General features: G+C 45.8%; 2 protein-coding genes across 2 annotated transcripts; both read right to left on the bottom strand.

Annotated features, from left to right (window-relative positions):
* Positions 1 to 10,583: 10,583 nt before the first annotated feature.
* Positions 10,584 to 11,578, bottom strand: LOC120673359 (protein RGF1 INDUCIBLE TRANSCRIPTION FACTOR 1-like). The gene is made up of 3 exons (XM_039954164.1): positions 11,390 to 11,578; positions 10,889 to 11,122; positions 10,584 to 10,796 (listed from the first exon to the last, which is right to left on the bottom strand). Exons 1-3 carry the CDS (start codon positions 11,576 to 11,578, stop codon positions 10,584 to 10,586), a joined length of 636 nt encoding a protein of 211 aa, XP_039810098.1.
* Positions 11,579 to 34,534: 22,956 nt separating this feature from the next.
* On the bottom strand, positions 34,535 to 60,986 carry LOC120674722. The gene is made up of 5 exons (XM_039955861.1): positions 60,877 to 60,986; positions 60,638 to 60,689; positions 59,293 to 59,362; positions 35,464 to 35,720; positions 34,535 to 34,779 (listed from the first exon to the last, which is right to left on the bottom strand). Exons 1-5 carry the CDS (start codon positions 60,984 to 60,986, stop codon positions 34,645 to 34,647), a joined length of 624 nt encoding a protein of 207 aa, XP_039811795.1. The 3' UTR covers positions 34,535 to 34,644.
* Positions 60,987 to 72,089: the final 11,103 nt, after the last annotated feature.

Genomic DNA, 72,089 nt, shown 5'->3' with positions numbered 1-72,089 from the left:
GGACCCTAAACTCATGTTTTAGTGTGTTTCGTAATGTTTGGGTGCATTTGGGACCGTTTTGTTACTGCCCTAAACTCGGTGCAAAAAGGGCCGAACTGGTGCAATTAATGCAAACGTTCAGGCCATGAACTCGCGTAAGAACTTTTCTCTACGAATGTACCCGATACACACCATGGGACACAAAACTCATGTTTTGCTACATTTTGAAATATTTGAGTGCATTTGGGATCATTTCGTTACTGCACTTAACTCGGTGCAAAATGCGTCGAATTGGTGCAAATAATGCAAAAGTTTGTGCCACGAAGTCGCGTTGGAACTTATCTCTACGAATGCACTCAATACACACTATGGGACCCAAAAGTCATGTTTTGTTGCATTTTGTAATGTTGGGTGCATTTGGGATCGTTTCGTTACTGCGCAAACTCGGTCCAAAATGGGCAGAACTGGTTCAATTAAAGCAAAAGTTCATGCCACGAAGTCGCGTCAGAACTTTTCACTACGAACGCACCCAATACACACTATGGGACCCGAAACTCATGTTTTGTTGTATTTCGTAATGTTTGGGTGCATTTGGGACCGTTTTGTTACGGCACTAAACTCGGTGCAAATGGGCCAATCTGGTGCAATTAATGCAAAAGTTCGTGCCACGAAGTCGCGTCTCAACTTGTCACTACGAACGCGCCCGAGCCACATCATTGGACCCTAAACTCATGTTTTAGTGTGTTTCGTAATGTTTGGGTGCATTTGGGACCGTTTTGCTACTGCACTAAACTCGGTGCAAAATGGGCCGAACTGGTGCAATTAATGCAAAAGTTCATGCCACGAAGTCGCGTCAGAACTTTTCGCTACGAACGCACCCAATACACACCATGGGACTCTAAACTCATGTTTTATTGTATTTCGAAATGTTTGTGTGCATTTGGGACCGTTTTGTTACTATACTAAATTCGGTGCAAAAAAGGGCCGAACTGGTGAAATTAATGCAAATATTCGTGCCACGATGTCGCGTCGGAACTTTTCACTACGAACGCACCCGATACACACAATGGGACCCTAAACTCATGTTTTGTTGCATTTCTAATGTTTGGGTGCATTTGGGACCATTTTGTTATTGCACTAGGCTCGGTGCAAAATGGGCCAATCTGGTGCAATTAATGCAAAAGTTCGTGCCACGAAGTCACGTCTGAATTTGTCACTACGAACGCACCCAATCCACATCATTGGACCCTAAACCCATGGTTTGGTGTGGTTCGTAATGTTTGGGTGCATTTGGGACCGTTTTGCTACTGCACTAAACTCAATGCAAAAAAGGCCGAACTGGTGAAATTAATGCAAAAGTTCGTGCCACAAACTCGCGTCAGAACTGTTCGCTACGAACGCACCCGATACACACCATGGGACACAAACTCATGTTTTGTTGCATTTCGTAATGTTTGAGTGCATTTGGGATCGTTTCGTTACTGCACTAAACTCGGTGCAAAATGGACCGAACTGGTGCAATTAATACAAAAAGTTTGTGCCACGAAGTCCCATTGGAACTTTTCTATACAAACGCACTCAATACCCATGGGACCCAAAACTCGTGTCTTGTTGCATTTTGTAATGTTTGGGTGCATTTGGGATCGATTCGTTACTGCACTAAACTCGGTACAAAATAGGCCGAACTGGTTTAATTAATGCAAAAGTGTGTGCCACGAAGTCGCGTTGCAACTTTTCTCTACGAACACACCCAATACACCATGGGACCCTAAACTCATGTTTTATTGCATTTCATGATGTTTGGGTGTATTTGAGACCATTTTGTTACTGCACTAAACTTGGTCCAAATGGGCCAATCTAGTGCAATTAATGCAAAAGGTCGTGCCATGAAGTCGTGTATGAACTTGTCACTACGAACGCACCGGATCCATACCAATGGACCCTAAACTCATGTTTTAGTGTGTTTCGTAATGTTTGGGTGCATTTGGGACCGTTTTGCTACTGCACTAAACTCGGTGCAAAAAGGGCCGAACTGGTGCAATTAATGCAAACGTTCAGGCCACGAACTCACGTAAGAACTTTTCTCTACGAATGTACCCGATACACACCATGGGACACAAAACTCATGTTTTGCTACATTTTGAAATATTTGAGTGCATTTGGGATCATTTCGTTACTGCACTAAACTCGGTGCAAAATGCGTCGAATTGATGCAAATAATGCAAAAGTTTGTGCCACGAAGTCGCGTTGGAACTTTTCTCTACGAACGCACTCAATACACACTATGGGACCCAAAAGTCGTGTTTTGTTGCATTTTGTAATGTTGGGTGTATTTGGGATCATTTCGTTACTACGCAAACTCAGTCCAAAATGGGCCGAACTGGTTCAATTAAAGCAAAAGTTCATGCCACGAAGTCGCGTCAGAACTTTTTGCTACGAACGCACCCAATACACACTATGGGACCCGAAACTCATGTTTTGTTGCATTTCGTAATGTTTGGGTGCATTTGGGACCGTTTTGTTATTGCACTAAACTCGGTGCAAATGGGCCAATCTGGTGCAATTAATGCAAAAGTTCGTGCCACGAAGTCGCGTCTCAACTTGTCACTACGAACGCGCCCGAGCCACATCATTAGACCCTAAACTCATGTTTTGTTGCATTTCATAATGTTTGGGTGCATTTGGGACTGTTTTGTTACTGCACTAAACTCGGTGCAAATGGGCCAGTCTTGTGCAATTAATGCAAAAGTTCGTGCCACGAAGTCGCGTCTCAACTTATCACTACGAATGCGCCCGAGCCACATCATTGGACCCTAAACTCATGTTTTATTGCATTTCATGATGTTTGGGTGCATTTGGGACCATTTTGTTACTGCATTAAACTTGCTGCAAAATGGGCCAATCTGGTGCAATTAATGCAAAAGTTTGTGCCACGAAGTCGTGTCTGAACTTGTCAGTACAAACGCGCCCGATCCACACCTCATGCACCTTTTCCTCATGTCTCCACCCTGCTAAGTTACCCATCATGTTCGGCTTGCCAAGAATACAATTAAAAAAACAAAGTTAATAAAAATAGAAAAAAGATACTAAATAAAAATAAAAATAAAAATAAATAATATAAGTAAAAATAAAAAAAATAGGTGCTTTTAAAAAAACTTCTCATTCTTTGACTCAATAAAATTTTGACACCCCGGATTTCAAAAACGGTAGAGTCCCTTCTCTTTTTTTTCTTTTTCCACTTTTGTTTTCTTTGAATAAAGATAGGTACAATAATAAATGTGGGGGAGATCTCTTAGAATCACCAAATGCAAACTCGTTCAAGTTATCTCCCCCATACATGCTGCAAAACATCGATGACCCAGCATGCTGAAGACCGGGCGAGAGGGCGAGGGAGAGGAGGCGCAGCGGGGGTAGCTGTGACACCCTAGGTGTCTGCACAGTAGAACTGTATTTATTTTATGCATCATGTGCTTATTTTGCTTGAAAAAGGATCTTATTGTAAAAAAAATCTAAGGGTAGTTGTGTAAATATGATTTATTGCAGGGTCCTTTCTATAGTTTAATTTGAATAGGGAGAGCTAATATTGCTTTTGTGGAGGGTTTATGTGTAAAATTCAGTGTAATCATTACATGACAGAAAATTTTGCTTTTTAGTTTGAAATTAAACTGAATTTGCAATGGAAAAGACAAAAGTCCATTAAATTCAAAATCCTTCCTATGTTTTCAAAATAACTCTTTAACCTTTGGTCAAATCAATTTTTGCACAACATCAAAGATGTAGATCTTGAAAAGTTGAACAACATTCATGTTGGGCACTTTTTCATTTGAGCCCTAGTTTATAGGTTATTTTAGCTTTACAGTGGGATCCCTGAACTATTTGGAATTTGCAAAAAGACCTAGCAGTCTTCTTCCACCTCTCTCCCTCTCTGCTTCACCGTCGCCGGCGCTAAGCGGCGCTGCCCGCCGCCATGGGAGGCCGCAGGCCACCTCCTGCATCGCCCACCGCCCCCGCCCTCCTCCCCGCGGCACCTCTGCAACCCTCTGGACCCACTCCCCCTCGCGCTGGACCCTTCCTTCCCTCGCCATGCCACCCCGACGAGCTCCGCGGCCGCCACCTCACCGTTGCCGTGGATAGCTCGCTACAGAGCCTCAGCTCCCCAACTCGCGCGCACCTCAGTACCAGGAGCAATCCCGTTTCACTTACTCCTCCTTGCCTCGCCCGCTCCCTGCCCAGAACACCCAGAACATCGCCGCCGACCGCCCAAACACCGGCGAGCTCGAGCTCACCGTCGCCCCGCACCTCCAGACCACCTCCGCCCACGCAGACCCCACCAATAGCTCCGCCTTGCCCTCGCGCAGCTCATCGACCCCTCCTCGTCACCTATTCTCCACCAGAGCAACCTCGCCGCCATTTCCCGAGCTCCGACCGCCACTGCTCGCCGTCGACGACCCACCTCCGGCCGCCTCCTGCCCGACCTGACCCCACTAGAAGGGAGCGTGTGACGCCCTGAAGCTCCCACGCCTCTCCACCCTCGCCGCCGGCGACCCAAGCCGCCGGAAACGGCCGGTCAACCCACTCCCCTCGCTCTGACTCCGGCCAGGGGCATGTTTGCTAGGATTTGAAATCTTCTAGGGGCTTGGATGCAAGTCTTCAGTTCTTTTCCTTTTGTTTTTAGGCTGAACTTTGAAAATGCCTAAAATTCGTAGAAAAATCAGAAAAATACAGATCCAAATGTTTTGGAATCCATGTTACAAGAACTACATGTTTTGTTACATGCACATCTTCAGTTTTGGTCTGTATTTTAGTCTAAGAAAAAGAGTTGAATAATTAGGTTTTACTTGTTCTAGGAGTTCTACTCAGTAACTGTCTGTGATTTTTGGCTTGATTTTGTATTACAGTGTTACTTGTGCCTGGTAAAAATTTGAAACCTTTTTGACATTATTAACTAGGTCAAAGTTTCAAGATTCCTAAATTTACTAGTTTTGCTAAGTTATTTTTTCTGGTAGAAATTTTTAAGTTCTGAGAGTGAAACTTTTTCCACGCATGAATGTTACTATAACCTTGTTGTTTCCCAAGTTTGAAAATTTTTAGAGCTGTTTAACTATATATTTTATTTAATGCTTGTTAATTAGTTTTTAATTGTGATAAATAGCTTCCTTACTTAGAAAAATCTGAAAAGTTTTGTGGAACTCTATTTTGGTCACATATCCATGTCTATAAAATTTGAGACCCATAAATTTGATAGAATTTTCTGTACTAATTAGTTTTACCATATGTGATTTATTTTTTGTCAAAATTATTACTTCTGTTTTATGCCTAAATAAATTCTGAAAAATTTATAGGACGTTCATAAGTATTTGAAGCATATTCAGAGAAATTGTGAGCTTCATAAGTGTTGTGGTTTGTACTGTAGAATTTAATTTTTTTTCTAGGTGCTGCCTGAGTAAATGTTTTATTCTGATTAAATGGCTGCATGAAATGGTATGAATTGTACAGGATAGATTTCTCTCTATACCTCCTGTTTGCATTAATTTTGCTGATTTAAAATGCTATTTGTGTGCTGAGTTATTCAATTATTAGCAAACCATGATTGGTATGCTATATAAACTAACTAACACTTACTTTGTAAGTCAATCAAGTTGTTTTGTGAGGTTGATCTTGTTATTTTTGTGTAGTAATAAATGTTAGATAACTACTCTATAAACATTTGCCCATGTGATAAGTATGTTTACTATTTGTTAGACTACAACTTTATCGTGAAATGTGTGTGGTTTTAATTACATCTCTTGCATCACATATAGATACGACTGTTCTAGCGGACAGGACATACGAGTTGATCCCAGAGTCCAAAGAAGGTGATCCAGAAGCCCAGGTGAACGCCAATGTACTGACTAAAGACCCGGACCAAAGTCCGGAAGAGCCCAAGGCTGTTTTAGCTAGCGACTAGCGCGAAGGAAAGCCCCGGACATAACCCAGTATTTCAAATTATCCACTTTATATGCTTTTTACTTGTGCATTTACAGTTCTTAGGATTTGAATTGAAACCCTAGAATGCATGATTCTAGGAACCTATGTACTGAACACTAGACTTGAGTCCGAGTATTTGCTATGCTTATAGAACCGGTAAAAGTCGAGTGATTGCCTGTCACTCGCGAGCTCTATAGGAGTTCTTTGTTTACTTTCTGCAATCAATATAAGGATGTTGGACGGGGTCGTGTTCGATATGATAACCTTGGGTGACACCCCGTCTGAGTTGATGAATTCTGCTAAGGTCGCGGTGTGTGGTAGCGGTGGTTAAGTGTTTGAAAGTACTAGCCACATGCCGTAAATATGGTACGCGGTAAGCCTAGTAGCTGATTGGACCGGTGAGTGGATATACCTTTCACTCTCTCTTAGAGATAGGTTTTTATTTATGTTTATGTTGCGCAACACCACGGGTGCAGGGAGGAAGTTGGTGCCCTGTAGTCAGGGAGAGTGACCCTATCCACAAGCCAGAATGAAAGGTTAACGGTTGTTTGGGAACGACCCGATGGTGTTCCAAACGTGTGTGTTAGGTTTACCTTGCAAGGTTGTAAATCCGATTCGAATCGTCCGTTTCTCACGGATATTGAGACTGCTTGATCCCTTTGCCACACAGAGTAATAAGAGTCACATCATTTGGTCAATCTTGATTTTTGACTAAAGTTCTACCATGGTTGAATAAAGTTAGATGCTTACATAGAATGGATAATCAACTAGAATATTGAAAGCTAAAATGTGAAATTAAGGACTTACTCTTTATTGCTTTTCAGCAAAAAAAAACAGAGCCTACAAAACCCGGCATAGTCTAGCTAGGTGGACTAAGTATATCCGTTGACGGTTAAGTCTTGCTGAGTAATAGAATACTCAGCCTTGCTATTGAAACCTTTTTCAGGTATGGGTTTTGAGGACCAGATCGCTAGTCTGACTTGGCCCTGCTCTTTGCCTCCTGACTGGTCCGTAAAATGGGATCCGTCTTCCGCCGGCAATGACCCCGATGAGTGATACCTTGCTTGGGCTAGCTTGGTGTCCTTTTGTGACGTGTTGTAGCCGTCGTGTTTTCTTTCCGCTGCTTTAAAACTCTGAACTTTAAACTTATGTCTTGTATAATGTTTTTACTAAGTTTGGATATGTAATAATGTTTTAAACTTATTGTAATAACTGTTATGCCTGTGTTGTAAAATGTATGGTTGTGATATCTCTGGACTCGCCTTCGTGCGGGGTATGCTTGTTCGATCCGAGATCCGGTGGTTGTATCGGGATGTTACCCGACAGACCAAGAATTGTTCCGTTTGAAGTGCATTTGAGTCGGTGTTGCCTTTATGGTGATGGCCAGCGCACTTGAGCCGGGATAATTCAGGTGGTTCTGCCACAGTAGCTGGCCGCGAGGGCGAGGGGGAGGTGGAACCGTCGATGAGGAAGGAGGGAGAGAGGGTGACGTGAGTCTTGTAGCGGTAGGCAGAACCACGGGGAGGCAAACTCAACCAGGAGGTAAACATGACTTCGTTCTTTTTAGTTGTAGAGATAGAGTTAACCTGAAGGTGATGAGGGGGTATTTATACCCCCAACCTACATTACATCCTTCCTGAAATGCCCCTACCTACTAGGAATATTCGGGGCGCCTGGTCATTTCTGAAGGCTGGAGTGTACAAATTGTTCACTGTTACAAAATCACACATCTCATGTGACCCCAAAATAGCCTTCACCTTTGGGGCTTCATTCTTCTCGTGGTTGCCACCTTCGAGGCGATCGTTGGGTACCTTCACAGACCTTCGAAGGCTCTGGTTGTTGCACCACCGATGAGTTCCCTTGATGAGCCTCTGGTCCTAGCTTCTTCGAAGTCCGATACTAAAGGTCCATCACCTTCTGCCGACCTTTGGAAGTTTCGGGTCCATCGAGGAATCACCATTTCATACCCTGCATTCACAGGTGACGGACCCTCTTCTTTCAGAGTCATCGTTAGCGTCATAGAGTATTACTATGACCTTCTCTATATAACCTTTAGCCGCACTCGTCGTTCGTGGGCGAGGGCCGACTCCAACAGGACAAATCCTTGAGAAGTGATCACCCTATGTATGGAAAGGTCTCCCCGAACGTCGGATGTTGGCACGAGTTTGAAGGTTATGTTTTGCTTACGTGTCGAGATCTTATTGGGTGACTCTTCGACTTCGCCTTGGTTTGCCGTCGATCGTTACTGTGCTGTTCACCCCCTATATAAGCGAAGGGTGGGGGTGGGTTGCTTTCACGCTTGTGTTTGCTTTGAACCTTCGCCAAGTTTGCTCTTTGCAACACATGTCTTGAGCCTGTTTATTGCTTCCTTCGTGGCTTGTTCTGTGCTTGAGTTTGGGAATTTGTAAGTTTTTTTGGATTACTCTTTTAGTTGTCATTTGTTTGTTTACCCTCGAAGCTTACATACTTCGATTCTATGGTATGCTCGCTTCAAAGTACTGCCAAAGTTGACTAATGTGCTAAAGCTAGCGAGCTGGCTGCGAGGGCCATAGTGGACCAGGGGAATCATTTGGAGGAAGATCTGTCGCAGGTAGACGCGGACCCGTCGGAGCTGATGGGTTGCGAAAAACCTGAGCCGAACCTTAGGTTCGGGCCGACCCTGGTCTCAAATAACCTTATCAAGTTCTACATTAGTAAGGGCCATCCACCGGGGAATGAGGACACACCAGATCCTCGCGAGGGTGTAACAGTTGTGTTTTGTGACATTTTTACTGTCGGATTGCATTTTCCACTTGATCCGCCCATGTTCAACTTGGTTGAACCAGACTGTCAAACTCGAGTTGTGGTCAATATCATATATTCCTTATGGTTTTTTCTCTCTTCCATTGCTGGTAAATGAATATTCTAAGCAGTATGGTGTGATAGAGCAAAGAAACTCGTTTCCATAATGGTATTGGGAAATTTTTGATCAACTGCGGTGTGCTTCAGCATATTCAGCATTATCACGGTGTCCGACAGCAAATTTTGGCTACGAAATAGTGCTATTTTTCTACCTCGATCAAGAATGATAGAAGTGTGAGCGGAGACATATCTTCTTACTCTATAATATTGTAAGACTTGACCACCAGAAGATGGATAATTAAGGAGAGAAAGTGGGACGTAAGAAGACAATAAGCATCACTCTCACCAGGGCGGCACAGACGGCTCCCCCAAATACCCTAGCCGCTGCCGCCACCTAATCCAGCTCCCTGCCTCGCCGCCGCCGGACCCGGAACTGGACGCCCGTGTGAGGGCTAGCTAGGAGGGCGGTGGCGGGGCTGCTTCTACCGGCTCCGGGGGAGACCCGGCCAGAGCTGCGACGTGCCGTGCAGCGGGGTGATGTGGGTGACGGCGCGGGTGATGGCCGGTGGTCCGGCGTCCCTATGCCTAGATCTGCCGTCTCCGCTGCTTCTTCGGTGTGCGACGGCGCCTGTGGAGGTCGGCGGAGCAGAGGTGGGGTTCCTTCCCTGGCCGGCAGAGCTCTCCCCTCCCTGCGCGTCATGTTCCTGGCAGTGGCGGCGGGCCTCGGCCGCGCCCCTTCTCGATGCTGGCTGGTCGCATCATCGCTTCCTCCTGACCTCGCCGGGGTGGCCGCGCGGCCGCTAGGCGGCGGCCTGATGGCATCCCCGTCTCAAGGACGAGGGGTGCTGGAGCCAGGGCCGGTAAGGCCGGATCCAGACTTGCCCAGGTGGGAGCGGTGGTGGCAGCTTCGGCTCGCTGGTGGGGGCTACGCCTCGAAGGTGGACCACCGGCAGGTGCAGCCATGCAGAGGTGGCTTCGGATAGCGCATGGAGAAATCTAGTTCAGCTTCACGCCGATTGGCATTGGAGATGCTTTTTGCGCCAGTTCCCTCTGTGGAGGCTTTGCTGACATGCTTTCTTCTACTTTGTGATACCTTCGGGTAAATACGGGAAACCATTTGAGGTATTCTTGCCCAGCATTATGCTGCTGTTGACATTGGTGACACCTCGTGTTGCCACTTCCTTCCTGAAGGCGATGTCGATATCTCCTCATACCTATGCGTAAAGTGGTAATTGATGAGTAGTGATAATCCGAGAATCAAGTCTCTAAGCAGATGCGTTATGTGTTTGATTGATGCAACGTGAAGACTCTACAAGGATGAAGCGGAACAAAGAAGAAGGTTGAAGCTTAGTCTTGTAGCTTTTCTTTGTTTTGTAGCTTTGTTTCTTGTTTGGGTGAAATTCCATGTTTAGAGACTAAGAACTCTTGTAACGTTTGATTGTAGACATTCACTTGTGAATGTTTAAGACCGGGATTTTCCTATATGTAAAAAAAAAGCTCGATTAACACATCATGGTTATTTGCATGTGGCATATTAAAATATTTAGAACACCAAAGAGTAATTTTGTAAATATTAATTATTTTACAAATATTTTTGAGCGATTGAATGTCAAAAGAATTTGTTGATGACATGGTCTACTGAATTGTTTATGAAAGGCTTCCAAAATGGAGAAAAGTACCCTAAATAGATTGGGGGTCCTTTTATTTATGTATTCCTTCAATCATTCCAACCATGACAAATCTTCGCTCATTATCTTATTGCCTTAAAGTAAAATGGATACAGTCATGAGCTTGCATTAGAAGAATGGAGCACGTTGGGGAGTTCCCTTGCGTCTGTGACGAGCAATCTTTTTTGGTGGTGGTTCTTCTTCATTGTTCTCGTTGCAGCTATCTTTGTCACTAGTGGTAGTTGAACCAGCATCACTCTTATGGACATCCGCCTCTCTGCAACATTGAGGGCCGCTTTCAACCATAGCTGCCACATTCATATCATTTTGTGTGCCTCTGAGCTGTAGAAATTTAGGATTTAAAATATGTGAAACTGATAATGAAAATTATTTCTTATTTTTACTTAATCTTTAGCTGATGTTTGATCACTTACATTGCAGCCAAGAGAGCAGAAGCGGAATGCATCAAGTAGAGCACGGCCACATATCTCACAGTTATGTGTTGAAGATGAAGTTGTCTTAGTGACACCACAGTTACGTTGTTGCGGCCGCTCATTCAAGAACACAACCCTTGCACTATTGATTATGTATGTTTGCACATCACTAATATCGAGAATGTCCTCAATTTCTGAAACCCTCACAACATCATGGTAGGATGATCGCCTTATCTGAAATACCCAATATGGAAAATTTAAATCTGCTATCTTATATATGTGCTTATTCACAATATCCAAGGAATATAAACAAAGTTCATTAATGAACGTCCAAATTTATGTTTACGTAAGGTTTTATGCTTGTGTTTTGATTGTGATGTGAACTAAGAAACAACAGTAGAATACACATCCAAATCATAAAAATTTTAGTTGTATGGAATATGCATGCCTTATGTGGAATTTTATAACATACTATTGACGGTATAATTACACATTTTGTACCTGGATTACACGATGAGTGGAGTGATCACTTGAACGGCAATAGTAACAGAAAGCAGCTGGTGGTGCCTCACACTGGATGCAAAATAGGTTACATTCATTACGACTGGCAAGAAGATGGTTTGCACAAGTGGTAAAGAACTGTGTTGCAAGTAGTAGCTCTAGCCATGGAGGCACCATCTTTTTTTTCATTGTAAAGGCAATAGTCTGTTCTGCTCTTGTAATTGAATGGATTGGCTATATTTATAGAGAAATGACTATGGGAAGTACTTACACCTTTCCAGTAAATCCGCAAGAACAGTAAAGAAGTTTTGCATAATATACGCCGCTAGTAACTGAAATGTCGGCTAAAACTTACAGGGTAAGTAATGCATACAAACACTTTTTTACGTAAAACCATTTACAAAGTAAGAAATTTCGCATATTTTGTGATGCTAGGAAACTGAACTGTCGGCTAAAAATCTTAGTGAAAAATAATGAGCAGTAGATGCATCTTTCCTGTTAAACCGTCACCGTTATAAGAAGTTTGCAATAATTTGCGGCACAAAGAACTGAATTGATGGTTAGGAACTATAGAAAAAACAACTGGCACAACAAATAGTTTTTTGCATACATTCTAACACTAGGAACTGAAATGTCGGGTAATAAATAGTGGAACAAAATCAAAATTGCACTTTTTATGTAAAACCACCTGTGTAGTAAGAATATAATATATGTTTCCAAGAACTGAAATTCTAGCTACAATGTCATTAAAAAATCATGATTTTTATTATATAGTTGTGCTTGTCATTGGCAGAATCACATAATAGGCATTATGATTTCAAATGGACTATTGTTAGTGGTTGTTAGGATATGCATGGAACATGACTTGTGTAGTTTTTATTCCCAAGATGTTATTTTATTTGTGTTGTGTTGTTTATGGTATAGCTTTTATATTGGTACAAGAATGTGTAGTGATGATGAACTTGACACTATCTATGAGAACAAATTGTTCATTATTATTGATACTTTACGATATAAAAACAAAATATTGTTCTCTGTGGGCAGTTTGGTTCATGTTCTCGTGCTAATTGTCAAAACAGACTCAAATAAATAGTTGCGATATACCTTTTTAAGTACTATTCAAGACTTTTATATAATTCAAATTTTACATAGTTCCATCAAGCTTGATGTGCTAAATATTTTGGAGTTGACTCCTAATGAAAGCCCACTCAACATTAGAGCTAGGGGTGTCATTCTAAAAAAACTCGACCCGCGAGGGGCAAGCCGCCCCCCGGGCATTAATGTAAGAAGAAGACATCTCACGCAGGCCGAGAAAACCCCCGAACCCCTGCCTCACCCTTACACAAGGGCGCTGTAACCCATACCGTAACCCGTGTGAGAGCGGGCCGGGGTGAGCCGGGACCTATTTCCATGTGCTTTGGCGTGTAGGCAGGCGAGGAGATTTTTTTAATCTCAGCCTAAAAGTCGCTCCCACTGGGAGTCAAACTCAGGACCTGAGGAGTGCTACTGAGGCCACCTAACCAATCCGGCTAGGCACCCTTTCGCAGGGGTGTCATTATGTTTAAACCAATGATTTAGTTCAGTGTTTTCAGCTTTGAAAAAATTCGGAGTCCAAAAATCAAGATCGAACAATTCAATTGGAGTCCTAAAAACTAAAGATCGAACGCTTCGGTGTCTTTGATTCGATTGTTCAGTGCCATTGTCAGCAGTTCAACAAATTAACAATTCAATTGCACAAACATTTAAGTAGAAAATTAGCAAACAACGCGTACAATTGGAGTGCTCCATTGTACCACCGTTGAACTGATTGGATAGCTAGGAGCTACGAGCGTTGGCCACCGACCTACTTGAAGCCTGCTTTGGGCAGAAGTAGATGTGCAAGTAGTAGCTTGCTACCGCTTGGCCACTCTGTCTACGAGGCCGAGCGGCAAGTGTCATCGCCATCGAAACCAAACGCGTCGGCACACCATCACTTGGCAAATCACTGATGGGGGGAGTCGAGAAGACAAGAATAGAGTCTGGATGGGGAATTGGGGATTGGGGAAAAAGCATGGTCATGTGAAAAGACTGAGGGCGGTGGCCGTGGGCTGCAGCACTGCCTATGTGTGTTGTGTCATGTTGGGCTACGTGCCGAGGCTATTGGGCCGAGGTGGTGCGACGCTGAGTGAGTTGCTGTCCAGTGGATCATAAGCCTACTCAGTTGGATCTGTCATTTGGTCACCATGGAAACCGACCACCGAACCTCCCAAAATGAAAAATCGACAGCGAACCCAAAAACAGAAGAAACCGAGACTTCAGTTCGGTTCAGTACAGGAGTTTCTTCAGTTTCGGTTTAAAAGTGATGCCCTTAATTAGAGTCTGATTTAGGGTGAACCTTGGCTGGTTAATTATGGTCAAAATTATGCTTGCTCATTGCTCTATTGCACTAAATTATTTTTTTTTGCCCATTAGGCTTTCCTAGTGGGAGTTTCATAGGAGCTTTATTCTAATTAAGTGAGATGTCGCCTCAGCTAATATGATAACATGTTGAAACATTTATAATGAGATAGACATGGAGTTTATTCTATTTTTTGGTGACATATTGTACTTTCTAGATTTATGAAATATTTTATTTCTTTTATTTCATCTCTCTTCTACTTTCTTTTCTTCCGAGTTCTTTCCCGCATCGCATCTTCTATATTTTCTCTAGCCGAGCCCGTTTCCCGTCTTCCTTCCTTGACCAATTCGCACGCAAACCCAAGCCTCCTATACCTCCCCCCACGCGCCTCGGCCTCAGGTCAGAATATTGGCTTTTCTGCTAGAATGACATCAAAAAATACGGGATTGATCTTATGTGCAAAAGAGAATCACTATTCTTAAAGAAAGTCCTAGTGTTTACATCCTAACAAATAGGGGATTGATCTTATGTGCGATGACCCAATTTAGGAGTTTGCTGGTGATACTTCCTCGACTCTGGCATTGGCGGGAATGGGCCTCCTATGACCCCTGACGCTAGCTCAAGCAGCGCTTGAGGGTCCTTCCCAGTGTTTGAAGTTCACGTGCCTCCTTTTTGAGTCCCTCTCCACCACTGCCACAACCTCCACCTCCTCCCACACTATTAGTACCATCGCTTCAATCTCCTTCCTTAGTGCCACTACTTTTTAATCCTCCTCCACCGCAAGCTCGTCTCTCCCCTTTTTTTGAAGGAATCTCATCTATCCCTTTGTCCTCCCAATCTTGTCCTTAGCATGAAGGTCGTAATCATCGCCGTTGGCCTCGCCATCGTTGCCACCTCCCTCCATGCACCCTTTCCACTCTTTATCATCAAAGGAACCTTGCATGACTGGTGGCCATCAGACTCATACTCTGCCAACATTGGGACACAATTCGCATCATTGGATGAGTAATCCATTTCTTTTGGAGTTTCTAGAGGAATAGAATGAGTATTGACACTCGCTAGGAATGATAAATTATGAGAGTTAGCATTTCTTGCACACATATTTTATCCAGAATAATGCCAAAAATGCATGTCATGTGGAAAATATTGCAATGTTGGGGAATGAAGCCTTACTTCTCCTCATTGGTGAAAATTCCTACCAAGGCCAAATATGTTTTATGATATAAATTTTCCACATATGCAACTTGTTTACTCTTTGAGATTTGTCAAATTGTTGTGACCCTTAGTGAAATTCATTTCATACTCCCATGATCAAGATCACGTACACGTCCACTACCACATGCTATACTTCTACACTGGAAGTTAGCAATATATCCACTCATACATCCACCGAATAAAAGCTCCATGTCACCGTATGACATCTCTCTCATAAAGTTAGACAAAGGATATGGGGCTATACAAAAAGAAATAAAAGATGCATACCCAAAAAAGGTATGCCACATGCTTCGGCATGTTCAAAATAAAAGATGCATACCCAAAGAAGGTATGCCACATGCCCACCAGGCATGTCAAGAAAAAAGGGAGAAAAAGAGAAGAGAAAAAGATAGCCCCTATCCAAAGAAAAAAAAAAGAAACAAGAGGGAGATGATTCATACAAAGGAGTTCATCCACCATCCACCAAAAATATATTTCCACACACGTGCACATCTTGATCAAGGTTTATGACTTGTTTATCCTTTGGATCCGGTTTTTGATTTAGCAAAATATGAGAAGCAAGTTTGCTTTTATACCCTCCATACCTACAGCTCCACCAAAAAGAAACCTTAGGAGTAGGATGGAAAAGAAAGGCAAATTTTCAAAGCCTTGGTGAGGTTGAACACCATTGAGCAATTTGAGAGTACCATTTGAGGAGAAGTTCGAGCTATGTTTTCATTTGCAAAAATTATAAAAACTCCAAGTATGCTTCATAGTAGGTAGTGATGCCTGGGTGTCTAAGCCGTTCCACTTCTCAACCGCTCAAGGCGACATGGTAGACACTTCAAAAATCCACAAGTATGAGGAATGACATGGAATAACTTTTATGCTAGCATCACATTTTTTAAACTCATGCTTCATGGTTACATATGACTTTGCTCGAGGATGAGCAAAGATTAAGTGTGGGGAAATTTGTTGACGGTCCTTAAGTGCAAAATATATGCCGTCAATTCCTGCATAAAGACATGAAGAATGAACATCAACAGTAGTGGTAGGAGTTATTACAAACAAATTCCACGAGTTTTGGTGATTCTTGGTTTGCAGGCACACAAGTCGGGAATAACATGAAAACACGCAGAAGACACAACAGAAATATACAAAACATTGCAGCCTGCGTTACACATCCAAAAGAGGCCCATTTGACACAGAAAACTGACGTACAAAGCCCTGGCACGACATACGCAAGTTGGGGGCCCACCAGGCAGTGTCCAGGATGAAAGGCGGCGCGAGAGGCGGCACTCATGGGCCGGCCAAATCACAGGGTCGGCCGGCCCCATGTTGGCGCCATTCGGCCTCATCTTTGGCGGGAAGATCGTCCTTATCCTCCTGAAGGCGGTGCCCAGTGTTTCCATATTTAATTCTGGCGGGAACCGACCTTCTTGGGCTATAAAAGGGGGCCTCCCTCACCCCTCATACACACACCACCACCAAGGAGCAACACCACCATTCCAAGATGTAGTAGAGTAGTACTAGTTGGAGTTGGGAGTTAGGGAGAGTAGTGCAAGGTTTCAGAAGAGTCCTCGGAGGTCTGGCATCTCGGCCCCATTGTAAGACTCAAGTGCTTTATCTTATTCTTCTCTATTTACTGAAATGTCTTCATGGTTATCTATTTCATTCTTAGTGTGTTAGTTAAGCATGGTTAACTATAGTGTTTATATTTTGGCACAGGATCTCCATTCGACCGAATACTCCGGTTGTCATATGTGGCTAGAGTAGTAATCGATAGTGTTGACGTGGTGTCTATACTATCGGTTACCTGAGGTTGCGCCCAACCACAAGGATAGTTATGGTAGCCCTGGAGGTGACAGCTCCGACCAGGCCTTTGTATTCCACCATGTTGGGTTGGTGTTTTCGTAGGGATGTTGGTGGCCTGACCCCGATCACCCCTTCCCAGTCTTTTCCAGGATCGGAAAGGTACCGTCGCCCCGATGTGCCAAGGTGTAATCGCTGTGTTTGACCTTTGCTTAGTTGAACCCCATGGTGTGAATTAGAGTAGAACCACAGTAATGGAGAAGTGAATAGGAACCTTGACCTCTCTCGTTGACCTCCTAGCTTTGCTTGTCTGCTCTGCTATCTTATCCCGGAGTTCTCCTGTGTGTGTCACTTATCCAAAACTCTTATTCCATCTTTTATCCCATATTATTCTAGTCGATATACTCGCAAGCAGTTATGTGATGGCTATTTATCAACTTCTTTAACCATTGCTTCCCTGAGGATAAATACGATACCATGGAATACTCTTGGGTGAAAGCTACAGGGGCATCCGTGCGCTTGCGGATTTATTTGTTTGCGTTAACAAATGCCAACACTGGGTTAAAGGTCGGTCTGTCGGGCACAATACTCGCTTCGGGCACCGGCTTATACCTGGTCTGCCAGGCGACCCAGGTTAACAGCTCTACGCTATATCCGTATGTGGAGAATTACAATGGACCAATAGGGCTTTAACCACCTATGGCCAACCTCTAAAAAATTGTGGGATATAAGGCTGTTGACAGTCTATCTTGACCCATTTTGACTGTAAACTTTTGCGCAAAATAAGAGCATCAAAGCGAATAAATGTTAGGATATGATGATTTATTAATAAATTCCACAAATGCTGATCTAAAAATGAGTGCAGGGTAATTTGGGCCAAAAATGTTGGAAACTGTCGGTGTGTTAGCCGCCAAGCCTGCTGTAACACCCCAGAAGAAAACATAATAACCTCTAGGGAATTACCACACGACAGCACAAACAAATAACAGAGTACGCGGAAGCAAAACAAATCATTCAGATAGAGTAACAAAGATTTCACTAGAGTGAAATAAACATTTCACAAACAGAACCATGTGAGAGAATTTAAAACAACATCAAAGTCTCCACATCCAAACATTTTATTATAAAATATTTATTCAACATATATTGAAAAGTGAGTGCACACGTGCTGCTACTCCCATCCCAAGCATGCAACGTCAAGGCTCAAGCACTTGTGAGGGGAAAATTAAAGTGTGAGGTTTATGGAAAAAACCTCAGCAAGCAAACTGCTTTAACCAAACTATTTAAATCACAATTTGACTAAACATCAGATTAATAATCAGATAAAAAGAAGGATCATACTGAGACAACGAATAACTTCAGGTAGTTAAATATATGAAAACTTCATATCAATACATCAATGCACATGCAAATAGTGCAATGCAATGCATGACTTCACTTCTGACAACGAATAACTTCGGGTAGAGAAATATATGAAAACTTCATATCAATACTTCAATGCACATGCAAATGGTGCAATGCAATGCATGACTTCACTTCTACCCATAAATCCCAAGGAAGGAAGTGAGGACTGCAACCACATTGCTACATCTCAATGTGCGTTGCTATATCGGTACTTACCGCACCAATCCGGCTACGGTTTCTTCATATGCATATTCAATATGAGAGTGCAAATGTATGATTGCAATGCATGAACTTCATATACCTCCAAACTTTATAACTTCAAGAGTAATGCCACAAGTGGAAAATATATAAATTCACAAATAAAGAAAAATTCAGATCTTATCTGGCTAGTGTGAGCTTCTGAAATTTAATGGAGGCAATTCAAATAACAAAGTTAAAGCGAGTAGACCACATCGCTATGTTTACTTGCCTTCACCGAAGATTAAGAACGTGAGCTAAGCACGATCTGAAGGTGCATCACCTGTTCACAAATATATCTCAGCACCAAAACAAGCACATTTTAGAATAAAGACATCGAGTAAAGCAATCCAACGCCCAAACACAACGTTCTCACGTCAACATATGCTAATCTAGTGGAAACAGCAGCACTGTTGCTTCTCCTTTTTGGAGTCTTTAATTCTGATGTTAAAAAATTCTGATATTTTGCAAGAATAAAGATAACTTCATATCCTACAACTTTCTAGTTATCCAAAAGTAGATGGAAAATCATCATCATTGGGTAAATTTGAGGTGAATTTTAATCTGACAATCAGACAGATCCTGCAGAACAGTCATACTAAAACTGTCATAACTAAAGCTCCAAAATTCGTATGAATATGAACTTTACCAATCTGGAAATATTGTGAAATTATTTACAACTCTTTTAACTACTAGAAAGTCAAATTCTGCCATTATGATACCCTAAACTTAATGTTAACAGAGGCTGCCCAGAATTACGAAACTGAAAAACAATCAGATTCCAACCTTAGTTTCTCCTTCATCTTAAATCCAATTGAGGTGTTCTTTATGGCCACGGAAAGATATCGAAGTTTTCTCCAACTCATATAAAGGTTTAATATTTTTTTGAGGTCATTAAGATCACGAAAAAATGCTAGGAACAGAAACTGCGCAGATTGACAGCGTGCTGAGAACAGCGACGAGGGTAAACCCTTAACCCTAATCAAAACGACGACTAACACCACTAATCCCATGAGCTAAAAACTTCTAAAATGTGAGGGGAAACATGTTCAACAGCAAGGAAATGACTCACCTAGGGTTTGCCCTTGAAAAAAAAACAAAGGGAACGGCGATGGTGATGACAACTACGGCGAATCCACTCTGTTCCCTCTTGTTCCTTGCATCCAACCTCGCTGCGCTACACCACACAAGGCGGCACCACCATGAACAGCGAGGAGAAGCCATGGAGATTGAGAAAAATGGAAAGAGGAGAGGAAATGCAACCGGTTTTTGAAGAGAAACGGCAACGACGGATGGCGGCGTGCCCTAATCTTCATCCTCTTCTCTTCTCTTCCTCTCCCTCTCCCCTATTTTCTTTGTATACGGCACAAGGGGTTGGCGGCGCAGGTAGGGGTGAGGAGATTAGGATTTGGAGGGGGGTGGTACTGTAGCACGCCACGCGACTACTGTAGCAATGGATTAAAAAATAAATTTGGCTGTCAACTTTTACGCTTTCCCATGTAGATAGTGTATTTTGCCATTTGTTCATTTTGGGTGTTACACCTGCTCAGTGATACCCTTACCAGTATGATTGTAGTCAAGGGATCGACTAGCCCTGGAACTTGATGGTTTAAGGAACACATGAATTTAGTGTAACACTCTAATTTAAATTTCAGCATTAAATAATAAATTTAATTGGCTTTATTTAATTTTTTAAGGCTTATTATGATTAGTCTTGCAATTAATCTAATTTTGTTTCATAAGTAATTAAATTTTTTCTAGGTTAAACTTGTTTGTGCATTCCTGCTGGTGCATAATTTTATTTTGGTTTAGTGCTTAGGGTTTGGATTCAAATTTTATTTGAATTCAATTAGATTTGAGTTGGTTTGAAAAAGAAAGGAGAAAGAAAATTTGGAAAAACCAAACCAGCCCAGTGGCCCAGCCTGGAAACCTTTTCGGCCCGCTCCACCTCTCTCCCTCTCTTCCCTGGCGCGGCCCAGTTTCTCCCCGAGACCCAGCCCAGCGCAACCCAAGCCGGCCTGCTTTTTTTTATTTCCCTCCGCGCGGCCCAGCTGCCGCGGCCCGGTTCCCTCAGCCCGCTCTCCCTTCGTCCACAGCGCCCGCGCGCGCCGTCCTCCATCCGACACCCTGTGCCCGCTGACAGCCACTCTTTCCCCCATGCCCTGCGCACTCCTCCGCGCCTCGACAGCTCCGACAACCAAGCCCCACCGACCAGACGCACCCCCGCGATCCCCCTGCAGACAGCAACCGGCCCGCAGACAGCACCCGGCCCACACATCAGCCATTTCCCCATGCGCATGCGCTCCCTTCCCTCAGCCCTGGGTCCACCTGTCAGCGCCAGCCTTCGCTCGCCTCACCGCTCAGTGGACAGCACAGCACCCCGGGCCCGCTTGTCAGCGACACAATACCTGTTCCCACTGCACGCGCCCGCTCCAGGCCTGCCTCCCCGGTTTCACCCGCTGACAAGGAGGCCCCACCTGTCATCGCCCTCCTTCCTCCTTTCCTTCTCCAGCGCGCAACGTTCGCCCGAGCGTCTCGCCGGGGATCACGCCCGCGCCCTCCACGGCATGCCTCCCCGAGATCCTCGGCTCCCTCCTTTAAATGCAACCGCATCCTCCCTGCACCTCATCTCGCCCCCGCAGCCGCAGCGAACCATAACTCCGCCGCCTCGCCGAGCTCCACCACGCAGGAGCTCTGCGCCACCGCAGACCCGCTGCTCCGCCGCGCCACAACCCCGGCGAGCTACCCAGGAGCTTCACTGTGAAGCCAGGAGCATCACAGGGCCAGTCGTTCCCGACCTCGGCCCGTGCACGCACCGGGATTGCTCGCGAAGCCGCCGCCGCAGGTGAGTCCAAACGCAAGCAATTGCTTACCGCCGCCGATCCCATGACCCCCCTGACCCCGTGGCATCTCCACAGCACCGCCGTGATTCGATTCGTGGAGTCCTGAAGCCAGAGACGCCCAGCAGCGGCCCCGTCCTCGAGCTCCATCCAGCGCCGCCGCCGGTCCTCGTTGCCGACCGCCCTGCGCTGCAACCCCGGCCGCCTCGAGCCCTCGATAAGAATTACTGCCGCCGCCTTGTCCTTTTGCGCTAGGTTTTAGGGCCCATGGCGCACCCTAGGTGCCCGGGCATCGCACGCCGGCGATCTCGCCGCCGCACACACCTCCACTCCACCGTGGCGGAGTCTCTGCAGCACGGCAACACTCCACCGTGCCTAGCTGATGCCTCAGGTGGATCACGCATGGCGTGATGACCCTCCTAGACCCAAGCCCGGGTCAATTTCACCTCGGGAATGCCGAGTTCGAAGAACTCCGGCCATGCTTCGCCACGGAGCAAGGTCGCCGGCGAGCCCCGCCGCCGTCCCGCGCGCCCTTTCCCCCTGGCCGCCCGATCTCGGACCAGCGATCCAGATTAGATTGAGATCGCGTCAAAACCAAGCCCCCAGATCACGATCCAATGGCCCTGATTCAAGGATACCGTTTCAGCCAGCTGTTTTGCTAAAGAGCCCCTGCCTTTCCTTGAAATCAAGCCGCGATCCAAGTTAGTTCAAAAATAATTCTAGTTAAGCCCCGTTTTTAACGTTTCAGCCCCTGAGCTTCCTAGAAATAGAACCCACCATCCAGCCTTGGTGTTTTGCGAGTTAGACCCCAGATCTAAGGTTTAATTATGCATAGGTCCTTGGTTTTTGTGCAGAAGCCCCTGGAACTCTGTTATTCTTACAGTTTAGCCCCTAGACCTTGTTTTAGCTCTAGTTTTCGCGTTCTAGCTCCGTTTTAGGCATTCTTTATGTCCACACGATCGTTGTAACGGGTAGAATAGTTCTAGCTTAGTTTTGTTCGCTGTTTTTATATATTGTTGTACTGTTTCTTAGCTTTTGCTCTTGTTTGTATGTATGTGTATGTGCTGGACTTGTTTTTGGCGTTGCGATCGTGAGTAGGCGTTGATCCTTCGGAGGAGCAACAGTACCCGGAGCAGCCACCATCTTCTGAGCAGTTTGAGCAGCAGGAACAGTTTGAGGAAGGCAAGTATAACATGAACACCACCTATCACCTTTAAATACAATTTCATACTGCATTTTAATATTGTATGCCTATAAGGACTTTCCTAGCCACTTTATATCCTTTATATATATCCCTTGGGTTGCATTTTGGTTAGTTGTGCTAGATTGCTGCGCTATAACACATTTGGTCCTTTTTAATTAATTTGATTAATGGTATATGCAACTTAATTCTGGGAGTGACCCTCTGTGATCTGTGCTTGAGTGGCTCACGTCTCGTTAAAAATTGTTTTTTTCTAGAAACATGGTTTAGGGGGCCAGCACGGTGCTTAGTGCTTGGTTGGCCACAAGACTAGTTCATAGAGTGACAACTTGGGACAACAGCGCTACCACAAGACTGGAATGGGACGGTCTTGGCTTACTAATTAGGTCTTTTTGGTTTGGAGTAACTTACCTGCGGGCAAGGGTGGTAAGCTTCTATGGCCCTCGTATTGAGTGGCCTCGTCTGTGCTCTGTGTCTTGACGCCCACTAGACCTGCTCCGTAGTCGCCGATCCAACCCTCACGGTTACTCCTTACCAACGAGATTCTTTGTAATGGCCTCGTAGTGAGTTTGCTAGTCATCTCACCTACGGAAGTCTGATGAACAACTAGCGTAGCTCATGACTTGTGGATAAAGATGTGCAACCTCTGCAGAGTGTAAAACTGGTATACTAGCCGTGCTCACGGTCATGAACGACCCAAATCCTCCTTTTGATTAGTGGGGTTATCTTCCTTTGATTAGGGGGGGTTCCCCGGGTGGTTTGGTTTGGTTCTCAGTAGTTCATAATTAATTTTTGATTAATTACTATGTAACTGGGGTATGGTAATTCATCAACTTGTAGTAATTAGCTTTAATAAAATTTTGCCAAGATTAAAAGCTAATGCAATTGAGTCAGCCAACCTTAAGCCTCATAGTTTGTGTTATACTTGTTGAGTACTAGTGGTGTACTCACACTTGCCTACTCTACTCTTTTCCTCTTGTTCTTTTTGGGGATGCTCTACTGCTGCTCAGTTCCTGCTGATGCGAGGGAGTTCACCCAGAGCTACTAGGAGTACGAGGACTTCTAGGCGGTCGTCTCCCAGTCGACGTCCCTGTGGTACCCAGCTTCGACGAGAGTTTATGTATATGTTTTTACGCTTCCGCTGTATCAGTCATTTTTGTCATTCATGTAATAAATAACATTCGTACTCGCTTTATTATATCTTTTTATGTGATATGTGCTGTGATATATTGTTCATTCTGTTGTATATACGTGTGGATTGATCCTAGCACGTATATGATTGCTCGGTTTATGTCCTTTTATAAACCGAGTGTTACAGAGTCGTATCAAAGTTATATCGAGTGTAGGACGAAAGCCTAGATAGAACTGGTCGAGTTTTAGGTCTTCTACTCTCTAAGCCTTGTCTGCTGAAACTATTTTGCTATTATATCCCTTGAATTCTAAGATTTTTACTCGTCTTGCCTTGATTTTCTCTATAGAATAGTTTCCGTAGATTTCTGGCCTGAAGAAAGTCGACTGACCATCATAAGTGTAAGCTAGATGACTCCCTTCATAATAGCACGATAGAACATTCTGCGACGCGATGTGTTAGTCGAGTTGTGTGATAAACTCGACTAAAGTATGAACTTTTGAATGCTTGTTATTATTCTACATGTTTGATTTGGATTTTTGGTTGATTGCATAGCTTAGTAGTTAAATTTGTTTACTAAAAATCAGCTCTTAAGTTAAAGTTTAAATAATTAAGAAAACGAGTTAGATCGTTGGGGGTAAAACTGTCCACTCTATCCTGTCTACTTTATCATGCCTAAGTTTTCCTTGCAGAAAGATAGCATATCCGTCTGAAATTATTTCTGCAATATCTTTGCTCATACATCTTTTGTTCAAATCAGATGGTGAACACTGGGAGCACCGGTTCCGGTTCTGGCCAGCAGGGGCAGAACAATCAGGGTGCCGGAATACCGATGCCTCCACCCTTGACTCCAGAGCAGTACTTCCAGCTCTAGATGCAGATGATGGCCACCCTGAACAACACCGTTCAGGCACTGCAGCAGGTTCACGCGCAGCCTCCACCTCCTCCACCACAGCAACCCCGCGACAGGCATGCAGAGTTTCTGAGGGATCACCCGCCGACGTCCTCCCACATGTCTGACCCACTCCAGGCGGACGACTGGCTCCGTGTAGTGGAGCGTCAGTTGGACATCGCCCAGTGCGATAATCGGGAGCGTGTCCTGTACGCAGCAGGACAGCTGCGAGGGGCAGCTTTGGACTGATGGGAGTCCCACCGGATTCAGGACCGCGAGGCTTTCACCTGGATCTAGTTCCGGGAGTGGTTCCGCAGCCACAACGTCCCCGCGGACGTGATGAAGACAAAGAAGAAGGAGTTTCTTGCACTTAAGCAAGTAAACCCAGATATAATCCTTCAGCATTTCCTTTTGAGCTAAGATCTCCCTTGTTCTATCTTTCTGAAACTGGAGCTAATCATTTGTCATACATCTTTCTTTTTCACTTCAGGGGACTATGACGGTCACGAAGTACCGTGATCGTTTCCTTCAGCTCGCTCGCTACGCCCCTGCCGAGGTCGCGGATGACCGCGACAAGCAGGAGCACTTCATGGAGGGTCTTGAGGACTACATCCAGTACGCGCTGCTCAACCTCCGCTTCGACGACTTCAACCATCTGGTTGACAGCGCGCTCAACACGGAGCGCAAGCACCGGGAGATGGAGGATAAAAAGAGGAAGATCACTCCAGTTGCTTCCGGCAGCAACACCCATCCCCGCTTCCAGCCGCCTTAGCAGCAGCAGCAGTACCGGCCGCCCCAGCAGTACCAGCAGCGGCCGCAGCAGTACCCGCCTCGACAGCAGTAGCAGGCGGGCCAGGGCCAGAGGTTTCCAGCACCTCCGGCTCGTGCTGCTCCACCAGCTCCGCCAGCACCTCACGCTCCACGGCAGGCAGCTCCTCCTGCCGGACAGCAGGCTCCAGCACTCCCTCGCCCATGCTATCACTGCGGCCAGACGGGGCACTACACCAACTCTTGCCCCCGGAAGGCGCAGGCGGGACAGCAGGGGCGCCCAACTCAGCCCAGGGCGCCAGCACAGGGCCGGGTGAACCACGTGACGGCCGAGTCAGCGGCCGAGGCTCCTAACATGGTTATTGGTACATTCATGGTCAACTCCCACCCAGCTACAGTGCTTTTCGATACCGATGCTACTCATTCTTTGATCACCAAGTCATTTGCCGAGAAGCATCGTATACCAGTTTCTTGTATGAGGACATCTATGGTAGTTACCTCACCTGGGGGCCAGATACATACATGTTCTATATGCTCCAGAGTTAGTATTGTCATAAGGGGAGTAGAGTTCTGCACTGGTTTGATCATCATTGATTCCTCAGGGATAGATGTGATTTTGGGCATGGATACCCTTACCAGATGTGGAGTCCGTATTGATTGTGCTCAGCGGACAGCTCACTTGTCAGCATCTGATGGCCAAGAGGTGATAGTCAGTGCCACTGAGAATTCTAGACATCTTCATCAGATGGAGGCTCGACCCACGGATGGTATTCGCGTGGTGTTTGAATTCCCGGACGTCTTTCCGAATGATTTGCCAGGTATGCCGCCTGAACGCGACATTGAGTTTTCTATTGATCTCTTACCTGGCACAGCTCGTATCGCAAAGCGGCCCTACCGCATGGCACCTATAGAGCATGAGGAAGTCAAGAAGACCATTGATGAGTTGCTAGCCAAGGGCTATATCCGTCGCAGCTTTTCTCCTTGGGCTTTTCCGTTGCTGTTAGTAGATAAGAAGGATGGTTCGAAGAGATTGTGCATCGATTATCAGGATCTGAATGCAGTTACCATCAAGAACAAGCATCCACTGCCCCGTATTGAGGATCTTTATGATCTGCTTCGAGGTGCTTGTGTATTTTCGAAGATTGATCTGCGTTCGGGTTATTTTCAGCTGAGAATCCGTCCCGAAGATATTCCGAAGACGGCATTCACCTGCAAGTACGGGCAGTATGAGTACACAGTCATGTCCTTCGGCTTGACTAATGCCCCAGCTTTCTTCATGCACCTCATGAACATGGTTTTCATGGATTATCTAGATGTCTTCGTGTTGATCTTTATTGATGACATTCTGATCTTTTCCAAGAAAGAGGCAGAACAAGAAGTTCATCTGAAGCTCATGTTGCAGAGATTGAGGGAGCATCAGCTATATGCTAAGTTCAGCAAGTGCGAGTTCTAGATTGACGAGGTTCCATTCCTCGATCATATCATCTCCAAGGGAGGCATTGCAGTTGATCCGAGCAAGATGAAGGATGTGCTCGAGTGGGAGACACCGCAGATGGTGAAGGAAGTCCGGTCATTCTTGGGCTTAGCAGGATACTATCGGAGGTTCATTGAGAATTTCTCCAAGATCGCGAAGCCCTTAGCCCCCAAGCAAAGATTTGGAATTAAGGATCTAAGACGTGCCATCAGATTTTATTCTGAAGAATATCTGCAGGTTTAATCAGATCCGATATCCGAAAAGACCCCTTTTTCGGGTAAAATCCTAGAAAAATGATTCGATTGGATATGCCACACTGATTGCACCCGAAATATCCTCATAAATAAAATTCGGGATGTATGTCTTTATACTGTTTTCTCACATGGGACTGTACTGTATGGAGAATCTGCATTATTGCATCCGTGAGTGCTACCACTATAGCATCACGGGTTGTCCTCCAGCAAGATCCCTTGCAGCTATAAAAGGTGGGTGAGAGGTCTTTGCCAGAAGCACCATCATTCTGAAACTATGGCTTACGTTTGGTGTTCTTGCTCTCGCCCTCCTGAAATTTATGTAGTCCTTTCTAGCAAAAGATGCTAGAAGAGAACTTGCGAGTGATAAGAGAAGTCCCTGCTACCTCATCCTGCAACCCCAATGCTCTCATCGGATCCATGATGGACATCATGTCCTTGCATATTCCAATGAGGCAGGTTCTCTATCGCTGGGTTGTATCTTGTTGTGTCACACAAGGGGTTCCCAGGTTGTGGGTGCCCAAGAACTGACATCTCTGGTGAGGAGACTTTATCTGGTCACAAACGTATTCAGGGAGAAGGAGAAATTTCTATGCAAGATGCTATAAGAGATCTTGCGAGGCGATTACTATAATCTGCCTCCAAACTCTTGAAACTTTTCTCCCAGAATACGAGTATCATTATTCCCTTGATGGGAATAACAAGTTTGTATTTTGTAATGGCCTCGGGCTGATCTAGCTGCAGCATGTTTCGCTCAGGAAGCCAAGAAGTGTGCACGCAGACCCGAGTCGTTGTAAAGTTTTTAGAAGAAAGTACTCGAATTGTAATATCGAGTAGTTGTACTGTGTCGAGTACTTTTCCTTTATTCTGGAATGTAATCCCAGTAGAAGGAAGTGAAATCGAGTAGTTGTCAAGGGATGTGAGTGTTTTCTTTTTCCAGAATGTAATCTTAGAAAGAATGTCTCAGAAAATCCTGTTTTTTCCGCAATTGGTAACTGACTATTAGCCTTCTGGGTATTTACCATGTTGCCACCGCCATTATAAAATAGAACGGTAACTAGGTTTTACCCCACCGGCCGCCATTCTCCCTTTTTCTGTTTAGATCTATTCTTGCTCTTTGCTTTGAACTTCCAGATCCAAAAAATCCTTGCTCTCTCTTGCTTCCGAATCCATTAGGGTTTTCACTGGTGTATGTGCATGAAGCGCCCTGTGAATTTCCGGATGGCTCCCAAGAAGTCAAGCAAAGGCAAGGGAATAGCTGTAGAGCCAACCCACGAGGATGGATGGGTGCCAAGTAAGTGTTCTGAATCTAATCTACAAACCCTAGTTTCTGCTTGTCTTTTGCCGGATAAATCCGTCATCCAATGGCGTCCTGCCTTGGGTGAAGATCGTCCATATGAAAATACGGGTGAAATCGTAGCTTTTGCTCCTTATTTAGAATGGGGATTGGGGCTCCCTTGTTCGTTTTTCTTCTCCGGGCTCCTGCATTACTACAAGATCCAGCTTCATCACTTGACTCCCAATTCCTTTGTTCATATTTCCATCTTCGTGCATTTGTGCGAAGCTTTTCTGGGTATCGAGCCCTATTTTGAGCTCTTTCGATTTCTTTTCCATCTTAAGCCGCAGCCAGATTCCTACGATTTAGATGTAGTAGGAGGTGCGGGTCTCCAGCTTAGACAGGGGAAGGATAAAGTGTACATCCCCTATAAGCTTAGTAACAAAGTAATCGACTGGAAGCCTAGGTGGTTATACAGAGAAAACCAATCAGAGACCCTACCAGCGATTACTCCAGGCCCTCCAATTCAACGGCCTGATGGAACAAGAAACCATTCGATAACAGCCAAGTCCCTGAGTTTCTTTCAAGAATTGCCGAGCTTAGGCAAAAGAATTTGACTGGAGAAGCTATTGTTTTCGACTGGATGAAAAGAAGAATTCAGCCGCTGCAGGCTTGGGAAATGTTCAGTTTCCAGTATCAGGGAACATCTGATTCCACACGATTCTCAGATTAAGAGATCTCAAGTGAAGAAGTGTTTAGTTGGGTTCAGCGACTGCTAAGAAATGTGAAAAAAGTACCTGTTGTCCCTGATGCTTTGTCAGCTGCAAATTCTCCAAAGCAGGTATGAACAAAAGTAGTCAAAATATTCTAATCGAGTACTTTGTGTTAGCAAGATTCTGAAAGAATTTGCTTTTTGTAGGAGGACATGGAATTTTTTAAGAGCAATCCTCCGTTACCAGGCACTTAATCGTCCTTTTTTTCTTTCTCCAAGCGCTCTTACCATGTCCCAGAATATTCTCATGGAATCTTTCATAGGCAGTACTAATATCTGACCTTGGTTGTGCAGATGAAGAAGCGGCTGGGGAAAAGAGTGATGGGAGCACAGCCCCACTCCAAGCGCGGATACCCAAGTGGGACACCCAAAGGGTATGCGTTCGATGGTAAGGAAGTGTAGTAGCTCCTGACAAGCTACCAATGACATGTAGTTTGCTTATTGGTTGCAATCGAGTACTTTTGCCAAGTTTATCGATTTGTTTGTTCTGATTTGAAACCTTTGCTTTTCAAGTCCGGCGGCTAAGATGCCGCGGACTACAACATCTGGGGATTATGCTTTGGCAGGACAAACCATCCATTCTGTTGACGGCCATAAATTCACATTCTAGCCGTCAACTTCTCGGGAATAACATGAGCTTTACATTATGTTCCACTCATATTTTGTTTATTTCTAACGAGTTCCACAAGTTTTGGATGAGTTTTGATTGCAGGAGTAGGTGCACCAAAAGTGAGTAAAATTGGGCAGAAACCCAGGCCGACCGACCTCTCCTAGGCCGGCCGGTCTGGCACCTTCAAGAACAGGACCCAGCTTCAATCCAGTGGCAATGAGGCACATTCATGAGGCTCTGAGTCGAGGGTTGGGCCTCGTTTCATTTGGATACATCTAAAGGCATTTGCATTGATCCAAAGACTCACAAGGCAGCCCAAAATCAAAAGTAAATCAGTGATCCACTTCCCTGGAGAAAGCACAAACGTAGAGTGAAGCATCGGCAAAACTGAAGGCCGAGATGGGCCAGAGGAAGGCCGGCCGGCCTCCCCTAGGCTGGCCGGCCTAGCACATGCACGCGGGAAGCCGAGGCAACTGTCAACCGCCCCTAGGAGAAGATCTGAGCCACCGTCCAAAAGTCGGTGGCCATGTGGCGGGATCCCCAGGCCGGCCGGTCTAGGGGAGGCCGGCCGGCCCCACTTGGAAGCCTCTCAGGCTGGGTCATGGCGAGGAAGCTACGCTCAACCGTCTTACCTGCTTTCAACCGACGCTACCTGCAATACCGGCCGTGAACTAACCTTGGAAGGCTACAAATAGAAGGCACCATCCATCATTTCAACACACACCATTGGAGCTCTTCTCTCTTCACTTGTACTTTCTAGAGTAGCTTAGTAGCTTGGGAGTTAGAGTCGAATCGAGCTTGCTCGGGATTCCGGAGTCGTCAAAAGTCTGGTATAGCTCTTGTATCTTTCTAGAGTAGGTTAGTTGCGCAGGTTGTCGTGCCCGCCGCACACGCCGCGCAGGTCCAGGCCGTCGCGGGCCCTCGTCCTCAGCCCCACCCGGCGGCCATGCTCACCGCTGCTACTCCCCTGTTCGCGCCGTTCTGGACACCGCCCGCTCCACCCAGCCAGCAGCCGACCTGGCCTGGGGGGTGGGACCAGGCCGCACTGGCGCAGTCCTTCAGCGTCATAGGGCGGACGCCACCGGTCTGCACCGAGTGGATCGCCGACTCGGGTGCCTCCTTCCACACCACCCCACATGTCGGTATCCTCTCGTCTGTCTGACCCCCACACCCCTCTTGTCCTTCTTCCATCATGGTTGGTGACTGGTCTTGCCTTCCTGTCACCGCCGTGGGTTCTGGTCCTGGCTCTTTTCGTCTTCCCAATGTCCTTGTTGCTCCTCAGATGGTTCATAACCTTCTTTCCATTCGTCAGTTTACAACTGACAATTCTTGTTCCTTAGAGTTTGATTCTTCTGGCCTCACTATAAAGGGTTCGGCCTCCCGGCCTCCGCTACTCCAGTGTGACAGCATAGGGCCCCTTTACACCCTTCGCCTTCCTTCTTCCACTGCACCACTCTCACCTTCTTCTTCGCCATGGCCGTCTTGGTCTGCCGCTTTTGCCGCGACGCCGTCTTCCACCATCTAGCACCGCCATCTTGGTCACCCTGGCCGTGACATTCTGGCTCTGCTCAGTCTTAGTACCGATGTTCCTGGTACTATGGCTCCTGCTGAGCCCCTCTGCCATGCATGCCAGCTCGATCGTCATGTTCGGCTCCCTTTTTCTTCTTCTTCTTCGCATGCCACATGCATTTGACCTTGTTCACTGTGACCTGTGGACCTCTCCTGTACTTAGCCTTTCTGGTTATAAGTACTATCTGGTGGTGGTCGACGACTTCTCGCACTACTCTTGGACGTTTTCTTTGCGTGCCAAGTCTGAGACCTTCCCCACTCTCCTCCACTTCTTTGCCTGGGTGTCCACTCAGTTCGGCCTCACCGTTAAGGCCGTCCAGTGTGACAACAGGCGGGAGTTCGACAACTCCACCTCCCGTTCTTTCTTCCTCTCTCGGGGTGTTCCGCTGCGTATGTCTTGTCCGTATACCTCTCCTCAGAATGGCAAGGCTGAGCAGATGATTCGCACGACGAACGACGTCGTGCGCACCCTTCTGATCCAGGCTTCTCTGCCCCCTCGCTTCTGGGCTGAGAGCCTCCACACTGCACCTACTTGCTCAACCGTCTTCCGTTCACTGCTTCTCCTGCTCCCACTCCACACCACGCTCTTTTCGGTACCCCTCCTCGCTACGACCACCTTCGGGTTTTCGGGTGTGCGTGTTACCCTAACACCTCCGTCACTGCTCCTCACAAGCTGGCGCCCCGCTCGACTCGTTGTGTGTTCCTTGGTTACTCCCCTGACCACAAGGGGTACCGATGCTTTGACCTCACCTCTCGCCGCGTCCTGATCTCCCGACATGTCGTCTTTGACGAGTCGGATTTCCCCTACTCTACCTCCTCTACACCTTCTCCTGACCCCGAGCTGGAGTCTCTGTTTCTGACTGACCCGGTGGTTCAGCCACCGTTACCTGTCTGTCCTTTTCCTACAGGTTTTCCCGGCACGCCGGCACCGTTTCCGGTGATCCCTGCTGTGCCGAGCGCGGCCCTGGTGCCTGTGGTCGCGCCACGCGCGGTCCCCGGACCTCCGGTCGTGCCGCGCACGGACCCGGTGTCTCCGCTATGCCACGCGCGGCCCCGGTGCCTTCACCTGCACCTGCGCGGTACGCTCAGCCGGTGCAGGTGTATCGGCATCGCTCGGCGCCAACTCCGACGCTGCAGCGGTACGCTGAGCCGGTGCAGGTGTACTGGCGTCGTTCGGCGCCGACACTGGCGCCGCCTCCTGCTCCAGAGGCTCCTGCGACGCCGACGCCGGAGCTGTCACCGCCGCCGCCTCCTCCGTCTCCCTCTCGAGCCGAGCCGGAGGTATACCACCCGCCAGTCATCCATCGGGATCCTCGGCATATCCATCCCATGGTGACTCCGCGGATGGTGTCTCAGGCCGCGACTCCCTCCGCCACCGAGGGAGAGCCGCGGGTCTCTCCGGTACCCTCCTCTGTCCGCGACGCCTTGGCGGATCCTCACTGGCGTCGCGCGATGGAAGTGGAGTACGCGTCTCTTCTTGCCAACCAGACGTGGGACCTCGCGCCGCATCCGTCTGGTTGCAATGTGGTGACTGGCAAGTGGATCTGGACGCATAAGCGTCAAGCTGATGGCACACTGGAGCGCTACAAGGCTCGCTGGGTTCTCCGGGGGTTCACTCAGCGGCCTGGTGTGGACTATGATGAGACATTCAGCCCAGTCGTGTAGCCCGCTACGGTGCGCACGGTCCTCTCACTTGCGCTCTCGCGCTCTTGGCCTGTGCACCAACTGGACGTGAAGAATGCGTTTCTTCACGGCACTCTGTCAGAGACTGTCTACTGCTCTCAGCCAGCGGGATTTGTGGATTCGAGTCATCCGGATATGGTCTGCCGGCTCAACAAGTCTCTCTATGGACTGAAGCAGACTCCTCGGGCTTGGTACTCTCGGTTCGTCACGTTCTTGCTGACATTGGGGTTCACCGAGGCCAAGTCTGACACGTCTCTCTTCGTCTACCGCCGTGGGGATGAGACTTCCTATTTGCTGCTCTACGTTGATGACATTGTGCTCACAGCCTCTAGTCAGCAGTTGCTTCAGAGTGTCATCTCCTCTCTGCAGCAGGAGTTTGCTATGAAGGATCTCGGTCAGCTCCACCACTTCTTGGGCGTCACTGTTGAGCCTCGCCCGTCTGGTCTTCTCCTGCACCAGCGGCAGTATGCACTCGATATCCTGGAGCGGGCTGGGATGACTGATTGCAAGCCCTGCTCCACTCCTGTCGACACTTAGGCGAAGCTGTCCGCTGATCTGGGTGATCCGGTGGCTGATCCTACTGCCTACCGGAGTTTGGCTGGTGCTTTGCAGTACCTCACCTTCACCAGGCCGGACCTCACCTACGCTGTCCAGCAGGTCTGTCTACATATGCATGATCCCCGGGAGTCACACCTTGCTGCGCTGAAGCGTCTCCTCCGCTACGTCCGTGGCACTGTGGACCTCGGCCTGGTGCTTCACCGCTCGTCCTTTGCTGAGCTGGTGGTCTACACCGACGCTGACTGGGCTGGCTTCCCGGACACTCATCGCTCCACTTCCGGCTACGCCGTCTTCCTGGGCGGCAACCTGGTCTCCTGGTCGTCCAAGCGGCAGCTGGTTGTCTCCTGCTCCAGTGCCGAGGCGGAGTACCGGGCTGTCGCTAACGGCATAGCAGAGGCGTCTTGGCTACGACAGCTCTTGGCGGAGCTCCACAGCCCGCTCGCCAATAGCACGCTCGTCTACTGCGACAACGTCAACGCCGTGTATCTCTTCACCAACCCCGTCCAGCATCAGCGGACGAAGCACATGGAGATCGACCTACACTTCGTGCGCGACAGAGTCGCCATCGGCGATGTTCGGGTATTCCATGTCCCGACTACCTCCCAGTTTGCTGACATCTTCACCAAGGGGCTGCCCTCCTCGACCTTCTCGGAGTTTCGATCCAGCCTCAACGTAGCCGGTGGCTAGTTGTGGCTGCGGGGGGGGGGGTATTTGTCCTTTGTACTCTATTTGTACTCTCTTCTTGTCCAGTCTTGAACACCGCTGCGTCGGTAGTTCAGACTGCGGGGGGGGGGGGTGTTAGCTTTCTTGTTGTCCAGTCTTGAACACCGCTGCGCCGGTAGTTCAGACTGCGGGGGGGGGGGGGGGTGTTGGAGTATATTGAGCCCATGTGTATAGAGGCCCATCTAGAGGCACATGTATAGGTATTATATATACCCACCCTTCTAGGGTTGGAGGAATACAAGCATTATTCTCTCCTACAAACATGATCTGGTAGGACCACTGAATTGCAAGAACCTTGCAACAAGGGATCAAAATCCTGACAAACTTTTGAATTATCGAGGAACTCACTAAGGTACTCCATGCACTCTCAAATACATGATGTTCAAGAATGTGTGAAATCAAACTTCTAATGTAAAAACCCAATCTTCTCTATACTACTTCTGTTTATATGACAAAATTACAAAAAAATATGTACCAAGCGCACTTCATTGTGTAATAATTACCTGTGAAAGAGGCACACTCCAACCTTTTTCAAGGGACCAATCAAGGGCTGGCCTCAGATCCTTACAATCAGCATCATAGTATCCACCTTCACCAAGTGGCTCTTCATGCAAAGCTATCTGAAGACAAAAGCCATATATTAACTGCGAATCAAAATTAATCCCAAATGCTAATGCATAATCCTTATAACAAGTAGTGATGCATTTAGAAGAGATAAGTTCTTCATTCCAACAAGAGACATACAATATTTACTGTTAAGGGAAACCCTAGATTAGTACCCTCCACTGTTATCCCTAACATTCACATCAACAGATCAAACTGCCTAGTTACACAAGCATTGCCTTATTCAGTAACCACCAAGTGGCACCTAGTCCAAAATGTTAGTGGAACACTGAGTTGCATTTTTCTGAGGAATTGATTTCAAGTTTTATTAGTGAGAGATTTGTTTCAAGAGATGTCTAAAACATGGATGAAGCATACCATTAGCTGACTAAAAAGTTTATTCTTTAAAGACTATATACACCCATCAAGATCACTGAAATTATTTGCAAGTACAGTAAGCATTACAACTTTAATAATCACTGTTTGCAAATTACACATATTCCTACCATTCTCAAATGGCTCCGTAAACATACCCAAAAAAACAAGGATGCTCCATGAATGTGTAGCCAAGATATATTTAAATAATATGATGGTGCAGAATTTTAGCAAAAAAAAGTGAATTTTGATAGGGTGGAATGATTATGTAATTGCTATCTTTCAGAAAGAATGGGCATAATTCAACTATGTGAATGTGTCTTTACCTTAACTTTGTCATCACCAAGTAACTCAATAATTTTTCCGGTCCAGTAACAATCAGTATACCACCACTCAATCAGGTCACCTACTTTCCATGGAGTGCTGACAATCGCTACAACACTAGCCTCTGGGAGCTGGTCAGGTTTTTCATGCTCTAGATACCACTGTGGAAAGGTAGGTCTGATCATGATCATCCTACTCTCACTTGATTTCCGCTTACGGCTACCTGGGGGGACTTTGTATAGTCGAGTCCATGTCTTCTCTGTCAAAGAAAAAAAGAACCCGTAAGCTATGTAAGGAAAATGGCTCTTAAGACATTGTTTGTGATTTTAGTGTGAAAGTGCATCTAGACCCCTAATGGGTTTTGGTGAATTGAAGAATGCGAATAAAGGACTAACATGTTTGTCAAAGAGTTGTTGAGTAGGAATTTATTTGTAAATCAATTAATGACATTGGCTGATGAAAATTGAGATATGCAATCAAATAAAAGAATATTTTGATAAATGCCAAGAAAAATGTGATGAAAAATAGAAACAAATGTTCATGCATGACAATGATGATTTCTTTCTATGGCTTGGCATAAGAAGTAACTAACCAAAGATATATAATTACAAAGTGAAACAAGCTTATGAAGACGACAACAAAACATAGCCTTTTTTCCCAAGCAAGTTGGGGTAAGCTAGAGATGAAACCCAAAAGAAATAAGTTCAAGATTCAGGCACATCGATAGCTAGTCTCCAAGCGCTCCTATCCAAAGCTATCTTTTTAGAGATATTACAATCCTTAAGGTCTCTCTTAACCGACTCATCCCACGTTAATTTAGTTCTACCTCTACCCCTCTTTACATTATCGACCCGCTCAAGAACCCCATTACGCACCGGCGCCTTAGGAGACCTTTGTTGGACATGTCCAAACCATCTCAGCCGATGCTGGGTAAGTTTCTCCTCAATTGGTGCCACCCCGACCCTATCTCGAATAACTTCGTTCCGGACTCTATCCCTCCTTGTGTGCCCGCAAAACCACCGCAACATCTGTATCTCTGCTACACTCAGTTGCAGGACATGTCGCCTTTTTGTAGGCCAACATTCAGCACCGTATAACATCGCCGTACGAATTGCTGTCCTATAGAATTTGCCTTTTAGCTTTTGTGGAACCCTCTTGTCACAAAGGATGCCAGAAGCTTGCCGCCATTTCAACCAGCCAGCTGAAATTCTATACCTAACATCTTCATCAATGTCGCCATCCTTTTGTAGTACCGATCCTAAATACCGAAAAGTATCCTTCTGGACCACCACTTGCCCATCTAGACTAACGTCTCCCCCCTCATGCCTAGTCGCGCTGAAATCACACATCATGTACTCGGTCTTGGTCCTACAAAGTCTGAACCCGTTCGACTCTAATGTGCATCTCCACAGCTCTAACTTCCTATTAACCACTGCCCTACTCTCGTCAACTAGCACCACATCATCAGCAAAGAGCATACACCAAGGGATCTCTCCATCAATTGTCGTATTAAGAAAATTGCCTCCATGGTTGACCTTCCAAGCATGAACCCAAATTGGTTTTGGGTCACACTTGTCACTCTTCTTAGGCGATGCTCGATAACCCTCTTCCAAAGCTTCATCGTATGGCTCATCAGCTTAATCCCACAGTAGTTAGTACAACTTTGAACATCGCCCTTGTTTTTGAAGATATGTACTAATATACTTCTCCTCCATTCTTCCGGCATCTTGTTTGACCGAAAAATGAGATTAAAAAGCTTAGTTAACCATACTAACTAAGCTTGAAACAAGCTTATGAAGACATGAATTTAAAATGGGTATTCATTGTTGATGGCAAAACAAAACTAAGCTCAATAAAGGTAAGATAGGATGAAGGAATCAAGCAAGTGATTATGCAACGAGGTACTAAGCAAATTGTGATCAAATGCGACTTGGATCATAGGATCTTTGCTAGGATGAAGTAGCTAGTACTTCATCCTAGCAAAGAGGTACTAAGCAAATTGTGATCAAATGCGACTTGGATCATAGGATCTTTGCTAGGATGAAGTAGCTAGTACTTGTAAGGTTTTGAAGCATCAAGTCAAGCCTTGGAGAGCAAAGCAATGTGAAACATCAAGTCATTATTGAATCGTATGGTTGAGTGACTTAGAAATCAATTATTGATCATGGAAATTTCTAAGTCACTAGCTCAAGCTAGTTGGAAGTGCTCAAAAAGATAAGCAATGTTGGAAGTTCCACGATTGAGAAAGTCAAAGGATGTCAAAAATGAAGTTATGCAAGCTCAAGTGCATACTTTCCTTTTAATAATTTCCGGAGGAATGGATCCAATGAACACAAGGATTCCTAATTTCAGTGCTAGCTTACGTAGTTCAGTATTTGGTCATTCGTAACTGTTTTAGATCCATTGGTATCACAACTGGTATTAAAGTTGCTATTTTACATAGTAGAGTATTTGGTTCGTCCGTAACTTAAATGCATGTTGTGTTATGTTGTTGCCAAAATTTTGAAAAAAATTATCAAATTTCGGTCATGTTTGAAAAAATCTGGTTTGAATTTGCTTGAGAAAAATTCTTTTTAGACCTGTCAAAATGTACCCAAGTTCTTCTACTCAAAACAAGGGTAAAATCACCAAATTCACATAATAGTAGGGGCAAATCCGCAAGGGCAAATTGGTCTTTTCATAGCAATTTTAACACTGTTAACTAGCTTTCACGGAATAGGGGCAAACCCTTCCTTCATTTTCAAAAAGTAGGGGTAAATTCGCACAGTCCAAAAGGTAGGGGCAAATCACCATTTCACTTCGAAACATGGATAAAAACGCCAAAACCCCTAAAGGTTGACTCCATTCTTATTTGGGAGCTTGGACTATCTAGAAGCATCGCAACCGCTACGTCTTTGATGGGATCATTCCTGATGTGTCTTGTGTTGTTTCGGTCATCAAAGAAGATCTACACCACGTTATCCTAAACGGTATTAAACGGCCGTCTAAACCCGTTTAGATGGTAAACGGCAGGGTGCCGTGGAGTTTAGGGCCTGGGCAGACAGTTAAACGGGTTTCCCGTCTAGACGGTCAAAGACGGGAATAAATGTTGAAGACGGCCTAAACGGAACGGCGGGGAAACGGTTCTGTGTGACACCTCTGGTGTCGGTTTAACCAAAGCCAGGCAATTAACATAACTTCACACACAAATGAGCTAAGAAAGCTTAGAGAAGAACCCTATGTCTAGTTCTTGCAAACTTGTGTGTAAATGTATGTGTGCATGTGTTTGAGTGCAATGTGTTTGAAAACAATAATTGGTACCCTTTTAAACTAGGCTTAACATGTGTGGTAATAAGACAATAAAATAAACCTTTCATAATGAGCTATAAACTTTTATTGCAAATCAAATTTAAACTGGAAAACCATCACATGAAATGATCAATGGAACCATTATTTGATTTATGAAGAGCTACTAGTTTAAACAAAATAAAAATTCGAACCAAAGGGTTAAACATTCCATTGGCTCATGATAACAAAGTTTTATACAAAACAATGATGCATCCTTGTATATGAGTATTTGGGGATATAAAACTTGTTCCTTTAATATTCTTGAACTTTCATACTCAACTGGTCACAAAAATGTAGAATAAAGACACACTCATATTTTTATGACACATAGTTTAATTTAAAAGACTTTTTGGCAAATTCAAGATTTAAACAAATCAAATAGCAGTTCAATTTCTAGTAATAAGGAAGTTAAAAATAACTTCAAACCAATGCAAAGAAGCCTATGAAAATGAATAGACATATTCACCATGTCATGTTAAACAAAAACCTAGTTGAAGCCTAGGAGTAAAAGTGCCAAAATTCACATGAAATGATAAATACTTTAAATGGTAGTTTTTGAAATAATTAAATAACTCTCAAACCATTGCTCGAATGAAAAAGTGCATAACACGAAAATTGTAGATCTCGAAAAACTGAGCAAAAGTGGTATTCAACACTTTTTCATTTGAGGCCAAGATGAGGGAGAAAAATGGAAATTACAGAACTGATTTTGGAACTTCAGTTTATTTACGAGACTGCCCCTGACCGCTTCTTCCACCTCGGTCTTCCTGCACCGCGCCTACGACGGCGTCCGTACGCCGGCGCCGGCCACCTGGCCGCCCACGCGTCGTGCCTCCGCCCAAAACCAGCCCCGCGCCCCTGGTTTGCTTGAACCCGGCCTTCCCTGACCGCTCCTGACCTTGCCACGCGCCCCTGCTCGCCACGCCGTCGCCATGGCCGAGCCACGCGCCGAGTCCCCGTCCTCCCCTAGCTGCGCGCCTCCCCCAGCACCGTTCTCCCCCCAGGCTGCTGCATCCCAGTTCGCCCTCCCTCTCCTTGCCGCCTATAAAACGAGACCCTAGCCCCCTCGCGCGCCCAGACCCCCAATTCCCCATCCACCGCCGCCACTGGTGCCGGCGAGCTGAGCTCGTCGCGGACCGGCCGCCCCAGCCCCACATTGCCCAGACCGGCAACACCACCACCCTCCCAGACCTCTACCGAAGCTCTACGACCCGGCCGCCCAGCCCTACGGCCAGCAGAGCGCCGCCGCGCCAGAGCAGATGCACCGCCGGCCGCCCCTCACCGTGGAGAGCCCAGCTCCGGTCATCCTCGTCGCCACCAAGACCCTCAAATCGGTTGAGCACGACCTCCTCTCACTCCTCCCCCACCTGGCCCTCGCCGTTGGCGAGCCCCTCGCCGGGAAACGCCGCGCCAAACCTCCCCTGTTCTGTGAAGTTCCGCCAGGGACCTCGTTTGAGAAGAACCAAAACCTCCAGGGACTAATCTACAAAATGTGCTTAAACTCCAAAACAGCAAACTTCAAAAATGCCTAGAAAATCGTATAAAAAACAGAAAAATGCAAACTAAAATTTTCTGGAATCCTTAGAACAAGAACTACAACTTTTGTTACAGTCACATGTTCATATTTTTCTTTTATTTTAACCTGAGAAAAAGAATAAGAAAATCACCATATGCATGTTCATGAAGTTCTACTCAGCAAATGACCTTGATTTTTGGATATGTTATCAATAATGTAATATTAAGATCACAGTAAAAATATGACACCCAACCAAAATAGTTATCATATTGGAACAATCAAGATTCTCTAATCTATTATTGACATTCTCGAATTAATACTGGAAAATATGCACATGAACTTGCTCTGAAATTTTTACTAAATGCATGTGAAACTGAATCCCTGTTAATACCTAAATTTCAGATTTATTTGAGTTTATTTGCTATATACCATGATTTATGCTTGTTCAATCAACTTAATTCTTCATATATAGTTATTATGCTCAGAAAAATCTATATTTATTTCTGAAGTCTATTTTTAGCTCTGTGTTCCTGTATAAAAATTTTGAGCTGCATTTACTAAGTTTTTCTTTGGTGAATAATCATGCTTAGTATCTTAGGGCTAGATTTACTATTTGTTTTCTGAGTTGGTCTTGATTTTTGGATATGATCTTGTTTAGAGTATGTTCTATCTGTAATAAAAATTTAATAAGCAGTACTGGTTAAATGCACCTTGAGAAATTTATGCTAAATCATATTAAGTTAAATGCATAACTAATTTATCTGGTGGTTATAAAGCTCGATAATTTTTCTGGAGTATGTTTAGATCATTAGTAGACTCTGGTAAAAATTTGAGAACCATATCCCTAGTAAAACTTTCTGTAGAATTAATCCTTGTTAATGGCTTGCTATTTTTATTCTTTTTTTCACCACTGCTGTATAAGTGTATAAAATCTGGAAAAATTTCAGTGCTGAGTGGATGCCTTGTAGATACTCCCATAAAATTTGAAGCACCAGAACTCATGTTGAACGTTCTGTACAAAAAGGTGAAGCAACTAGAGTAATCCACTTACATGAATAGTTATAATTTTTGCTTTATGATTAGATGCTGAAAACTATACCATAGATGCTAGAGTATCTGATCTGTGCTACTTAAATTTTTCATCACTAGCTCATGAGTAAATTGGTTGCTATGAAATAGTGAAAGTCTGCTATGTTTTAATGATAAGAATGAAAATCAAAACACCCAGCTCTTTTATGAAGTAAAGTGAAATTAAGAACTACTCTATAAACGATTGCCCAGAAAATAAAGTTAACTAAGACCACCACAACAAACACGTGCTATTCTGGACTACAACTTTATAGTGAACGAGAGAAATATGTTATATCATGTTGTAACAATATCATTTCTGCATGCATATAGAAACGGTAAATCTACTCGACGGTGATTACGAGTTGGTGCCCGCGAATACTACCACTCCGGAGAGTGTCTCTCTTAATTATACTGACTTGAATCAAAACCCGAACCAATGTTCGGAAGAGCAAAAGGCTACTTTTGAACAGTGCCCAAGAAGGCAAGCCCCGGTACATAATCCATTATTTTACGCATTATATTCATCTTACTATTTGTATATGTTGTAATATTTTTATTGCGCATTTACGTTTTTTTCTAGGAGTTGATCGAAAACTTTAGATGCATGATCCTATATTTGTTATCCGGATCTTTTTCTCGACTAGTTGCCCCGCTAACTAGGTGCGGTAAAAGTCGAGAGGTTTCCTGCCTTTCGCGAGATTATAGGAGTTGACTGACTTTAATTCTTGCTGAAATATAAGGACAACGGGCGGGGTTGTGTAGTTGTGATACCCCGCTGGTGTAGTCAAAAATGGCTAAGGTCGCGGGGTGTGGCTCATTTCGTTAAGCGTTTGAAAGTACTAGCCACATACCGAGAAATATGGTAATCGGTAAGCTGAAGTACCTGATTGGACCGGCGAGTGGAACGACCTTGCACCCTCTTGGTAGAGGTAGGTTTATTTTTGTTCGGACGTACGGGTGCAGAGACGTTGGGCTCTGTAGTCGGGGAGGGTGCCCCGGATCCACGGACTGGAAAGAAAGGGGAAATGTTGTGTGGGTGACTTGGTTCCCATACGTGTGGTCTAGGTTCCCCTGGCCAGGTTGAAATCCGATTCAGAATCGTCCGCCTCTCACGGCATGAGACTGCTTAATGTTTTCGGTCACACAGAGTAACAAGTGGAACATGATGATGATAATATTGCTGGTTGATTAAATGATTGCTCTACCATGTTTGTATAGAGTTGGATGCAAACTTAGAATGGTTAATCCAACTAGAAGATGGCTAGATAAAATCTGAAAATAAGGACCAACTCTTAGTGGCATTTTTGGCAAAACAAACCCCACCAACCAAAAAGCCTTGCATGTCTAGTTATCGGACTATGTTATATCCGGTGACGGGTCAGTCTTGCTGAGTATTAGTATACTCAGCCTTGCTTGTGGCACTGTTTTTCAGGTACTAACTTGGAGGATCTGTTTGCAAGTCTTACTTGGCCGTGTACCTTGCCTCCGGGCTGGTCTTTTGAGTGGGATGGTCCTTCAGCTGGTGCTGACCACCCTCCCGCTGAGTGACGCTTTCGTACAGGCTTTATCGATGCGTCACTTTATTTCGCTAGATACCTTTTAATGCTTCCGCTGAACTACGACACTTGAATAATTTGTGTAGTTTGGAACTCTGTAGTACTTTACTATTCTAAACCTGGTTTGTAATAAATTTTCCTTTCCGCTGCAATCACTCTGAGATGTATGAAATGTTCTGTGTTGTAATCTCTGGGCTCACCTTCGTGTGAGTGTTGTCTGCTGATCCTGGAATAGCGTGGCTTTTATCGAGGCTTCACTCGAGGAACTACCGGTGAGTGCCAAATTGGGTCAGAGTTGCTTAGCAACAAAGATCAGTGCACCCGGGCCCAGTAGTTTTGGGTGGTTCCGCCACAGCTGGCATCAGAGCTCGCAGACAGCCTACCAGAGATGACAACCTTGTTTTCTAACAACAAACTTAAAACTTGACTTAAAAACTACTTAAGTCTTTGAAAAAGTTTAGGATCTCCAAGGACAAGTCTAGAACGTAAAGCCCTAGGGGATCTTATGGGTATTATCAGGTGGCTTATTTTGTATGGCTAACTTCCAGCACATTACTTTTCAGTATATAAATTCCGCAATTTAAATTCTGCAACTACATCGTCGCCGCGAAGGTATGCTTACTCAGTCAGCTGAGGGAGTCTGACCTTCCCGTCGGTGATGCGAGCCGAACGCTGGAGCTCAAGCAGTGGCCTACTTGAGCTGCTGCCCATATACCAACTTTGGTTGATTATATGGGGAGTAATGGTTCAAAATTGGAATTCAATTCCCCGTCAAAGACGGTACTCAGTCAATACGTTGTTTCGATAACGTATGCTTAACGTTGTCCATACGGCGGTAATTGTATGGATGCCGGTTCTATAGTGATCGGTAATGGATGGGAACGCTTTCGTGAGTGCTGGCACGAAAGGTTCAATTTATGTATTGTCAATTTTCTGCAGGTACGCTAACTCGAAATCGAATTCTAGGCTATCTAGCTATATCGAGTAGCTACATAGTGAGAGACGTATTATGTATGCCACCGAAGCTAACCTCATAAGTCCAAGGTTACTTGGCAATTCTTTTCTTGGTGAGAACGATTAAGATCTGCATTCATCCTCAAATCATCAGCAAAGAAACTTTTGAAAGAAATCAAAATAGAAAAGTTTAAAACACGATCTTAAGGATCATCTAGCAAATATGTGTAATCTGGAAATTCTGGATTTCTCTAATTTTTAAAATATGAAAATCACTTCAAATAAAGTTTGGCTTGGAATATGAAATGTAGCTACATAGATTTCCAAGCTGCTGTAAAAATATGAGAATTTTTGAAGCCTCCCACCTTAGTGTTTTTAAATTTATAATAACCTTCTGCAAATCTGTCAAATTAGAGCAATCTGTCTAAAGTGAATTTTTCGATGATCTTAGTTTGCTCATCTGAAAAATCGTTCAACACAAAAGTTGTAGGTAACTTAATAAAGAACTCACTGTAAAATTTTGAATTATCTTTGTCTAGTGGTTTGGGAGATATGGTCAATTTACTCACTCTCTGGACAATCTGTTTTCTGGTTTGACATCACTTCAAAACCTTGAGCATTAAACCTTGTTACGATCTGAACTGACCTTAGTGTTGACTAGATGAAATGTTCCTCACTACCTTGGGCATCTTCTGTAAAATTTTAAGAATTTGTGACCAAGTATATTGTCCTTGGTGAAGAAAACACTAGCTCTCTGTTCGCTGAATTTTCTGGACATACAGTAAGGAAGACTTTTAAGAAAAAGACCATCATAGGGTTGATCTAGACCTAGCCTTGACTAGAAAAAAATGTGCACAATGATATTACGAATGCCCTAGTAAAATTTCAAAAAAAATTTGGACCCCTCAATTTAGAGTGACGAAACTCTAAACTTGCTTCCGGTACAATTGAACTCTCATTGTCCAATTTATATCCTACGGGATATTGCTAAAATTTTCACCCTTGTATATGACTTTTTTTGGATATGAGTTGAATACCAAAGTGGTCACAAATTACATGATCTAGGTTCTCACAAATTTTCAACTTCTTAGGACTAGTATACTCCAAACTATAGACAAAACACTATCTCCCGGCTTGCTGAAAACAGCCAGAACAGAGAAGCAAAGACCGAATATTTCAACCATCTTAACCATTGTTTTAGCCTTGGGGTTGAATACCAAAGTTGCTCCCAACATCCTAAGCTACATTCCTACAAAATTTCAACTTCATTAGATGTATATAGTAGGAGTTATGGCCTAAATACAGAGACTCTGTTCAGAAAACAGAGGTGTAGTAATGGACAATTTCAACCATCTTACTCTTAGAATTAGCCTCTGAGTTGACTACCAAAGGTGTAGCACGTGAAATTATCTAGTTGCTGTCAAAATTTTAGAAAGTTTTGATGAACCAAAAGAAAGTTACAAATTTCTTTGTAACGACTAACGCTGCACAAACTGGTTACACAGCATTTGTTGTGTTCTATTGTGTTGCACACTTGTTCATTGCATCTTGGAAGCTATACGAATCATATCACTGATGCTTGAACTCATATATTTCAGATGGTGAGAGCAACCCATAGTACTCTAGATAATTTCGGTGCCAGTGGTAGTGGATCGCAGCCACCACCACCCGGCCTTGAGGAATTACTTGCCACCCAAAATGAGTTGCTTCGACAACTTGTTCAAGGACAGCAAGCGATTTCTCATTTTCTGCAGCAACAACACTTTCAACTAGATGGGCACAAGGTCCACCAATCTCCAGTTGCAGATTATCAAGAGCTCTAGGAAGAAACACAAGAAATAAAGGATGTTCACTCGGACTCCCTAATGCCACCATCACAACTTCCGATGAAACTTAAGGAAGACCAAGTAAAGTGTCTGACCCCCAAGCATGGCTCAAGCAATATAGACTTGACTGGATGGGAAATTACATGCACGGAATTCGTTCCCCGTGGTAAAAGGCAAACCCGCAATGCTATTGTTGCCAACACAGTCCTAAGAGCAAGAACTCGCTCGCATGTCCGTGAAACTATGGACCCAGCTAGGTGCACTATACCCGAGAATGGTTCAGTAGATATGCCAGTGATGACATCCTTACAATGCAAACAGCACAGTGGTCCGAGTGAGACGAACCGTTGTTTCATCTGTAGAAGTCCTACCCACTTCGCTCGAAGATGTCCTCAAGCCACACAGCAAAATCAGGACCAAGGTTCTAGCCAAACAAATAAAAGCATGCGCAAAAGATTGCGGAATGAGCGCAAGAAACAGGCTGATCAGGTCGAACAAGGAAGGATCAATTTCATCACTCTTGAAGAAATTCATGAAGGTCAACAGAAATATAAAGAACTTGCATAACTTTCTTGGTCAGTACACTGCATTGCAACATGTGCAACGCATGCCCACGCACTTACTCAGCACACTTGTGTGTACCACATTATGTGCATAAACCATGTGTACCATCACACCATGAACCGCACATCCACTAGCTTACCTCAGGACAAATGCACCAATTCGTGTGCATATTTTCTTAGGAGTATGGTTCGTTGTATCCGTATATTACATCGACACAAACTTATCTCCCATGTGTGCTTTAACTCATTTAACCACATATCTGCATTGCCACAATACAAAAAAAAATGATATGTTGGTATTTCCACAATACGTCACGACTTTGAATAATGGTGCATCTCTCTCAAATCAAGTACCAACTCAATCGAATAAAATCCACCTTGCACAAGAATATCTTGAGAAAAGTTTGCTGCTGCCGAAGAATAAGATTTCCATACTAGAAAGCTGTCAGATATAAGTGGACCAGCAGGTACAGAAGAGAAACCCAAATTTTTAGACCTGATCAACTACCTCAAAATAAGTTGAGCCTGTGGAACAAAATGTAGTAAAACAAATATCCTTACTTCTGTAAAATTTTGAAATTTTTTTGGAGAATTATAACCCTCAAAATTCAGTCTTTTGGTAAACCCCTATGATTCTGTAGCAGTCTGGCCACATGAATTTTTCGACCCACTTAGACGCCTTTCCTGAGAAAACGTTCAACATGAATGTTGTGGATAACTGAGTCTAGAAGCTACTAAAAATTTTTGAGAATTTGTTTTCAAGTGTTTTGGTACTTACAGTCAAAATACTAGCCCTCTGTTCAGTCTGAAATCTGGGTCAACCTTCCTGCAAACACTTAAGGATTTGACTATCTTAAACTCTGTTTCTGAGTTAGAGTTGACTAGAGGAAATGATCACAATTATCTTAGGCACCCCATTAAAAATTTGAGAATTTTTCGACCTTGGATTCATCAGTTATGCTAAATTCTATCAGCTACTCAGAATCTGTCCTGCGAAAATCGTCAAGCACAAGCTCTTTTAAAGAATGGAGAAGCCTAAATGTTTTACTGCGACAAGGATAGAGTTGTATGGTTTGAATCTCCATAGTGGATCAACTGAATCGTGATCTCTGAAAACCAATTCTTGATAGGTCACCTTTTTCCAAAGCTTTCTAATCACTTGGGTATTAATGAAATATATCAAGACCCTAGGCAAATTTCTTGCTTAGTATATCTCATAATGCTATACCGAGATCACTTATAAATACCCGTTACACTCTCACTTTTACTAATTATGGATTTCATGATTGGTTTGCCAAGCATCTCTCCAAGGCCTGATTCCATTTGGATCATTATCGACAACTGACACCTTTTCTTCAATTACACACTATTCATACTACCAAGAAGTGAGCCAGTATTCCTCTTGATCATATTGTGGTCTACATATCACACCACATAGAATTAAATTCAATAATGGTGCTCAACTCCTAGCACACTTTTTGGGAAATCCCTTGCAATCTTCTCTCGGTACCAAACTGATATGAAGTTCAACTTATCATCCTCGAACCGACGGCCAAACTGAAAAGTGGACCGAATCTTAAAAGACATGCTAAGATCTTGCATCATTCATTATGACAACCATGAAGACAAATGCCCGTTTTTAGTAGAGTTCTCACCCAGCTATTAAGCAAGTCTAAAAGTAGCACTATTTAAAGCAACGTATGATCAAAGTTGTCAAACTTCACTGAGTTTGTCACAAACCAAAGACCACTAAATATTTGGACCAGACTTGATCATTAGGTAGAATAACAACCAAAGATAATACAAGAAAATCTTAGAGCTGGCCACTCTAGCCAACTGAGTTATTTGGATAAAAAGAAGAAGATCTTTGCAACTCGAAGGCGGTAATAATGTCTACCTTCTGGTTTCACCAACCAAAGATACACACACTTTCCACTTTTAGCTTATTCACCTGAATCTCGGGACGAGATTCTTTTTAAGGGGGGTAGGCTGTGACACCTCTGGTGTCGGTTTAACCAAAGCCAGGCAATTAACATAACTTCACACACAAATGAGCTAAGAAAGCTTAGAGAAGAACTCTATGTCTAGTTCTTGCAAACTTGTGTGTAAATGTATGTGTGCATGTGTTTGAGTGCAATGTGTTTGAAAACAATAATTGGTACCCTTTTAAACTAGGCTTAACATGTGTGGTAATAAGACAATAAAATAAACCTTTCATAATGAGCTATAAACTTTTATTGCAAATCAAATTCAAACTAGAAAACCATCACATGAAATGACCAATGGAACCATTATTTGATTTATGAAGAGCTACTAGTTTAAACAAAATAAAAATTCGAACCAAAGGGTTAAACATTCCATTGGCTCATGATAACAAAGTTTTATACAAAACAATGATGCATCCTTGTATATGAGTATGTGGGGATATAAAACTTGTTCCTTTAATATTCTTGAACTTTCATGCTCAACTGGTCACAAAAATGTAGAATAAAGACACACTCATATTTTTGTGACACATAGTTTAATTTAAAAGACTTTTTGGCAAATTCAAGATTTAAACAAATCAAATAGGAGTTCAATTTCTAGTAATAAGTAAAAATAACTTCAAACCAATGCAAAGAATCCTATGAAAATGAATAGGCATATTCACCATGTCATGTTAAACAAAAACCTAGTTGAAGCCTAGGAGTAAAAGTGCCAAAATTCACATGAAATGATAAATGCTTTAAATGGTAGTTTTTGAAATAATTAAATAACTCTCAAACCATTGCTCGAATGAAAAAGTGCATAACACAAAAGTTGTAGATCTCAAAAAACTGAGCAAAAGTGGTATTCAACACTTTTTCATTTGAGGCCAAGATGAGGGAGAAAAATGGAAATTACAGAACTGATTTTGGAACATCAGTTTATTTACGAGACTGCCCCTGACCGCTTCTTCCACCTCCGTCTTCCGGCACCGCGCCTACGATGGCGTCCGTACGCCGGCGCCGGCCACCTGGCCGCCCACGCGTCGTGCCTCCGCCCAAAACCAGCCCCGCGCCCCTGGTTTGCTTGAACCCGGCCTTCCCTGGCCGCTCCTGACCTTGCCACGCGCCCCTGCTCGCCACGCCGTCGCCATGGCCGAGCCACGCGCCGAGTCCCCGTCCTCCCCTAGCTGCGCGCCTCCCCCAGCACCGTTCTCCCCCAGGCTGCTGCATCCCAGTTCGCCCTCCCTCTCCTTGCCGCCTATAAAACGAGACCCTAGCCCCCTCGCGCGCCCAGACCCCCAATTCCCCATCCACCGCCGCCATTGGTGCCGGCGAGCTGAGCTCGTTGCGGACCGGCCGCCCCAGCCCCACATTGCCCAGACCGGCAACACCACCACCCTCCCAGACCTCTACCGAAGCTCTACGACCCGGCCGCCCAGCCCTACGGCCAGCAGAGCGCCGCCGCGCCGGAGCAGATGCACCGCCGGCCGGCCCTCACCGTGGAGAGCCCAGCTCCGGTCATCCTCGTCGCCACCAAGACCCTCAAATCGGTAGAGCACGACCTCCTCTCACTCCTCCCCCACCTGGCCCTCGCCGCCGGCGAGCCCCTCTCCGGGAAACGCCGCGCCAAACCTCCCCTGTTCTGTGAAGTTCCGCCAGGGACCTCGTTTGAGAAGAACCAAAACCTCCAGGGACTAATCTGCAAAATGTGCTTAAACTCCAAAACAGCAAACTTCAAAAATGCCTAGAAAATCGTATAAAAAACAGAAAAATGCAAACTAAAATGTTATGGAATCCTTAGAACAAGAACTACAACTTTTGTTACAGTCACATGTTCATATTTTTCTTTTATTTCAACCTGAGAAAAAGAATAAGAAAATCACCTTATGCATGTTCATGAATTTCTAGTCAGCAAATGACCTTGATTTTTGGATATGTTATCAATAATGGAATATTAAGATCACAAAAAAATGATGACACCCAACCAAAACAGTTATCATATTGGAACAATCAAGATTCTCTAATCTGTTATTGACATTCTCGAATTAATACTGGAAAATATGCACATGAACTTGCGCTGGAATTTTTACTTCATGCATGTGAAACTGAATCCCTGTTAATACCTAAATTTCAGATTTATTTGAGTTTATTTGCTATATACTATGATTTATGCTTGTTTAATCAACTTAATTCTTCATATATAGTTCTTATGCTCAGAAACATCTATATTTATTTTTGAAGTCTCTTTTTAGCTCTGTGTTCCTGTCTAAAACTTTTGAGCTGCATTTACTGAGTTTTGCTTTGGTGAATAATCATGCTTAGTATCTTAGGGCTAGATTTACTATTTGTGTTCTGAGTAATCTACACCAGAACTGATCTTGATTTTTGGATATGATCTTGTTTAGAGTATGTTCTATCTGTAATAAAAATTTAATAAGCAGTACTAGTCAAATGCACCTTGAGAAATTTATGCTAAATCATGTTAAGTTAAATGCATAACTAATTTATCTAGTGGTTATAAAGCTCGATAATTTTTCTGGAGTATGTTTAGATCATTTTTAGACTCTGGTAAAAATTTGAGAACCATATCCCTAGTAAAACTTTCTGTAGAATTAATCCTTGTTAATGGCTTGCTATTTTTATTCTTTTTGTCACCACTGCTGTATAAGTGTATAAAATCTGGAAAAATTTCAGTGCTGAGTGGATGCCTTGTGGATACTCCCATAAAATTTGTAGCACCAGAACTCATGTTGAACGTTCTGTACAAAAAGGTGAAGCAACTAGAGTAATCCACTTATATGAATAGTTATAATTTTTGCTTTATGATTAGATGCTGAAAACTATACCATAGATGCTAGAGTATCTGATCTGTGCTACTTAAATTTTTCATCACTAGCTCATAAGTAAATTGGTTGCTATGAAATAGTGAAAGTCTGCTATGTTTTAATGATAAGAATGAAAATCAAAACACCCAGCTCTTTTATGAAGTAAAGTGAAATTAAGAACTACTCTATAAACGATTGCCCAGAAAATAAAGTTAACTAAGACCACCACAACAAACACGTGCTATTCTGGACTACAACTTTATAGTGAACGAGAGAAATATGTTATATCATGTTGTAACAATATCATTTCTGCATGCATATAGAAACGGTAAATCTACTCGACGGTGATTACGAGTTGGTGCCCGCGAATACTACCACTCCGGAGAGTGTCTCTCTTAATTATACTGACTTGAATCAAGACCCGAACCAATGTTCGGAAGAGCAAAAGGCTACTTTTGAACAGTGCCCAAGAAGGCAAGCCCCGGTGCATAATCCATTATTTTACGCATTATATTCATCTTACTATTTGTATATGTTGTAATATTTTTATTGCGCATTTACGTTTTTTTCTAGGAGTTGATCGAAAACTTTAGATGCATGATCCTATTGTTGTTATCCGGATCTTTTTCTCGACTAGTTGCCCCGCTAACTAGGTGCGGTAAAAGTCGAGAGGTTTCCTGCCTTTCGCGAGATTATAGGAGTTGACTGACTTTAATTCCTGCTGAAATATAAGGACAACGGGCGGGGTTGTGTAGTTGTGATACCTCGCTGGTGTAGTCAAAAATGGCTAAGGTCGCGGGGTGTGGCTCATTTCGTTAAGCGTTTGAAAGTACTAGCCACATGCCGAGAAATATGGTAATCGGTAAGCTGAAGTACCTGATTGGACCAGCGAGTAGAACGACCTTGCACCCTCTTGGTAGAGGTAGGTTTATTTTTGTTCGGACGTATGGGTGCAGAGACGTTGGGCTCTGTAGTCGGGGAGGGTGCCCCGGATCCACGGACTGGAAAGAAAGGGGAAATGTTGTGTGGGTGACTTGGTTCCCATACGTGTGGTCTAGGTTCCCCTGGCCAGGTTGAAATCCGATTCAGAATCGTCCGCCTCTCACGGCATGAGACTGCTTAATGTTTTCGGTCACACAGAGTAACAAGTGGAAATGATGATGATAATATTGCTGGTTGATTAAATGATTGCTCTACCATGTTTGTGTAGAGTTGGATGCAAACTTAGAATGGTTAATCCAACTAGAAGATGGCTAGATAAAATCTGAAAATAAGGACCAACTCTTAGTGGCATTTTTGGCAAAACAAACCCCACCAACCAAAAAGCCTTGCATGTCTAGTTATCGGACTATGTTATATCCGGTGACGGGTCAGTCTTGCTAAGTATTAGTATACTCAGCCTTGCTTGTGGCACTGTTTTTCAGGTACTAACTTGGAGGATCTGTTTGCAAGTCTTACTTGGCCGTGTACCTTGCCTCCGGGCTGGTCTTTTGAGTGGGATGGTCCTTCAGCTAGTGCTGACCACCCTCCCGCTGAGTGACGCTTTCGTACGGGCTTTATCGATGCGTCACGTTATTTCGCTAGATACCTTTTAATGCTTCCGCTGAACTACGACACTTGAATAATTTGTGTAGTTTGGAACTCTGTAGTACTTTACTATTCTAAACCTGGTTTGTAATAAATTTTCCTTTCCGCTGCAATCACTCTGAGATGTATGAAATGTTCTGTGTTGTAATCTCTGGGCTCACCTTCGTGTGAGTGTTGTCTGCTGATCCTGGAATAGCGTGGCTTTTATCGAGGCTTCACTCGAGGAACTACCGGTGAGTGCCAAATTGGGTCAGAGTTGCTTAGCAACAAAGATCAGTGCACCCGGGCCCAGTAGTTTTGGGTGGTTCCGCCACATTCTGGACGCCGAAACGGGTGTTTCTCGTCGCGTTTAGGTGATGGCCGCTGCCCAAATCGACGGGGCGGGAGCAGCAGGCGGGAAGGGAATGGGGTAGCGGGAAAGTTGGCGGGCGATTGAGAGAAATTTGGGGCGGATATAAGTACCGGAGGCTAGGGTTAAGAGGAGATTTCTCCCGTTCCGCTCAGCTCGTACGCAAGCCGCCGCCAGCTCTCGCGCACGCGGCGTCGATCTGCATCGCGCCGGCGACCAGGCCCAGCTCCAGCTGCGCGCGCGTCTTGGCTCCATCCTGCGCGCGCATCCCTGCTCCGTCCTGTGCGCGTCCCTGCTCCAGTCATGACGCCGCCTCCGAGCAGCAGCGGCTCCAGTCGTGACGCCGCCTCCGACCGGACTGCCTCCCAGTCCTAGGTTCTGCTCCGTCCTGTGCGCATCCTTGCTCCAGCCGTGACGCTGCCTTCGAGCAGCAGCGGCTGCAGTTCTGTGACTTCTATCATTTTCACTTGTAAAATATTCATTCTTACATGTAAAATTGACATTTATATATGTGCAAAACTGCTGAAACCTTGATACAGTAACAAAACCGTTTAATCCGTGTAGACGCCGTCTACACACTCTGAACGCTAAACGGAGGGTCACCGCTCGTGTAGCGTTTAGCGTCTACGAAAACATGGGATCTACACCAGTGGTATTTTGCTGGGGCTCAAGGAGTGTCACACATCCTCGCCCTAGGAAATCATGTGGTCTAGGTGCTAGGCCTTGGTTCTTGCTGGTCAGGTCCCACCCCTTGTGTGTTTTTGTAATAGTTCTTTGGGGTTTTGTTTTGGGCTTGGTAGGCCCTGTCTGTACCACTTGGGGTTCTTAACTTCTTACCCCTTCTTTCTTCTTAATATATTGATGTGCAGCTCTCCTGCGCTTTGGAGAAAAAAAACTTAAGGTCTTGGAGATCTTTATCTAAAATATTCCACAACATTACAAGTTTTTAGTGTCATCTGCTTTTAATTATGACCTATGCAATTCTCACCCTGTGACCCTGTCTGTGATGCTATTTGATTTTCTAATCATGTGTTGTTTTTTTACAGCTTTCCATGGCTGGAGGCAGAATTATCATCGCAAGTGATGGCGTTTGGGATGATTTGACTTGTGAAATGGCTCTTGACTGTTCTCGTGGGTTCCCATCAGATGTAGCTGCCAATAAACTTAATCGAATTGTCTGTCTTGAATATCTGCTTATGTTGTATCTATTTATCTTGTAATGTTGATAATGATCATGTAACTATTTTGCATTTAATCATGAGTTGCTTGCTAAACGGGGAACAGGGAGCGTGCTACTTGCTCGTTAACACAGATTTATAGCTATCTAAAGCATGATTTTTGTAATCCTTCTTGCAACACTTGCCTTTTGTATTGGTGAATCGGGTACCTTTTCCCCGAGACTTTTACCTCCCAAATAGCAGAAGGGGACGGGGGATAATCTCCCATGCGATAGAGGGGGATTCGAAAATCCAAAAAAAAAAATGCCCATAGGGTCATTGCCCCCCTAGGCTAATTAGCCCTGTGCTTCCAAACTAGCCCTTAGTGTCACGGTCCTTTCACTGTGAAAACTACAATGCTGTTGAAGTAAGCATGTGTGGGTGCTGTTGTATGGGTTTCTAAAACCCTCCCTTTCTTCTTAATATAATGATACTCAGCTATCCTGCGTGTTCAAGGAAAAAAAGCTATGAAAACTATTGTACACTGTTAGAGGGCGCAAGGGAATCCGGCCCGGCCCGCTATACCCACGAGTCGGCGCCCTACCAGACCTCAGGTCCACCGGAGACCAACCAACCAAAGCTTCGAGCCTAACTCAACCCAAAATACTAGCCTGATGGGTGAGGACTGCCCCACCTTATATATTGGGCTCCCCACCATCAATTTCCGATGTGGGACTAAATCTAATAATTTTCCCCGTCACACATTGAGCCCAACTCTTTCATCACATACAACCCATGTGATCTCCCGGAAGACGTTCTCTAGGCCCCGAGTCCAACTCTCCAGCCACACACAACCCGTGCGACCATCCGGATATGTTCACGAGCTCCCCCGTCACCATGCGACCCCGGAGATATTTCAGAGTTTTCGACCTTCAGCTCTGATACCCTTTGTTAGAGTGCGCAGCAAAATCTAGCCCGGCCCATTGTACCCACGAGCCGGCACCCTACCAGACCTCAGGTCCACCGGAGCCCAACCAACCAAGGATCAGGCCTAACTCAACCCAAAAGACTGGCCTGATGGGTGAGGACTGCCCCACCTTATATGTTGGGCTCCCCCACCATCAATTTCCGATACGGGACTAAATCTAACTATCTCCCTCGAGGCCTTGAGTCCAACTCTCCAGCCACACACAACCAGAGTTTTAAAGGCATCGCCTAGGCGACGCCTAGGCATTCAGGCGGACCCAGCTCGCCTTGGGTTACAGGGCCGCCTTGTCGCCTAGGCAACGCCTAGGCGTCCAGGCGTACCCAGCTCGCCTCGCCTCGCCTTACCGCCTTTAAAACACTGCACACAACTCGTGCGACCATCCGCAGACGTTCACGGGCTCCCACGTCACCATGTGACCCTGGAGATATTTCAGAGTTTTCGACCTTCGGCTCTGATACCACTTGTTAGAGTGCGCAACAAAATCCGGTCCGGCCCGCTATACCAACGAGCCGGCGCCCTACCAGGCCTCAGGTCCACCGAAGACCAACCAGCCAAGACTTCGGGCCTAACTCAACTCAAAAGATTAGCCTGATGGGTGAGAAATGCCCCATCTTATATATTGGGCTCCCCCACCATCAATTTTCAATGTGGGACTAAATCTAACAATCGACGTGCTTATCGACGGGTGTGCAAGGAGTGCGCAGCAGGGTATCTCGAGGGCCCTCAGCGAGAAGAAGCCGGCGAAGGTGGATGATGATAAGTGGGAGGAGATGCAAGCGCAAGCATGTGCTACTATAATGTTGTCTCTCAATCAGATCATGTACCATGTCATGGATAAGACATGGCCGAAAGAAATTTGGGACAAGTTCAAGTTGTAAGAGCAATTTATGTCCAAGACGTTGACCCGGAAGTTATACCTGAAGCAGAAATTGTATGGGCTGAAGATGTAGGAGGGGTCAGATCTTGCAGAGCATATTAATGTCTTCAATCAATTAATTGCTGATCTTGAGAAGGTCGATGTGAAGATTGATGATGAAGATAGGGCCATTATTCTTCTGTGTTCGTTGCCAGGGTCTTATGAGCACTTGGTTACTACACTGACATATGGCAAGAAGGATGTTAAGGTGGATGAAATTGTTACCACTTTACTCGGTCATGAGCAAAGGAGGAAGAACAGTTTATCTGAAGATCCTTCTGGAGGTGCTTTTGTAGTCAGAGGTGATCATAATGCTGAAGATAAGAAGGGCAACAGGAAGAAGAGGCTGCAGTGCTATAACTGCAAGGGTTGGGGACATAAAAAGGCTGAGTGTCCGAAACTAAAGAAGGGCGGAGGAACCGCAAGTGTGGTGATTGCCAAGAAGCAGGATGACTCGGATAGCGATAGTGATATTCTCACAATATCAAGTGAAAAGTCTTGTGAAGCGTGGTTGTTGGATTCAGCTAGCTCGTTCCATGCAACACCAAAGAAGGAGTGGTTCTCGTCATACATTGAGAAGGATGGTGGTCTTGCTCACTTGGGAAATGATTCGGATTATCATATCATAGGAGTGGGTGATATCAAATTCAAGATGTGTGATGGACGTGAGATGCTACTGAAGGGTGTGAAGCATGTGCCGGGGCTACGGAGGAATTTGATTTCACTTGGATTATTGCATGATAAAGGATGGCTGTATCAGGCAGCGCCTGATAAGAAGACCTTGAGAGTCATGCGAGAAGGCAAGATAGTCATGGTTGGTGAAAAGTCAAGTGCACACCAATACAAGCTAATGGGAAGAGTTATTGAAGGTAGAATCATGGATGGCATTGCAACAGTGATGGTGTTCTGACCGAAGATCGACAAGGCAGCGGGATCGACCTCGTCAGGCTGTTCTAAGTGAGCAGCAAAGGGAGACAACTCAAGTCCGGTACACGGAGGTTCGAGCATGGACAGCTTCAAGGTGGCGTGCATATTCACCAAGGTGGAGTTTGTTGGATATGTGTCGAATATGTGTACGGTTTGGTTACGACTGGAATTGAGTTGTAAATTTGGTAGGTTAGGAATAGAGTTTGGATTGTACTTTGTATCTCTAGGGCCCATAAATATGAGGGAACTACCGTGTAACCGTGAGACGACTTGGCGGCTGGTGTGGGTGGCGGCGTGGCCGTGGTGGTGCCCAGATGCCGGTGTAGCTGATGTTTATGGGGAGGAGCGCTCATAGTCATGCCCCGAGGATGTCGGCACATCACCGAACCTCGTTAAAAAACATCGTGCCTCGGTGTCGTTCTCGTTCGTGCGATCTTGTGATTTGGTTTTATGTTTTTGGGTTATCGCTTCCCCACTATTATTCTAACATACACTTCTACAACTTGCTTTCTAACAATAGTAACAGAATGATACACTAAATCTACTTGAGCTTCGACTTCCTTTTTTTATTAGCTTCCAATACATCAACCCCCACCCCCCTCCCCTCAAGCTGATAGTGGTTTGGGTTGAATCCAATTTTAATGGTCCGGATTTGCTATATGGACTCGTTTGGTTCGGTGGCAAATGGGGTAAGATGCCTACGAGTCTGGTTTGGTCTGGTACAGCTCGTATATGGGTTTGGTTCGGTTCAGGTTGGAATTTAAAATTACTTATTACAGAATCAGATCACAAGAATTTTCCAGCCGTTAGATGAAGATCCTACGGTTGTCCTTCATCTTCAACCTAGAGCATCGAACAAGCTTCTTCCCAATCGAGCTCATCGGAGGCAGCCAACAGGCAAGCGAGCGGTGTAGGACGTGGCTTGATCCTCCTCATAGGAGGAATCCCTCGTGGTGCTCATTGGCGGCGTAGACGCCGACGGTGGCGGGGGCTACGGCAATGGCCGGAGCTCGGTGCTCATCCGCTTCACGGGCCACGCCACCGACGGTGGCGGGGGCTGCGGCGCTAGCCGCTTCAACTGCGGCAACGGTCGGAGGTCGGTGCTCAGCTGCTTCACGGGCATGAGCGACTGGTGCCCTGAGCTCAGCAGCCGGCGACAGCGCCCATCTCAACCATGGTCGTAAGCACATTGCAGTTTGATCTTGGTTCGGTTTCTGAAGCAAGCAGGTCAGTTTGGTGCGGTTCGATCGGTAAGGATACTAATAATTGGTTTGGTACGGTTTTGGTTCGGGTCTTGAACCATTAGCAGGTTGACCCCCCCACACACACATTATTTACCAGACTTCACGATTTATAGGCAATCCACATTGAAATAAGTAATGAAAAGTACCTTGTGTTTCTATCCACACAAACCCTAATTTGCAAAGTTATGTTGCAACAAGTTACACTACAATTTTCTAAAATTTTCATGGTTAATCCACCCTTTACCATGGAGTAACAAATAGGATAAACTTTGTAAAAAGCACAATTCACATCTAGTGCTTGTTTTGTTGATTCCTAACCTGCAGATGTATTGGACCTACCTACTCATTGCACGTGCGTATGACTGGACCTCAAATTTTTGTATGCATTAACATCACCATGCACTACATGTAAGAAACTAATAATTTAGGGTTTCTCTTAAAGAAGTGCGTCGTGTTTTTGAGAAATGGAAGTTGTGTAGTTGTACATAGAAAATCAATGACAATGTCATTCAAGATGGTACCAAAATGTTTTTCTCTCCTTTTTTCAGTTCTTTTGAGGTGACATGGCAAATGCACGCACGCACGCACTACACCACTACCTCACATGCATCACACACACAAATGTGCATGCACATGAGTGCAGCCCTTAGCAAATGCTTGGAAATAGAGGCTGGGCACCTAAGTCAAACCCTAGTTGGCATAGTCACAACCCCAGGAATTGACCACACCCTGAGGTGGTTCTCAATAGCAACGAACTCCTAGAATGGCTGATGAGACCATGTAATGGTGCTTGTTATTTGCAATGCATATTCCAGTAGTGCACAAATTACAAGATAAATCACAACTCAGGTAAAACAATAAAAACGGGGAAAACTGTGTATTCAAGATCATGGTAAATCTTATATAAAGCATGTCAAAGAACAGAAACAAAATAGAAATCCCTGCTCAAGGTAGCATACCAAATGAGCATTTTGTAACTCTTAAAAATCTTACCAACATATACTGCTAGATCCTCAGAATAAATTAAACAGTAGGGCAAGGTAGAAATAATTACTTACTTTCATCTGTAAAGTCGAGAAACTCCAAAAGACACTCCAGATGACCTTGCCTTATACACATAAGGCATATCTGAAAAGAATAGTTCACTACTTTTAGTGTGAAAGGAGAAGTCCATTTTACTACCCCAGCTATCCTGTTTGTGCACTTAAATCGCCCAACCACCATCTTCTTGTCACATTTTACAGAAGAGAAATAAATTGGCAGCCTCTAAACATGTCTCGTTGAATCATTTAGACACATCACTCGGAAAACATATTAGGCCCTTTAACAAAGTGGTTCACGATAGATCCAGATAAGATGTGTTAGGATCTATCCACATCAGCGGTATGGTTTGTGCTAGCATGGAACCCAGCATAAGCACCCTGATATTGCAGAAGTATGTACTCGCAAGCATTCCCATCATAGTACTATAACAAGACAACAATAAGCAGAATGAGAGTGTCAAGTGTGGAACCCAGCATATTTTTTCTTCGTGTTGCAAGCAATGTTTTCAAATCAAGCGACTAATCGAGATTAATCGCGACTAATCGACCTTATCGGTCCAGCGTGCTCAATTAGGGTCCACGACTCGATCAGGAAGCCTGATCGACCGATCAACCGACTAATCGGCGATTAGAGGCGATTAATCGTCCGACTAGGGGTGTTCTCGATCAGGTTTGTGTAACTGGGCTGGATTGCTTGTGGGCTGGTGAGAAAATGAGAGACCCGAAGCCCACTAGGGTTAGAACTTAAGAAGCAAGACTGGAGAGGCTCCCAGCCAGGCAGCCACCATTCCGTCCCGACCGAGCCGCGCCTATGTCGGCGGCCGCCGCTCCCTCCATTGCCGCTGCCGCCATGGCCTGCCGGCGCCGCGAGCGAGCTGAGCTGCCCCGACCGGCGACCTCCTTCCCTCCTTTCCCTCCGGCGAGCTCCCTTCTTCCCTCCGTTCCCTCCGGCGAGCTGCCCCGACCCGTGACCTCCTTCTGTCGGCGCGTGAGCGCGAGCACGGGTGACGGGTCCGGCGAGCTCCAGAGAAGATGGCTTCGTCGTCCTCTGATAGTGGTGAGCAATCCCTTCTTCCCTCCTTTCCCTCCTCTGTTCCAGTGTGCTGATTTGCTGCCAAGTACCATTGCATCTTGTGATTCGTTTGTGTCTTGTGCAGAAGGGGAGCAGAGGCGCGCTATGGTGGCATCACGCGAGAGAGGCGGCATGAAGCTTCACTGACGACAGTCTCCTGTACAAGAAAACTCACGGACCCAACGCTGCTGCTGGAGCACATGACAATGAAGAAGAGAGAAGCCCGGAGTACTTTATTCCCTGAACGCGACGCCGACTCCCTCATCCGAGAGCCGCCGGGAAACTCACGGGGCAGATCACGAAGAACACCTCGGTGGACTCGCCACGGAGGACCAAAAGCCTGACTCAGACACCGAAGCTGCAGGAGATGTCGCAGCTGATGGCCGCGCCGCCGCCGTCAGCACAAAAGAACATCTCCCGACCGTCGGAGTCGAAGCCGAACAAAAGCACCATGCAGCTACCTCGCGGGAGCTGATGCCGGATACACCACCATCACCGTCGGAGAAGAGCTGGATGCACACGCTCACAAAAAGCGGCCGAAGAAGGAGACCTCGCCGGCGACACCTTGGAGGATCAAAAGCCTCACCGCGACACCAGCAGCAACGAGGAAGACAAGCTCCCATAGCAGCGCCTCCATGGAGCAGACCTTAAACACCTAAAACTGACCCTAAATCTAGGCCTAAACTACACAGACCCCGGTCGATCCAGCCTCCCCTCCCTCACCGGCGCCAACGAGGACGCCGAGGAGGAAGGGGAATGCCAGAATCGCCACCGGAGCCGAGACAATTGCCCTGTCGCCTTCCCTCTTTACTGTAGAGTGGGGAAAGAGAAGGGTCGGGAACTTTACTGAGCGCGTTGTTATCTGACGGACGACCTCCTAGTTTGCCTTTTTAGGAGTCGGCAGTTGTGATGGTGGCGCGGGCTGGGGAATACAGGATCGAGATTGGAGAGGGGAAAGGGGCGCGGGTCCGCGGGGCAGGAATGTTGGGAATTTTTTAAAATAATATTAATTTAATAGTTAATCTCAAAAATAAATGCCGATTTGAGAAAATTGCAAAAATAGCAAGTTGGACGGCCAACATGACCCTTATCGGCTGTTGAAAAGCCGACTGCCCACGTGGCATCTGATGTGGCGCACGCGGACCTCGCGGACGCGGCCTGTCGGCGCCAAAAGGACTTGTCGGTCCTTGGAAGGCCAACAGGGTCCAGTCGGCCTGATTGGGATGTCGGCCCAATAATGCTTTGGGGACCTGTCGGCCCAAACATGGTCTTATCGGCTCTCCAACGGCCGTTAGGGACCTGTCAGCTGTCCATGGGCCAACAGGCCCTTGTCGGCCACCCATGGGCCAACAGGTCTCTACGGGCCCCGTGCCACTTTTGCCTATATATAGACCTCGATTCAGACTAGTGGCAACAAAAATTTAGCTGCAGCTTTGGGAGAGGAAAGGGGGAGAGGAAAGGACCACCGATAGTGTGGCCCGGTTCCATTGGCACTGAGGATTTTCTAGAAGCAGTGTATGAGTTTGCAGTTGAGAGCAGGAGTGATTTCACCAAGGATTCACTGCTGAGAGGGTACGATAACTGTAGAGAAGATTGGCCAAAATGCATGCATGGGGAGGACTGCGGGTTCGTAAGATGGGTTGATCCTCTCCCAATTCATTCTCACGCGGAGTACATCTATTATCTGCAGAATCGTATCTTCGATTTAGAAATGGAAGTAAGCAGCGGCAACAACGAAGAGGAGCAAGATGAGAACAAAGGTGCCAGTCCACCGAAGGAACCATGCACTAATCCATATTGCAACTGCCTGTGTCACAACAACAATGGGCTTCCGGTTCCGCCGGCACCGCCAGCACCTCCTGCTACGGGAGCATACTATGGAGACGGTTCGACACAATTTGCTAAGTTGAGAACTATTAGGAGTTACGTTCGCCCGATGTTGTGTTAGTATTTGTTGTTTGTTAAAATTACCTAAGGCATGTTAGGTTTAGTCCAGGACCTCGTTACCGTTGTTTTCAACAGGTTCTCACATGCCATTTCATGTGTTGTGTGCGTTGAATTATGTAAAACAGTACTATGTTTGTGTTGAATGTGTGAAGTGTGCATTGGATTCGAATATGAATGTGTTGAACGTTGTGGCCGACATATGACTCATAGAGTTGTCATATCCCGCTGTAAAGCGGCTATGGCCTCATTTAATCGTTGTAACACCCGGTTTATAAAAGAGCATAAACCGAGCAATCATACACGTGCCAGGATCAAGTCACACGTATATACAACAGAATGAACAGTATATCATAGCACATATCACGTAAAAAGACATAATAAAGCGAATACGAATGTTATTTATTACAATAATGACAAAAATGTCTGATACAGCGGAAGCGAAGTACAAAATACGAAAAAAAGCTCTCCGAAGCTGAAGCAGGGCGCCACAGGGACGTCGACTGGGAGACGAAGCACCTAGAAGTCCTCGTAGTCCTGGTAACGCTGGACGAACTCCCTCGTGTCGGCAGGAACTAGTCTGTAGGACGAAGCCTAGATAGAACTGGTCGAGTTTTAGGACTTCTTCTCTCCAATCCTTGACTGCTGAAACTATTTTACTATTATACCCCTTGACTTCTATGACTTTTACCCTCCATGCCTTGATTTTTCTCTCTGGAAAATAGTTTTCGTAGATTTGGCCTGAATCAGTCACCTGACCACCTTGAGTATAGCTAGGTGACCTTTTTATAATAATACGATAGCACGTTCTGCGACGCGTTGTGTTAGTCGAGTCTTTTTGCTAAACTCGGCTAAGTTGTGGAAATTGTCTGCTTGTTATTATGCTACATGTTTGATTTGGATTTTTGAATAATTGCATAGCTTAGTAGCTTAATTTTGTTTAAAGAAAATCACTCTGATGTTAAAGTTAACTAATTAATAAAATGAGTTAGATCGTTGGGGGTAAAACAGACAACTCTATCCTGTCTACTTTATCATGGCTGAGTCTTTTTCCGCAAAGAATTATCATATCCATCTGAGTTTATTCTTGCAATATCCTTACTTGTGAAATCTTTTGTTCAAATCAGATGGTGAACACCAGGAGCACCGGTTCCGGTTCTGGCCAGCAGCAGGGTCAGAACAACCAGGGTACTGGGATCCCGATGCCGCCGCCTTTGACTCCGGAGCAGTACTTCCAGCTCCAGATGCAGATGATGGCTACCCTGAACAACACTGTTCAGGCTCTTCAGCACGCTCACACTCAGCCTCCGCCTCCTCCACCGCCGCAGCCTCGCGACAGGCGTGCTGAGTTCCTGAGGGGTCACCCGCCGACGTTTTCTCACACGTCCGACCCCCTTCAGGCTGATGACTGGCTCCGTGCAGTGGAGCGTCAGCTGGACATCGCCCAGTGCGATGATCGTGAGCGCGTCTTGTACGCAGCAGGACAGCTGCGAGGGGCAGCTTTGGACTGGTGGGAGTCTCACCCAGTTCACGACCGCGAGTCTCTCACTTGGCTCCAGTTCAGGGAGCGTTTCCGTAGCCACAACGTCCCCGCGGGCGTTATGAAGATGAAGCAGAAGGAGTTCCTTGCACTGAAGCAGGTAATCTTAAATATAATCATTCAGCGGTTTCTTTTGAGCTAATGCCCCTTGTTCCATCCTTACGAATCTTGAGTTAATCTTCTGATATCTATCTGTCTTTGTGAATTCAGGGGACTATGTCGGTCACGGAGTATCGTGATCGCTTTCTTCAGCTGGCACGCTACGCCCCTGCCGAGGTTGCGGATGACCGCAAGAAGCAGGAGCACTTCATGGAGGGTCTTGAGGACTACCTCCAGTACGCGCTGCTCAACCTCCGCTTCGACGACTTCAACCATCTGGTTGACAGCGCGCTCAACACCGAGCGCAAGCACCTGGAGATGGAGGACAAGAAGAGGAAGATCGTCCCCGTTGCTTCTGGCAGCAACACTCGTCCACGACTCCAGCAGTACCAGCCTCAGTACCGGCCTCCTCAGCAGTACCAGCAGAGGCCACCGCAGCAGTACCCGCCTCGACAGCAGCAGCAGGCAGGTCAGGGCCCGAGGTTACCGGCACCTCCGGCTCGTGCTCCACCGGCACCGCAGGCTCCACGTCCGGCAGCTCCTACCGGACAGCAGGCTCAGGGACCTCCTCGCACCTGCTTTCACTGCGGCCAGCCGGGGCACTACGCCAACGCTTGCCCCCGGAAGGCGCAGGCGGGACAGCAGGGGCGCCCAGCTCAGCCCAGGGCGCCGGCACAGGGCAGGGTGAACCACGTGACGGCCGAGTCAGCGGCCGAGGCACCCAACGTGGTTATTGGTACGTTCATGGTTAATTCATATCCAGCTACAGTGCTTTTTGATACTGGTGCTACGCATTCCTTCATTACTCAGTCCTTTGTCGAGCATCATGGTATTCATACTAGTACATTAAAGGGGTGCCTGTTGGTATCTTCACCGGGAGGACAGTTGAGGTCTCACACTTACTGCCCGAGAGTCAGTGTTTCTTTGAGGGGAGTAGAGTTCTGCACTGATCTGATGGTGCTAGACACCAAGGGCATTGATGTCATTCTGGGAATGGAGACTCTGGCCAAATGGGGAGTTCGGATAGATTGTGCTCAGAGGACAGTCTTATTATCAGCTTCCAGTGGCCAAGAGGTTATTATCAGTGCAGTAGAGCCTTCTGGATTTCTTCATCAGATGGAGGCTAGACCCACGGACGGTATTCGCGTGGTGTCTGAATTCCCGGATGTCTTTCCGGATGATCTGCCAGGTATGCCGCCGGAACGCGCCATTGAGTTTTGTATTGATCTCTTGCCTGGCACAGCTCCTATTGCAAAGCGGCATTACCGTATGGCACCTATAGAGCATGAAGAAGTCAAGAAGACTATTGATGAGTTGCTAGCCAAGGGCTATATCCGTCGCAGCTTCTCTCCTTGGGCTTTTCCGTTGTTGCTGGTAGATAAGAAGGATGGCTCGAAGAGGATGTGTGTGGATTATCGTGAGCTGAATGCAGTCACTATCAAGAACAAGCATCCACTGCCCCGTATTGAGGATCTCTTCGATTTGCTTCGAGGTGCTCGTATATTCTCGAAGATTGATCTTCGTTCGGGTTATTTTCAGCTGAGGATCCGTCCTGGGGATATTCCGAAGACGGCATTCACCTGCAAGTACGGGCTATATGAGTATACAGTCATGTCCTTCGGCTTGACTAATGCCCCGGCTTTCTTCATGCATCTGATGAACATGGTTTTCATGGACTATCTGGATGTCTTCGTGGTGATTTTCATTGATGATATTCTGATCTTCTCCAAGACAGAAGAAGAGCATGAGGAGCATCTGAGGCTCGTGTTGCAGAGATTGAGAGAGCATCAGCTGTATGCCAAGTTCAGCAAGTGCGAGTTCTGGATTGACGAGGTTCCATTCCTCGGTCATGTTATCTCTCAGGGAGGCATTGCTGTTGATCCAAGCAAGGTGAGGGATGTGCTTGAGTGGGAGACACCGCAGACAGTAAAGGAAGTCAGGTCTTTCTTGGGCTTAGCAGGATATTATCAGAGGTTCATTGAGAATTTCTCCAAGATCGCGAAGCCTTTGACTTCTTTGCTGGAGAAAAATGTGGTTTTCGTGTGGACTGATGAGCGTCAGAGGGCCTTTGATGAGCTGAAGAAAAGGTTGACTACGGCGCCAGTCCTGACTCTGCCAGACCAGACGAAGAGGTTCACGGTATATTGTGATGCTTCGAAGGATGGTCTTGGGTGTGTTCTGATGCAGGAGGGCAGAGTGATAGCTTATGCTTCACGGCAGTTACGTCGGCATGAGCTGAACTATCCCACTCATGATCTTGAGTTAGCCGCAGTTGTGCATGCTCTGAAGATTTGGAGGCATTACTTGTATGGGCAGCGGTGTGATATCTACACTGATCACAAGAGCCTCAAGTACATTTTCACGCAGAATGAGCTGAACATGCGGCAGAGAAGATGGTTAGAGTTGGTCAAGGACTATGACATGGAGATTCACTATCATCCGGGCAAGGCCAATGTTGTAGCAGATGCTTTGAGCAGAAGGAGTTATGTCAACATGGCCGTTGCTTTCCAGATGCCACCAGAGTTATGCGAGGAGTTCGAGCAGTTGAGTCTGGGTTTCTTGCATCATACTTCCAGTGCAGCATTTGAGGCAGTACCAACTTTAGAGGCAGAGATCAGGCAGCATCAGAAAGATGATGAGAAGCTGCAGGAGATTCGTGAGTTGCTCAAGAAGGGCAAGGCTCCTCATTTCAGAGAGGATGATCAGGGTACTTTGTGGTACAAGAACCGGATCTGTGTGCCAGATGTGAAGGATCTTCGGAAGTTGATACTGAGTGAGGCCCATGATACAGCTTACTCTATTCATCCGGGCAGCACGAAGATGTATTATGATCTGAAGGAACGTTTCTGGTGGTATGGGATGAAGCGTTCAGTGGCTGAGTACGTGGCTATTTGTGACACCTGTCAGCGTGTCAAGGCTGAGCATCAGAGGCCAGCAGGTTTATTACAGCCTTTGAAGATTCCAGAGTGGAAATGGGAGGAAATCACTATGGACTTCATTGTTGGATTGCCTCGTACTCAGAAAGGGTACAACTCCATTTGGGTAGTAGTGGATCGATTGACGAAGGTTGCTCACTTCATTCCAGTGAACACTACTTACTCCGGTGCTAGACTTGCAGAGTTGTACATCTCTCGGATTGTCTGCTTGCATGGTGTGCCCAAGAAGATTATATCCGACAGAGGGTCTCAGTTCACTTCTCGTTTCTGGGAGCAGCTCCATGATTCGTTGGATACGAAGCTGCGTTTCAGTACGGCTTATCACCCTCAGACAGATGGGCAGACAGAGAGAACCAACCAAGTGTTGGAGGATATGCTGAGAGCTTGTGCTATTCAGTATGGTACTAGTTGGGATAAGTGCCTGTCATATGCTGAGTTCTCATATAACAACAGCTATCAGGCCAGTCTGAAGAAGTCTCCCTTTGAGGCATTGTATGGCAGAAAGTGCAGGACTCCTCTCTATTGGGATCAGATTGGTGAAAAGCAGCTCTTCGGTCCTGAGATCATAGATGATGCAGAGCAGATGGTCCAGGCTGTGCGAGAAAATCTGAGGATTGCACAGAGCAGACAAAAGAGCTATGCTGATGGCAAACGGAGAGACCTGACTTTCAGTGTTGGTGATTATGTGTATCTGAAGGTATCCCCGATGAGAGGAATCCGCAGATTTAATGTCAAAGGGAAGTTAGCACCTCGGTATGTGGGGCCATTTAAGGTGCTAGAGCGGAAAGGCGAAGTTGCTTATCGTCTGGAGTTACCTCTTAGCCTCTCAGGAGTTCATGATGTCTTCCATATATCTCAGCTGAAGAGGTGTTTGCGAGTACCCGAGGAGCAGGCACCCCTGGATGGATTCGATGTGCAGGAGGATCTGACTTATACTGAGCATCCGGTGCAGATCCTGGAGACATCAGAGAGGGTTACTCGGAACAAGCGCATCAAGATGTGCAGAGTTCAGTGGAGCCATCACAGTGAAGCTGAGGCTACTTGGGAGCGAGAAGATGAGTTGAAGAAGACATATCCAGATCTCTTTGCTAGCCAGCCCAGCTAAATCTCGGGACGAGATTTCTTTAAGGGGGTAGGGTCTGTAACACCCTAATTTAAATTTCAGCATTTATTAATAAATTTAATTGGCTTTATTTAAATTTCTAAGGTTTATTGTGTTTAGTTGGCATTTTTAATCTAATTTTGTTCCATTAAGTTATTAAAATTTTGTCTAAGGTTAAAACTTTGTTGTTGCATTCATGCTGGTGCATGCTTTTATTTGAGTGTGGTTGAATTCAAATTTGTATTTGAATTCAAACCTTGTTTGAATTAGGAGAAGAAAAGTTTAGAAATAGAAAGGAAAGGAACCCAAAACCTCAGCCCAATCCCACTCCTCCCTCTCCCTTCCCGGGCGGCCCAGCCCACACGCCACCTTCAGCCCGCGAGCGCACCACTCCTCCACGCGCGGCCCAATCCGCTCCAGCCCAGCGCCTCAGCCAGCCCAGCACCCCCCGCTCGCGCAGCCAGCGTTTCCACTCGCCCGCATCGACGCCTTGCCACTGACAAGGCTGGCCCGCTTGTCGGCGCCCCTCTCCCGCAGACTGCGCGCCCAGCCGCTCTCATTGCCAGCCTGGGCCCGCTCGCCAGGTCCGTCTTCCCCGGCCGCGCAATGGCCGCGCTGCAACAACCGCCGCTATCTCCGCCGGGATTTTCTCCTGGGCGCACCTCCCCAAGATCCCCGGGGCCCTTTAATTAGCACCCCACGGACCCCCGCATCCCATCCAGCTAGCGCCGCCGCCCCAAAACCCTAGCAGTGCCCGCTCGCCCTGCTCCGCCGGGACGAGACCCTGCGCCGCCGTGGAGCCGCCGCCTCGTTGCCCTCCGCTCCACTACGACCAGCGCAGGAGCTTCGCCAAGGACCAGTGAAGCCCCCTGATCCTCCCCGCACGACCCCAGCACCCGCAACGGCCGGGATCCCCACCGGAGCGCCGCCACGGTGAGTTTGCTCCTCACCGTAATTGCTCGTCGCCGGCGCATCTCAGGCCCACCTGACCCCTTCTCTGGCTTCACAGCATTCTCGCACATCGACCCGCGGACCAGGACGACCGGAGTTGCAGTCCAGTGACCCCGCCGTCGAGCTCTGTCCGCAACCGCCGCCGACCTCGCCGACGACCCCGTGCTGCGCATCATCTCCGGCCTGTTTTAATCCTCGGTGAGGACCCCCTCTGCCACTTCTCCCTTTTGGACCTACTAGCATAGCCCGTAGCGCACCCCAGCCCCTGGAACACCGCACGTCGGCGGGTTCCGCCGCCATAGCGCCGCCTCGCCACCCGAAACCGCTGCTCCGGCCATGGATAGCCCGCGCAACCACTCCCAGTGGGTTACGCGTGCGGCGGGCTACCCCCAGGCCAAAGCCCCGCCTGAATCGAGCCCCGGAGCGGCCGATTAGCCAACTCCGGTGAAGCGCCGCCGCGGGAGCTCCTGCTCCGGCGAGCCGCGCCGCCACCCCACGCGCCCTTTCCCTCTGAGCCATCCGATCCAGAGTGAACGAGTGAGATTAGATCGAGTCTCCCTCAGATCTGAGATGCTAGATCTAGATCCAGCGATCCACGTGCGAAGATAACGGTTCGGCCTAGGATTTTTGTTAAAGAGACCCTAGGTTTATTTAGAATTAACCCGCCGTCCAGCTTAGTTCAAAAGAAATTCCAACTAGGTCAAGTTTTTAGCTTTTAAGCCCCTGAGCTTTCCCAAATTAGCACCCACAGTCCAGGCCTTGTGTTTTTACACGTCAGCCCTTAGATTTAATGTTTATTTATGTTTTAGCCCTTGGTTTTAGCAGAAAAGCCCCTGAAACTTCAGTTTTCTTACAAATAAGCCCCTGAACCTTGTTTTTAGCCTAGAATACGCGTTTTAGCTCCGTTTTTAGCGTTCTTTATATCCACGCGATCGTTGTAACGCGTAGAAAAGTTCTAGAGTAGTTTTGTGCGCTGTTTTTATGTATTGATGTACTGTTTCTTAGTTTTGGTTAGTGTTTGCTTGTATGCTTATTACTGTGCATTGTTTTGGCCATGTGTTCGTGAGTAGACGTTGATCCATCTGAGGAGCCCCAGTACCAGTACCCGGAGCAGCCATCTTCGGAGCACTTTGAGCAGCAGCCAGAGCAGTACGAGGAAGGCAAGTATAACATGAACAACCCATCACTTTTAAATACATTTTCATACTGCATTTTAATATTGTATGCCTTTAAGGATTTCCTAGCCACTTTATATCCTTTATATATATCCTTGGGTTGCATTATGGTTAGTTGTGCTAGGTTGCTGCGCTATAACACACTTTGGTCCTTTTTAATTAATTTGATTAATGGTTTACTTGAACTTAATTCTGAGAGTGGCACTCTGTGTGGCTTGAGTGGCTCACGTCTTGTTAAAAGTTGTTTTTGTAGAAACATGGTTTAGGGGGCCAGCACGGTGCTTAGTGCTTGGTTGGCCACTCTCCATAAGGACCGGTTCATAGAGCGACAACCTGGGACAACAGCGCTACCACAAGGCTAGAATGGGATAGACTTGGCGTAATAATTAGATCTTTTTGGTTTGGAGTAACTTACCTGCGGGGCAAGAGTAGTAAGCTTCAATGGTCCCTGCTCCTCCGGCTTGGTCTGTGCTTGGATTGCGCTCCCGTGCTTGTACCCCCGGAGGTGGGCCCCATCGTCGCCGACCTAACTCTCGCGGTTACGCCTTACCAACGAGATTCTTTTTAAAGGCCTCGTAGTGAGTCGCTGGCCATCTCACCTAAGGAAGTGTGATGAACAACTGGCGTAGCTCACGACTTGTGGGTAAAGATGTGCAACCTCTGCAGAGTGTAAAACTGGTATACTAGCCGTGCTCACGGTTATGAGCGGCCCAGATCCTCCTTTTGATTAGTGAAGTTATCTCCTTCCGACGAGGGAGGTGCTTCTCGGGGTTACCTTGGTGGCTTGGTTTTTGGTATGGTTCTCAGTAGTAGTGTAATTAATTCTGATTAATTACTATGTAACCGGGTTAATGGTAATTCATCAACTCATAGTAAATAGCTTTAATAAAATTTTGCCAACACTTAAAAGCTAATGCAGTTGAGTTAGCCAGCCTAGAGCCTCATAGTTTGTGTTATACTTGTTGAGTACAAGTTGTGTACTCACTCTTGCCTCTTCTCTACTTTTTCCTCTTGGCTACGCTACTGCTGCTCAGTTCCTGCCGACACGAGGGAGTTCGTCCAGCGTTACCAGGACTACGAGGACTTCTAGGTGCTTCGTCTCCCAGTCGACGTCCCTGTGGCGCCCTGCTTCAGCTTCGGAGAGCTTTTTTTCGTATTTTGTACTTCGCTTCCGCTGTATCAGACATTTTTGTCATTATTGTAATAAATAACATTCGTATTCGCTTTATTATGTCTTTTTACGTGATATGTGCTATGATATACTGTTCATTCTATTGTATATATGTGTGACTTGATCCTGGCACGTGTATGATTGCTCGGTTTATGCTCTTTTGTAAACCGGGTGTTACAATCGTGCATTGGATTCGACTATGAAGTGAAATGACATAAGTTGATGTTGAAAGGACGCTAATTGATTGGCTTGCCTGTCCTAGCGTGCGAGTGCAGTAGTGTGGCGCAGTGAACGGAGATCACTTTTCCTGGCGTGCGAGTGCAGAAGTCAGCAGCAGTGAGAGGTCATGTCCATGTTTAAAGTGCGAGCAGTGAGCGGTGTGGAACGTGCCGAGTGCATAAGTCAGGAGCAGTGAGAGGTCATGTCCGTGTTTAAAGTGAGAGCAGTGAGCGGTGTGGTGCATGCGAATGCAGAAGTGTGGAGCACTGTGGAGCAGTGAGAGATCATGTTTGTGCTTAAAGTGCTTCAATTGTTGACATGAAACGTCACTGGCAATGCTAAATGATAGACTCCGTGACTTCCTCGCCGTTGGAAAGGATGATGCAGGCAGCCCTGCGTGTATAAAAGGCGAGCATGTGGTTGTCGAGAGCACAGGCAGGCAATTTAACTTCCACATATTTTCAGTTAGCCCAAACAAACTGCTATGAGCTCCTCATCTAGGGCAGCTTTGCGTCGAGAAATGGAGGCTACTTTAGGAGGCCCTCATAACGATCCAAATAGATATATTACAGATTGCAAGGTATGGCCGAAAGGTGTAGAGCC

This window comes from Panicum virgatum, chromosome 5N, assembly GCF_016808335.1.
Source record: "Panicum virgatum strain AP13 chromosome 5N, P.virgatum_v5, whole genome shotgun sequence".
Lineage (NCBI taxonomy): Eukaryota > Viridiplantae > Streptophyta > Magnoliopsida > Poales > Poaceae > Panicum > Panicum virgatum.
Note: the sequence above shows the minus strand (reverse complement) of the source record. Positions and strands in the feature narration are given on the sequence as shown.

Coding starts and splice junctions, on each gene's coding strand:
- LOC120674722 (XM_039955861.1), bottom strand. CDS start 60,986: ATGGAGGCGCTGCTATGGGAGCTTGTCTTCCTCGTTGCTGCTGGTGTC. Junction 60,690..60,876: donor TCCTTCTTCGGCCGCTTTTT/GTGAGCGTGTGC, acceptor TGTCTGAGTCAG/GCTTTTGGTCCTCCGTGGCG. Junction 34,780..35,463: donor TTGGTGATGACAAAGTTAAG/GTAAAGACACAT, acceptor TTTTGTCTTCAG/ATAGCTTTGCATGAAGAGCC.
- LOC120673359 (XM_039954164.1), bottom strand. CDS start 11,578: ATGAAAAAAAAGATGGTGCCTCCATGGCTAGAGCTACTACTTGCAACA. Junction 11,123..11,389: donor CCACTCATCGTGTAATCCAG/GTACAAAATGTG, acceptor TGGGTATTTCAG/ATAAGGCGATCATCCTACCA. Junction 10,797..10,888: donor TCTGCTCTCTTGGCTGCAAT/GTAAGTGATCAA, acceptor AAATTTCTACAG/CTCAGAGGCACACAAAATGA.